General features: G+C 44.3%; 1 pseudogene; it reads right to left on the minus strand.

The window, feature by feature from the left end:
- Positions 1-48,107: 48,107 nt before the first annotated feature.
- Positions 48,108-48,776, minus strand: LOC117522994 (annotated as a pseudogene).
- Positions 48,777-72,089: the final 23,313 nt, after the last annotated feature.

The raw sequence follows: 72,089 nt of genomic DNA on the forward strand, positions 1-72,089 counted from the left end.
TCACAAGAGCTGGACATCAACCATTTTCCGGCAGATTTCACTTTTAACAAGAGATTTTGTCATGGAAAGCCCAGTAACAGTCCTTATTCACAGCCCCACAGCATGATGGAACCACCTCCAAATTTTACTGTAGGTAGCAAGCGTTTTTCTTGGAATGCTGTGTTCTTTTTCAGCCATGCATACTGCCCCTTGTTATGTCCAAATAACTCAATTTTAGTTTCATCAGTCACCAGCACCTTATTCTAAACTGAAGCTCGCTTGTCCAAATGTGCTTTAGTATACCTCAAGTGACTTTGTGGCGTGTATGCAGAAAAGGCTTCCTCTGCATTACAGCATCATACAGCATCTCTTTGTGCAAAGTGCGCTGTATAGTTGAATGATGCACAGAGACACTATCTGCAGCAAGATCAGGTTGTAGGTCTTTGGAGCAGGTCTGTGGGTTGACTATGACTGTTCTCACCATCCTTTGTGTCAGCTTATCTGAGATTTTTCTTGCCCTGCCACTTCTGGCCTTAACTAGTACTGTGCCTGTGGTCTTCCATTTCCTCACTATGTTTCTCACAGTGGAAACCGACAGCTGAAATCTCTGAGATAGCTTTTTGTATCCTTCCCCTAAACCATGATGTTGAACAATCTTTGTTTTCAGGTCATTTGAAAGTTGTTTAGAGGCTCCCATGTTGCCACTCATTAGAAGAGATGCAAAGAGGAGAAACACTTGCAAATGGCCACCTTAAATACCCTTTCTCATGATTGAATTCACCTGTGTAAGAAGGTCAAGGGTCAATGAGCTTACCAAACCAATTTTGTGTTCCAATAATTAGTGCTAAATGTATTCAACTCAATAAAATGACAAGCGTGCCCAAATTTATGCACCAGCCTAATTTTGTTTAAATAATTATTGCACACTTTCTGTAAATACTAGAAACTTTGTTTCACTTCTCAAATATCAGTGTGTTTGTCTGCTATATGATATATTTAACTGAAATTTGTCATTCAGACAACCAACAATTTATAATGGAAAATCATGAAAATTATCAGGGGTGCCCAAACTTTTGCATACAGCTGTATTTTATATTGTTCATTTGTTTTGCCATATCTGAATTACTGCGTGGAAGTTTTGGGCAACACTTACAAATACTAACTTCGACCGTTATGCATGCTCCAGAAAAGAGCCATCAGAATGGTTCATAAGGCAGATTTCCATGATCATACTAATGCTTTATTAATAAAATCCTGCCTCCTAAAGCTCCCAGATCTAGTAGAATTGCAGACAGCTCTGTCAATGTAAAAAGCCAGACACAAACAAGATAATTTACAGAAAACTTTTCACTGATAAAGAGGGGGGTTATACGAGGTCTGTTAGAAAAGTATCAAACCTTTTTATTTTTTGAAAAAACCTGATGGATTTGAATCACGTGTGCTTGCATGAGCCAACCTTGAACGTTCGTGCGCATGCGTGAATTTTTTCACGCCTGTGGATTGCATCATTTGCTGGTAAGCAGCCTTTGTGTGAGGATGGGTGTCGTCTCTCGTCGGATTTTCTTTGCAAGGAAAATGGCAGAACGACTGGAGCTGCGCGACTGCATCAAATTTTGCCAGAAACTCGGCAACAGCCAGGTGGAAACCATTCAGATTATTCAGACGGCTTTCGGTGACGATCCTATGAACATCACACAGATTAAGGAGCGGTACAACCGGTTTAAAGACGGCCGCACAATGGTGGAGAGCGAGCCACGCTCCGGTCGGCCATCAACATGCTGAAACGACCAGATCATTTTCAAAGTGAATGCTGTGGTGATGCAGGACCGTCATGTGATTATCCGAGAAATTGCGGAAGAGGTGGACATCAGCACTTTTTCGGCACATTCCACTGTGACAGAAGATTTGGTCATGAAAAGAGTTGCAGCGAAATTCATGCCGATGGCTTCGGCACGAAGCTGATGGCGGAACAAAAGCGCCTTCGTGTTGAAGTCTCACAGGAAATGTTGTGACATGCCCACCTCTTCCACAATTTTTCGGATAGTCACACAACTGAAAAGCCACCGAAAGCCGTCTGAATCTCCCGAATGGTGGAAGATATTCAATTGAATACACCACAAAGACAAGATATTTAATGTTCAAACTGATAAACTTTATTGTTTTTGTGCAAATATTTGCTCATTTTGAAATGGATGCCTGCAACACGTTTCATAAAAGCTGGGACAGTGGCATGTTTACCACTGTGTTACTTCACCTTTCCTTCTAACAACACTCAATAAGTGTTTGGGAACTAAGGACACTAATTGTTGAAGCTTTGTTGGTGGAATTCTTTCCCATTCTTGCTTGATGTCTGACTTCACTTGTTCAACAGTCCGGGGTCTCCGTTGTCGTATTTTGCGCTTCATAATATGCCACACATTTTCAATGGGTGACAGGTCTGGACTGCAGGCAGGCCAGTCTAGTACCTGCACTCTTTTACTACAAAGCCACACTGTTGTAACACGTGCAGAATGTGGCTTGGCATTGTCTTGCTGAAATAAGCAGGGACGACCCTGAAAAAGACGTTGCTTGGATGGCAGCATGTGTTGCTCCAAAATCTGGATGTACCTTTCAGCATTGATGGTGCCATCACAGATGTGGAAGTTGCCCATGTCATGAGCACTAACACACCCCCATACCATCACAGATGCTGGCATTTGAAATTTGTGCTGGTAATAATCTGGATGGTCTTTTACCTCTTTTGTCCAGAGGACAAGGCATCCATGATTTCCAAAAACAATTTGAAATGTGGACTTATCAGACCACAGCACACTTTTCCTCTTGGCGTCTGTCCATTTCAAATGAACTCAGGCCCAGAGAAGGCGGTGGCATTTCTGGATGTTGTTGATGTACGGCTTTCATTTTGCATGGTAGAGTTTTAACTTGCACTTGTACATGTAGCGACAAACTGTTAACTGACAATGGTTTTCTGAAGTGTTCCTGAGCCCACACGGCAAGCTCCTTTACAAAATGATGTTGTTTTTTAATGCAGTGCCGCCTGAGGGATCGAAGGTCACGGGCATTCAGTGTTGGTTTTCAACCTTGCCGCTTACATGTAGAAAGTTCTCCAGATTCTCTGAATGTTCTGATTATATTATGGACTGTAGATGATGGAATCCCTAAATTCCTTGCAACTGAACCTTGAGAAACATTGTTCATAAACTGTTGGACTATTTTTCATGCAGCTGTTCACAAAGTGGTGATCCTTGCCCCATCTTTGCTTGTGAATGGCTGAGACTTTTGGAGATGCTCCTTTTATTCCTAATCATGAGTGTCCTCAGTTCCCAGACGCTTATTGAGTGTTGTTAGAAGGAAAGGTGATGTAACACAGTGGCAAACATACAACTGTCCCAGCTTTTTTGAAACATGTTGCAGGCATCAATTTCAAAATGAGCAAATATTTGCACAAAATCAATAAAGTTTATCAGTTTGAACATTAAATATCTTGTCTTTGTGGTGTATTCAATTGAATATAGGTTGAAGAGGATTTGCAAGTCACTGTATTCTCTTTTTATTTACATTTTACACAACATCCCAACTTCATTGGAATTGGGGTTGTATAGATAGGGTATAAACATTGGGGAAAAATATATTTCATTTAGTATTGATTATCTTTATTTTATTTAATTTGTAATCTCTATACACAAAAAGAAAAACAGGAAAAGAAAAGGAAAAAAATCACTTTGAATGGGTTATATAGGCTTAAACATATGTTATTCCATCTCAAGTCACCCAGAGGCTCCCAGGTCACCCCTCAGTTCTGTTCTTTCAATTTGATATGTTATTCCTATTATAGTGAAATGCCAAATATTAGGTCTGTATCTTGCAAACATTTGAAGTTACAGCCTTTGGAAATTTTCTTTCATAAAAGTAAAAAAATTTCTTCCAATAAAAACTGGACATTTTGAGGAAGGATCGGCTCACCCCACAGCCTGCTGCCTGGGTCAAGCAAGGCACCCAATCTTCTCACCAGCTCCGCAGGGAAAAAAATAAATAAATAAAGAGGGAGTGAGGTGGTGGCGTAACAGCTTGTGCGTTGGACTGAGAGTCCAGCAATCTGGGTTCTCTTCTCAATTGCAGCCACATTTGATAATAATATTCATTCATTCATTCATTCATCTTCTACCGCTTAGTCCAATTAAGGGTCGCGGGGGCTGGAGCCTATCCCAGCAGTCATAGAGCGCGAGGCGGGGTACACCCAGGACAGGACGCCAGTCTATCGCAGGGCCACAAATAGACAAACAAACACAGACACACCCACACACACACCCACGGACGACTTTAAAGATTCCAATCCATCTAACCCGCATGTCTTTGGATGTGGGAGGAAACCGGAGCACCCGGAGAAAACCCACGCAAACACGGGGAGAACATGCAAACTCCACACAGAAAGGCCACGGGAATTGAACACACTACCTTCTCGCTGTGAGGCAACAGTGCTAACCACTAAGCCACCGTGCTGCCCCACTTAATTAGGAAGGTGTTATTCACTTAATTTCTTATTATTATATACACTGTATGTATATATATATATATATATATATATATATATATATATATATATATATATATATATATATATATATATATATATATATATATATATATATTGTTTTGGCATGTGCCAAATGACCAGAAAGGGTCTGACCTCAAATAAATTTTAATGAACATACTCTAGGGATTTGCGCTAACACTTGTCTGATGGCCTAAGGTCACTGGAAAATTCATTCAGGCAAGTGTTAGCGCAAATCCCTAGAGTATGTTCATTAAAGTTCAAAATATGACAAATAATAATAACAAAAAAATAACAATAATAAATAACAAAATAACAATAATAAATATGACAAATAATCATTGTTAATAATGGTGATCTAACCGTCATCATGAGAAATATCGCATTAAACACACAGAATGAGATAAGCAGAAAAACACACCTTACTTACAACTGTCAGCAGCAGTAATGAACAAAGTAGTACATTTTACATGTATGCATAAGTGTTACCTATTTACAAAATTGGAAAACTGTCAGCAACAATAGTGAAAAAATATAGTACATATACAGCGAAGCATCTCATAAAATGTCAAGGTACACTACAAGGTCATTCCACTCTGCAAACATTGTCTTGACCTGCAATGGACCATATACTGGCTGCAGCAGTCTCTGTCAACGTACAGTATCCGTGGTGCTGGTTCTTCAGCGTCCCGGTACCAACGCACCAGCCCGGCTGCCACGGGGAAGAGGCCGTGTCCCTCAGCGGCCGTCAGCACTGATGCAAGAACCTGCCCATGCTTGTTGCCCACATTGGTACACCATGCAGCCATTCCTGCAGCAGCCCCAGCAAGTTTCTTTGTGACATAAATAAAAATAAAATGTCATAATTGTTTCCATTGTTTTATTACACTTATGGATAAGACTATTTTTCTTTGCGATACCTTTTTCGTGGAATCAATCTTAAGGACAGTGCAAGAAGTGTTGGTGGCTCATCATATGTTGGAATCTGGATGACTGTGGACCTAGCAAATGGTTTACATGCAGTAAAGTACTACAGGACACGATGAGCAGGTGGTTGAACACAGACAGAGGGACTCTCAGTTGGTGGCAGCAACATGACAAGGAGCGGGAAATAAAAAAAGATTTAAAAAAATGAATGACCTGACTTTTTAGAGTGAATATGGAAAATATCTGTGGTGTTAGTAAATTACCAGAACTATTGGTGTGAAAAAAAAACAATGTTTAGAAGATAAAGAGCAAAATAATGCTTTTCTTTATCTATGGGAGTGTGAAAAAGCAATCATTTATATAAGAAGTATAAAAAAAAGTCATCAATTAGATTTGATATTTAATGGAAAACGTAGAGAAAGAGAACATGAGGGTAATGAAATATTGGTATACATAGAAAAAGTCAGAAACTGCACATTAACGCACACACCGACCTCACAAAATATGTCATATACAAGCAAACACCGGGCAACACCAAAATACTTATGGCTTATTCACTCAGAGAAGCTCATGAAATGTGACATATTTCAGGATTGACAAAAAAATTACTCTTTTCTGAATGACCTTGAAGTAATGTTATTTCACAAATCATAATTACAAATGAAATTTGCAATATATATATGTATATATACGAGGTCTATCAGACAAGTATCCGACCTTATTATTTTTTTCAAAAACCATATGGATTTGATTCACGTGTGATTGCATCAGACAAGCTTGAACCCTCGTGCGCATGCGTGAGTTTTTCAACGCCTGTCGGTTGCGTCATTCGCCTGTGAGCAGGCTTTGAGTGAGGAGTGGTCCAGCCCCCTCGGCGGATTTTCATTGTCAGGAAATGGTGGAATGATTTGGGCTTTTTTTCCATCAGAATTTTTTCAGAAACTGTTAGAGACTGGCAGCTGGAAACCATTAGAAAAATTTATCTGGCTTTCAGTGAAAATTTTACGGGCTTCACAGAGAATAAGGAGTGTTACTACAGCTTTAAGGACGCTCGGCGCGCCACGCTCCGTGCCGCCATCGAGAGGCACAAACCACTGCATCATTTCTAAACGGATGGCTCTGTGAAGCTGGACCGTCGTGTACACTTTCTCTGGTTATCACAAGAGCTGGACATCAACCATTTTCCAGCAGATTTCACTTTTAACAAGAGATTTTGTCATGGATAGCCGAGGGGAGGCTTCGCGCGTCACGACCGATTTGCTGATGGAGCGAGACAAAGGAACACCTCCGTTTTGGTCTCACAGGACGGCTTTGAGATGGCGTTCAGACAGCTGTCGGTGGTTTTTCCATCGAGTGATTATCCGAGAAATTGTGGATGTGCCTGGGCATGCCAGAACATGTCCTGTGAGGCTTCATCACGGCATTGCTTTGCGCCATGCGGCACCGCCGCGACGCGCGGAATTCCTCCGCACGTCTGTCTCAATGTGCCGAAAAGGTGCTGATGTCCACATCTTTTCACAATTCCTGTGCTAGTCAGACGACGTCCTGGATAAAACACAGCGTCCAGTTTGGAAATGAACGGCACATTCCACTGTTACAGGAGTTTTTGTCATGGAAAGAGGAGCGGAGGCTTCGCGCGTCGCGGCAGTGCTGCATGGCACACAGCATGGCAATAGACCTCGTGTGTATATATATATATATATATATATATATATATATATATGAGGTCTGTCCAAAAAGTAACAGACCTTTTTATTTTTTCAAAAACTATATGGATTTGAATCACGTTTGATTGAATCAGCCAAGCTTGAACCTTCGTGCGCATGCGTGAGTTTTTTCACGCCTGTCGGTTGCGTCATTCGCCTGTGGGCAGGCTTTGAGTGAGCACTGGTCCACCCCCCTCGTCGGATTTTTATTGTCAGGGAAATGGCTGAGCGACTGCCGCTTTGCTCCATGAAATTTTTTTCAGAAACTGTTAGAGACAGCCAGTTGGAAACCATTCGAAAGATTCAGATGGATTTCGGTGAAGATTCTGTCGGCGTCACACGGATTAAGGAGTGTTAAAACCTTTTTAAAGACGGCCCACAGCAGCGGAGGGCGCGCGGCGCACTGAGCGGCCATCGACAGGCTGGATCGACCAGATCATTTCTAAACTGAACGCTGTGTTGATCCGGGACATCGTGTGACTACCACAGAAATGGCAAGAGAGCTGGACATAGCACTTTTGCAGCACATTCCACTGTTACTGGAGATTTTGTAATGAAAGACGTGTGGACCAATAGAGCGCTTCGCTCTCAGACTGCAGGCTTACTTGTAGTTCCTAGGGTTTGTAAGAGTAGAATGGGAGGCAGAGCCTTCAGCTTTCAGGCTCCTCTCCTGTGGAACCAGCTCCCAATTCAGATCAGGGAGACAGACACCCTCTCTACTTTTAAGATTAGGCTTAAAACTTTCCTTTTTGCTAAAGCTTATAGTTAGGGCTGGATCAGGTGACCCTGAACCATCCCTTAGTTATGCTGCTATAGACGTAGACTGCTGGGGGGTTCCCATGATGCACTGTTTCTTTTTCTTTTTGCTCTGTATGCACCACTCTGCATTTAATCATTAGTGATCGATCTCTGCTCCCCTCCACAGCATGTCTTTTTCCTGGTTCTCTCCCTCAGCCCCAACCAGTCCCAGCAGAAGACTGCCCCTCCCTGAGCCTGGTTCTGCTGGAGGTTTCTTCCTGTTAAAAGGGAGTTTTTCCTTCCCACTGTAGCCAAGTGCTTGCTCACAGGGGGTCGTTTTGACCGTTGGGGTTTTACATAATTATTGTATGGCCTTGCCTTGCAGTGTGGGGCGCCTTGGGGCAACTGTTTGTTGTGATTTGGCGCTATATAAAAAAAATTGATTGATTGATTGATTGGAGGATTTCGCGCGTCGGCACGGAGCTGCTCATTGCGCGCAACAAAAAAAACACCTCCATGTTGATAACCATTTGTAAAATCCAGGTGGCTTTTGATGGCTTTCAGTGGAGTGAGTATCTGAGAAATTGTTTAACAGCTGGGCATATTCCAACTTGTCCTTAAGGCTTCCAACAGAGGTGTTTTTCCAGTGGCGGCGCCACAATCCGTTCGCACGTCTTTCATTAAAAAAATCTCCTTTAACAGTGGAATATCCAGATAAAATGCTGAAACTGACTTCTTCTGAAACTTCTCTGTTCTCTCATGACGTCCTGGATCAATAGAGCCTGAAATGTGGAGGTTTTCAGGTGAAACAGGCTGACAACGGCGCCTGGGAGCACTGCGCGACGTCCCGCTCCGTGGGAAGTCCTTAAAGCGACAGTATCACCTCAAAATCTCTCATCAGCTGTTAAAATTTTCACCGAAAACCAGCTGAATTTTTCGTGTCCACTTCGATGTGCCTCACAGGTTTTGAAAAAACTTTGATCAAACAAAGCGCCAGTCTCTCAGCAACTTCTCAGACAAAGGAATTCCGACGAGGGGCTGGACGACTCCTCCCACAAGGAGTGCTCACAGGCGAATGACGTCACCGACAGGCGTGGAAAAACTCACGCATGCGCACGAGGGTTCAAGCATGTCTGACGTAAAAACATATGAATGAAATCCATATAGTTTTTGAAAAAATAAAAAGGACCTATACTTTATTGACAGACCTCGTATATATACGCGTATATGTATAGATAGATATAATTCAAACAGATTAAAATGAAATACGGATTTTCTACAGGTTAAAATTAAATAAGATTTACCTTAACTGACAGTGTAGGATTAAAAACAGCAGATAAAAAAGTAAACACTTGACTCTTCTTGTTATTTGGATGTTGTTGACTTTTGTTGTTTACTCTCCTCTGTTCACGCATGTTTTAGTGTACCAATGTGAGCCACAAGGGAGCTGCCTTGTGATTGGTTCGTCTTTCGGAGGAGCATTGCGTGTTTGGCTTACTTTGACTCACACAGCGAGCTGCAGTTAGGGTCAGTTATGGAAAGGATTTGTGTGAACTTCCAGTCCAGCAGTTACGAGCGGTAATCCTGGTTTACAGCATCTCCAGACATTGTATTGTTGAGAATGTCTGTCCATAGCAAACGAGCAATATAACGTTTGGAGCCACACTGGATTTTCACACCTGATCTGTAGCCTGCATGATAGCAGGTATAACTCTCACAGACTCATATACTAAATAATTTTATTCCACTCAATAAAAATGGCTGTCATAAATAAATAGTTTTAATATATCGAGTCGTGATCACCAAACAAGCAAACATTTTGTTGCAAATACTCAACAGGGTCACAAAAATGTTTGGAGAAAAAAGAAAACACAAGAAGAATTAAACATGATCCCATTATCTTTCAGAACTACACTGTACTGTCCAGAAGTACAAGATGTTCAGTGTTCAGATCAGGCCCAGTGCAACAAGGCAAACAAACCAATTAATTGCCTCAGGCCCCAAGCTAGCCTGGGGCCCCCAGACAACAACTGGTTATTAATTTTATGCAATGACAAACTGTGTGAGCGCCCCTTTAAATTCTGTAACAGTCAATGTAGGAAAGTGCAGCAACACTGTTATCAGAACCCCCCTCAAGGGGACCTCTCCCAGTCGTTGCTGACAGTAGCCAGGCAGCCAGGTTCGTTATTCCTGCAGCTGGCAAAATATAAAACTTCAACAATCAAATGGAGTTATTTGTCAGGAAGCCAGAAAAGCAAGAAGAGAAAGGAAGAAACAAAAAACAAGCAGTAAGTGATAATTTACATTGGATGAAATAGGCCTATGTGTCTTTCACAAATGCAGGTAGACTAGCAACAAAATATAGGTTTTATGTTCGCTACCTGCCTGACTGTCAAAGCTAGTAACAAATTAGAAGAGTTAGTGCAACTTTTTTGAGCAGCTTGATATGGCTACACACTGTAATATGTGATATTAACAGGATAAGGAAAATGCAGATCTATTCCACATTCACTGTTTATCGTATTTAATGACATCACGTCATTATCATGACACAATGTTGCAATCATATATATCTAGACTGGGCCCCTTCAAACATAGTACGAATAAGTACAAATCAGGGCGAATCATGGTGTAACAGCTTGTATAAGCGACCCACGAAAACATCGAGCCGACGGACAGGCGTGAACGATCCCACTGCAGTGGTTGCGTGCACGTGACGGTGTCGTGCACGAGCAGTGGGAACACAGTGCGAGCAGTTGGAGTATGTGTAACCACATTGCGCAGCTGCTGTGAAAAAATAAATAAAAAATATATATGGCACCCACGGGATTCGAACCTGCAACTTACAAAAGCTCTGATTGCCAGCCAGAAACTTTACCACAGCACTACCATCGCTGGCCTGTAAATGGTGCAGAAAAATGCCTGAAATCAATAAGGACATAGACGTACTTCAAAAAATAAAATAAACCTCTCACCATATAAAAACACAGCATTTTATTGAATCCCTCTTATCAAGTGGACAATACAAGTATGATCCATCTGTTCCTCTGTAGGTGACCCATGGTCACAGACATACAGTCATGAAATGACATGCATGATGCAGCACACTCTTATCATCTATTGGTCCGGTGTGTCCAGCGGGCCCCAGCGTGTCCAGCCTGACGTGTGTCTTGTGGACAGCGTGCCCCAGGACAGACACTGCGTCATGTGGAACAGAGCTCACATGGCTGACATGATATTCAGATCGCCCGATGTGTGTTATGAGCTGACCGTCCGTGTCACCTGATGCAGCCTGTCAATGTGCGCACTGTGCTCTCACTCGCTGCAGCCCAACACAACAGCAATTTATGTTTACATGTATGTCCACATGAGGATAGCAAGCAGACACACACGCGTCACAGTGGACATGTCTGTGCAAACACCCTACGTGTTCCCCAGCTGGGACGTCCAGAACCAGAGATCTTAACAGCAGCTGCTGTCAGCGGCCATGCCCCCAGTCAGTTCAGCGCACACACCAATGTGTTACTCTCAGCTGTCAATGAGTCTCTGGTCAGCAGCTGACAGGCACCTCACTGTGCTGTGTGCACTCTGACCTGCCTGTCCGGCCCCCATGTGATCATGTCTGGGCAGCATACATATCAGCATATTATGCAAGTGTGCCACATGAATCAAATGTATGCCATGTGTTTCAGGGTGGGGGGCGCGACACACGAAGGCACGATACACATGAAGGCCACATGTGTGCTGCTTTTTGCAAAGCCACACTCGTGGGGGCACTCAGACAAATTTCACATCCAGCTTGAAAGTGATCGTCTGCTGACTGTTTTCATGCAAACAGCGTGAATGGCCACACATTTTCTAAGTGCCATGCGAGCGGTGTTATATGTTCATGTGTGTCACCTGGAATTTGGCCGACACCTGCCGCAAGAGGGTATTGATGGGCTCTCACAGTGCACACTCTGTCTTTCAGCCACCAGTCTGTGCAAATAGTTGTAGGAATAGGTGTACGAGGCATTTGGAGGCAGCTCCAATTTTTTACAATTGGCATGCAATTTCTCCTTTGTGTGCTAGTCGACTTAAAGAACAGACTGACCACAAGGACTGACGATGGACAACCTGTCAGGGGGAACCACACAGGTGTCCAACAGGGGAGAACACACACACACACTGAAAGCCACAAACTATGAACAGAGGGCACAAAACAGGTGGTCAGAAGCAGACCCAACACTGGAACATATTTATGTCTAGTATCTGTGCACGCCAGCTGTTCACTGTCTTTAAAGCATCAGGTGCGTCTGTCTCATTTTCAAACAGCAGAATGGTTAAATCTGCTGTGTTAAGCTGCAAGTAGTAAGTCTGTGTACTAAACATAAACATTAGTTTGGGGTGTTTTTAAGTATTGGTAGATGTGAAAGCAACTGATTCTTTCTAAAGAGCAAAATCAGAAAAAAAAACATGGTATTGTTAACTCTCACCATCTTTTCTTTCTCGCTCAACACTCTAAAACATGCTGCTGCATTTAGTTATGTCCACTTGCTATCTCTCTTTAACATAAAGAGCTCTTACAAGTTTGGATGTTGAACTCAACTTTACAACTCAACTAAATTTGTAAAGCTGAAAAATGGTGAGAAAATTCATCGATCATGGCTAGTATACGAGGTCTATTAGAAAAGTATCCGACCTTATTTTTTTCAAAAACCATATGGATTTGAATCACGTGTGATTACATCAGACATGCTTGAACCCTCGTGGGCATGCAAGAGTTTTTTCACGCCTGTCGGTTACGTCATTCGCCTGTGGGCAGTCTTTGAGTGAGGAGTGGCCCACCCTCTCGTCGATTTTTTTCATTGTTTAGGAATGGCTCAGAGACTGCTGCTTTGTTTGATCAAAATTTTTTCAAAACTGTAAGGCACAACTGAGTGGACACCATTCGATAAATTCAGCTGGTTTTCGGTAAAAATTTTAATGGCTGATGAGAGATTTTGGTCTGGTAGTGTCGCCGTAAGGACGGTCCACGGTGCCTGACGGCGATCGGCGCTTCGAGGCGGCAGCGTCTCGCCGTTTCAAGTTGAAAACTTCCACATTTCAGGCTCTGTTGACCCAGGAAGTCGTCAGAGAACAGAGAACTTTCAGAAGAAGTCGGCATGAGGAGTTTATTCGGACATTCCATTGTTAACTGACATTTTGTAATGAAAGAACGTGCGGGCAGAGTCGCATGTCGGGCCGGACCCCACCGCGGGGGGTCGCGACAGGAAAAACACCTCCGTTGGAAACCTTAACGGACAAGTTGGAACATGCCCAAGCTGTTAAACAATTTCTCAGTTACTCACTTGTTGAAAGCCATCAAAAGCCGCCTGAATTTTACAAATGGTTTTCAACACGGAGGTGTTTTTCCTGTCGCGGCGCACACAGATTCACCGAGTCGTCACGGAAACGACTCGGCGAATTTGCGCGCACGTCTTTCATTACAAAATGTCCTTAAACAGTGGAATGTCCCCATAAACTCCTCATGCCGGCCTCTTCTGAATCTTCTCTGTTCTCTCACGACGTCCTGGGTCAACAGAGCCTTAAATTAGGATGATTTCAGCTTGAAACAGGCCGACGACGGCACCTGGAAGCGCTGCAGGACGTCCCGCTCCGTGGGAAGTCCTTACAGTGACAGAAACACCCCATAATCTCTCATCAGCTGTTAAACGTTTCACTGAAAACCAGCTGAATTTCTCGAATAGTGTCCACTCGGATATTCCTCACAGGTCCAGAAAAAAGTTTGATAAAGCAACGTGCGCCGTCTCGAGCAGCGTGTGAAACAAAGGAATTCAGCCGAGAGGGCGGGACCACATCTCACTCAAGGCCTGCCCACAGGGAAATGACGTCACCGACACGCGTGAAAAAACTCACGCATGCGCACGAGGGTTCAAGCATGATTGGTGTAATCGCATGTCAATCAAATCCATATAGTTTTTTTTTTTTTTTTATAAAACTGCCGGTTAGTTTTATAAGATACCTCGTATTCCATGAGCACAGACTCAGTGTTCTGTTTCCCTTGCACTGTTTTCGGGAAGTGTGAAATATTTTGGATTTTGCAGTTACTACACAATTTGCACTTTCTTTATATGTTGGTTATGGTGGTGGGGGTTTTGCAAATGTTCAAATGCACTGACAAAGAAATATTTTATTGATATACAGTGGTATGTAAAAGTTTGGGCACCCCTGATAATTTTCATGATTTTCCTTTATAAATCGTTGGTTGTCTGGGTCAGAAATTTCAGTTAAATATATCATATAGCTGACAAACACAGTGATATTTGAGAAGTGAAATGAAGTTTCTCGTATTTACAGAAAGTGTGCAATAATTATTTTAAACAAAATTAGGCAGATGCATACATTTGGGCACCCTTGTCATTTTATTGATATGAATACATTTAGCAATTATTGGAACACAAAATTGGTTTGGTAAGCTCATTGACCCTTGACCTCCTTACACAGGTGAATCCAATCATGAGAAAGGGTATTTAAGGTGGCTATTTGCAAATGTTTCTCCTCTTTGCATCTCTTCCAATGAGTGGCAACATGGGAGCCTCTAAACAACTCTCAAATGACCTGAAAACAAAGATTGTTCAACATCATGGTTTAGGGGAAGGATACAAAAAGCTATCTCAGAGATTTCAGCTGTCAGTTTCCACTGTGAGGAACATAGTGAGGAAAGAGAAGACCGCAGGCACAGTACTAGTTAAGGTCCGAAGTGCAGGCCAAGAAAAATCTCAGATAAGCTGAAGCGAAGGATTTTGAGAACAGTCATAGTCAACCCACAGACCTACTCCAAAGACCTACAACATGATCTTGCTGCAGATAGTGTCTTTGTGCATCGTTCAACTATACAGCACACTTTACACAAAGAGATGCTGGATGAGAGAGTAATGCAGAGGAAGCCTTTTCTGCGTACATGCCACAAACAGAGTCGTTTGAGGTATGCTAAAGCACATTTGGACAAGCCAGCTTCATTTTGGAATAAGGTGCTGTGGACTGATGAAACTAAAATTGAGTTATTTGGACATAACAAGGGGCGGTATGCATGGCTGAAAAAGAACACAGCATTCCAAGAAATACACTTGCTACCTATAGTTAAATTTGGAGATGGTTCTATCATGCTGTGGGGCTGTGTGGCTACTGCAGGTACTGGATTCTTGTTAAAAGTAGAGGGTCACATGGAATCCGGTCAATATCAGCAGATTCTTGAGAACAATGTTCATGAATCAGTGACAAAGTTGAAGTTGCTCTGGGGCTGGATCTTTCAACAAGACAATGACCCTAAACACTGCTCAAAATCTACTAAGGCATTCATGGCAGAGGCTGCGTTCTGGAATGGCCATCTCAGTCCCCAGACCTGAATATTATTGAAAATCTGTGGTGTGATTTTAAGAGGGCTGTCCATGCTCAGAAACCAACAAATCTGAGATGTTTTTGTTTTGTAAAGAAGAATGGTCCAAAATACCTTCAACCAGAATCCAGACTCTCATTTGGAAGCTACAGGAAGCGTTTAGAGGCCATTATTTCTGCAAAAGGAGGATTTACTAAATATTGACATATTTTTTCTGTTGGGGTGCCCAAATTTATGCACCTGCCTAATTTTGTTTTAAAGAACTATTGCCCACTTTCTGTAAATCCTATAAACTTCATTTCACTTCTCAAATATCACTGTGTTTGTCTGCTATATGATATATTTAACTGAAATTTCTGATCCACCACCTCCCTATCAGGGAGGCCTAACAGCTTGCATGTTGGACTGGGATGCCAGTGACTTGGGTTCGCTTCCCGATCGCAGCCATGCTCCCGACTTACACTCTTAACATTAGTGCTGGGGAGGAGTGAGAGATACGTGCCATGGGCCCTTCTGGAAATAAGTCCTTCATTTAGACTTTCGTTGGTTACCCACGTTAAATAAGACAACCTCAAGATCAACCTCATCCAAACAACCAATGATTTATAAAGGAAAATCATGGAAATCATCAGGGGTGCCCAAACTTTTATATACCACTGTAAAGCATGTGTTGGGGTTTGGTCCATGGTCAGGGTTTTTGGAATTGATGCCATGTTTTATTTATATAATTTTAGACTCCCTCAGGTATGTCCCTGTCTTTGTTTGGGTGTGTGTGGAGATGTCCTGTGTGGGTATAGGGAAGATCATGTGTGAGAATTCATGAGTGTCTGACTCCCTACAGACCTGTCTTCTCACCCCCTGGGTGTATCCTGGTGTGTGAGTGCATTTGTCTGAGGGTGTTTATATGGTTTGGCTCCCTGCTGTGTATCCCAGCTCCTGTGTGTGTGTGTGTGTGTGTGTGTGTCTCCTGTCTCCTCATTGTGGGTCTCATTTCCTCTCGTGCCTCTTGTCTCTCGTTGCGTATGGTTGCCTGGACCCCCCCCCGCTTCACTTTTAATTTCGTGCAGCCATCACGGAATGAATTTGAATGAATTTGTGCCGCCGTGATGAAAATAAGGCACTTTTTGTCACAATATCACAAACCAATAGATTAATGTATATTTCGTGCTGCTGAATCATGACTTGCCCGTGAGACTGGATTGCCCCACACTTCTTTGTGTCCCAGTTGTCCTCACCCTGAGTTGGGTTGAGTGTAATTCTTTAACTCCGTCGCTCCTGATCTGGCCAAGGTTGCGGCGGTGAGAGACTGGCCCCAACCCACAAGCCGTAGGAAGTTGCAACAGTTCCTAGGCTTTACTAATTTCTACAGGAGGTTCATTAAGGGCTACAGTCAGGTAGCTAGCCCCCTGACAGCCCTGACCTCACCAAAAGTCCCCTTCACCTGGTCGGATCGGTGCGATGCCGCATTCAAGGAGTTGAAACGGCGCTTCTCGTCTGCACCTGTTCTGGTGCAGCCCGATCCTAGTCGCCAGTTAGTGGTTGAAGTGGACGCCTCGGACTCAGGGATAGGAGCCGTGCTGTCCCAAAGCGGGAAGACCGATAAGGTCCTTCACCCGTGTGCCTATTTTTCCCGCAGGTTGACCCCAGCCGAACGGAACTATGACGTCGGCAATCGAGAGCTCCTTGCAGTGAAAGAGGCTCTTGAGGAGTGGAGACATCTGTTGGAGGGAACGTCCGTGCCATTCACGGTTTTCACTGACCACCGGAACCTGGAGTATGTCAGGACCGCCAAGCGGCTGAATCCCAGGCAAGCCCGCTGGTCACTGTTCTTCGGCCGTTTTGACTTCCGGATCACCTACCGTCCCGGGACCAAAGATCAAAGATCGGATGCTTTGTCCCGGGTACATGAAGAAGAGGTCAAAACGGAGCCGTCGGATCCCCCGGATCCCATCATCCCGGAGTCCGCTATCATGGCCGCCCTCACCTGGGACGTGGAGAAGACCGTCCGGGAGGCCCTGACACGAGACCCGGACCCCGGAACCGGACCGAAGAACAAACTTTACGTCCCACCAGAAGCCAGGGCTGCAGTTTTGGACTTCTGTCACGGTTCTAAGCTCTCCTGTCATCCTGGGGTGCGAAGAACCGTGGCAGTCGTCCGGCAGCGCTTCTGGTGGGCGTCCCTGGAGGCCGACGTCCGGGGTTACATCCAGGCCTGTACCACCTGCGCCAGGGGCAAGGCCGACCACCGCAAGACATCGGGGTTGCTGCAGCCGATGCCCGTGCCTCATCGCCCCTGGTCTCACATCAGCCTGGATTTTGTCACGGGTCTTCCGCCGTCCCAGGGAAACACTGTCATCCTCACGATAGTGGACCGATTCTCCAAGGCGGCCCACTTCGTGGCCCTCCCGAAGCTACCAACGGCCCAGGAGACAGCGGACCTCCTAGTCCACCACGTCGTCCGTCTTCATGGGATACCATCAGACATCGTCTCTGATCGCAGTCCATAGTTCTCCTCGCATGTTTGGAGGAGCTTTTGCCGGGAACTGGGGGCCACGGTCAGTCTCTCGTCCGGGTATCACCCCCAGACCAACGGACAAGCAGAACGGGCCAACCAGGAGATGGAGCAGACCCTACGCTGTGTGACAGCCGCGCACCCGACGGCCTGGAGTACCCACCTGGCCTGGATCGAGTACGCCCACAACAGCCAAGTGTCATCAGCCACCGGCCTCTCCCCTTTCGAGGTGTGCTTGGGGTATCAACCCCCGTTGTTTCCGGTGGTTGAGGGGGAGGTCGATGTGCCCTCGGTCCAGGCCCACCTACGGAAGTGCCGTCGGGTGTGGCGTGCCGCTCGTTCTGCTTTGTTGAGGGCCCGGACGAGGGCGAAGAACCATGCAGACCGGCGGCGGGCCCCGGCTCCCACGTATCGTCCTGGGCAGGAAGTGTGGTTGTCCACCAAGGACATTCCCCTTCAAGTGGACTCCCCAAAACTGCAAGAACGATACATCGGCCCGTACAAAATACTCAAGGTCATCAATCCCGCACTCCTCTGCACTCCGGGTCCGGCGCCACCTCCTGCCCGGATCATCGACGGAGGGCCGGCTTGGACCGTACTCCGGCTCCTCGATGTCCGACGGATGGGCCGGGGTTTTCAGTATCTGGTGGACTGGGAAGGGTACGGCCCCGAAGAACGCTCCTGGGTGAAGAAGGGCTTCATCCTGGACCCGGCCCTCCTGGCCGACTTCTACCGTCGCCACCCTGACAAACCCGGTCGTGCGCCAGGAGGCGCCCGTTGAGGGGGGGGTCCTGTTGTGTGGGCCGCTGAAGAGGAGGTACTGCTGGCCCACCACCACTAGAGGGCGCCCTGCCTGGAGTGCGGGCTCCAGGCACTGGAGGGCGCTGCCGCCTTACGGGAGCAGCCAGGATGACAGCTGTCATCTATCACTGGAGACAGCTGATCCCAATCACTGAGGAGGTATATCAGCAGGACGGCATCTCCACCTCATTTGCCGAGATATCGCTCTACCAAGGAGGTAACGAACTCAGCCAGCCCTTCATCATTTGTGAAAGGAACGTATTTGATAAGTATCCTAGTTACTAGACAGTGTTGTTTTCTGATTAGAGGTGGAGGTGGTGTTTTCCACCCCACGTGTTGTTGGGTGCAGCCGCACCCACGTCTGACTGTGTCTGTTCCTCGCCAGCAGTACCGGATCCGATGAGCGGAGGCAGAGACCACCTGGGAGTTCGGGACTTGGCGGTTCCAGTATTCCCGGGGTTCGGTGGCAGAGGAAATCGGGTGGTTCCGGTTCATCTTGGACAGACGTCTCCTATCGTCGAGCCTGCCCACACGACACCGTTGGAATTTAACTTGAGACCGAAATTGTGATTTGTTGTATTTGTTGTGCGTGTTCACAACAGTAAAGCCTTGTTATTTGACTTTCTTCATTGTCCGTTCATTTGCGCCCCCTGTTGTGGGTCCGTGTACTGACACTTTCCCAACAATTATTACATTACAAAATAGAGGGGCTTGATTGTACGTACAAATTCTAAGACAGTAGGATCTTAATATATATATATATATAAATATATATATATATATATATATATATATATATATATATATATATATATATATATATATATATATATATATATATATATATATATATATATATATAAAACAATGGGATACCAAAATTAAACTGAAAATGATAAAGAAGACAATGCTTATACAGGCAAGGGTATTTTAGCATTGTGTTGTATTTGGTTTTGTTGGCATAATACTGCTGCGCTGGAGGTATGGTGGATTAGTGGTTAGCACTGTTGGCTCACAGCAACCTACCTGGGCCTTTCTGTGTGGAGTTTCCATGTTATGCCCATGTCTGCATGGGTTCCCTCTGGCTTCCTCCCACATCCAAAGAAATGCACGTTTAGTGAACTGGAAGTCTTAATTGGCTGTGTGAGGATGGGTGTGAGTGTGTTTTTGTGTCTATATGTGGCCCTGTGATAGACTGGTATCCTGTCCAGGGTGTATCCCACCTCACACCCAATAACTGCTGAGATAGGCTCCAGCACCCCCCCCCCCCCCCCCCCCCCACACACACACACACTGAGCCTTAATTGGAGTAATCAGCTATAGAAAATTAATAAATGAATTAATAGTTATTAGCCCTAATTATCATTATTGTTATTACAACCCCAATTCCAATGAAGTTGGGACGTTGTGTAAAATGTAAATAAAAACAGAATACAATAATTTGAAAATCCTCATCAACCTATATTCAATTGAATACACCACAAAGACAAGATATTTAATATTCAAACTGAAAAACTATTGTTTTTGTGCAAATATTTGCTAATTTTGAAATGGATGCCTGCAACACGTTTCAAAAAAGCTGGGACAGTTGTATGTTTACCACTGTGTTACATCACCTTTCCTTCTAACAACACTCAATAAGCATTTGGGAACTGTGGACACTAATTGTTGAAGCTTTGTAGGTGGAATTCTTTCCAATTCTTGCTTGATGTATGACTTCAGTTGTTCAATAGTCTTGGGTCTCCGTTGTCATATTTTGCGCTTCTGTAACAATCTGGATGGTCTCTTTTGTTCAGAGGACACGATGTCCATGATTTCCAAAAACAATTTGAAATGTGGACTCATCAGACCACAGCACACTTCTCCACTTTGCGTCTGTCCATTTCAAATGAGCTCGGGCCCAGAGAAGGCGGCGGCGTTTCTGGATGTTGTTCATGTATGGCTTTCGCTTTGCATGGTAGAGTTTTAACTTGCACTTGTAGATGTAGTAATTAACTATGTTATCTGACAGTGGTTTTCTGAAGTGTTCCTGAGCCCACACGGTAAGATCCTTTAAACAATGATGTCGGTTCTCCAGATTCTCTGAATCTTCTGATTATATTATGGACTGTAGATGATGGAATCCCTAAATTCCTTGCAACTGAACCTTGAGAAATGTTCATAAACTGTTGGACTATTTTTTCATGCAGCTGTTCACAAAGTGGTGATCCTCACCCCATCTTTGCTTGTGAATGGGTGAGACTTTTGGAGATGCTCCTTTTATACCCAGTCATGAGTGTTCTCAGTTCCCAAACACTTATTGAGTGTTGTGCAAAGGAAAGGTGATGTAACACAGTGGTAAACATATCGCTATCCCAGCTTTTTTGAAATGTTGCAGGCATCCATTTCTCAAAATGAGCAAATATTTGCACAAAAACAATAAAGTTTATCAGTTTGAACATTAAATATCTTGTCTTTGTGGTGTATTCAGTTGAATATAGGTTGATGAGGATTTTCAAATTATTGTATTCTGTTTTTATTTACATTTTACACAACGTCCCAACTTCATTGGAATTGGGGTTGTAATAATATTATCAATGGCACTCGACACAAGCATGGTGGTCCATGATTTCTGCACAAACATCTTCCCAGGAGGCTGTTCCACTTTTAGTGCCTCATCAGCCTTTGCCCTGGCATGTTTAGCTTCCTCAGCCAGTCACTTCTTTCTTCCAAAGGTCTTCACACTATTTCAGACTACTCTCCTCTACACAGTCTATGTGATGGGGCTGTGAAGGTGCTTTGTAGGACATCCTTAAATCTCTTCTTCAGAGCACAGACACTTCTGGTTCCTGGAGATCAGTGGTGTCCAAACTATTCCACAAAGGGCTGACAGGGTGCAGGTTTTCTTTGCAGCCACTGACTCCAGCAGGTGTATTCACTGATTAGCATCACTTTGAGCAGGTGAGATGAGTTCATCAGTGAAATCACCTGTTGGACACCACTGTAGATAGTTGACAGAAGAGAAGCTGTTTAGATAGATGATGTGCATCCATTCTAGCCATATGTCCTTATGTTCTATTGAGGTTTTAAATCTTGCAAAATCTCAGAGAGGTTACAGCACAACGAGAAGTCAACAACATGGTGAACTGCTACAAGACGCTCAGAGAACACTGCAATTTAACCGCTGCACATGGCCAATGGCATCAACATCGCAAAGTAAAACTTTTTTCTGTTGTGCCTAAAACCCTTGTGAATATATTATCTAGGTTTTTAGATGTTATTGTATTTGTATTACATAATCGCAAGTGATTTCACTGTTATTTACAATGGGAATTGCTTTGAGCCGCAATTACATCCTGTTGTCATTGTCGGGGAAAATGAAGTATGCTCTCGTACTCTTCCAGAGTAATATATATAAGATGTTTGAAATTCAGTTTGCTTTTGTGAAGTTCCACACAGGTTGAAGGTAGGACACACAGAATATTTGCAATATTTGTTTTAGCAAGTGTCTCATTCATGCAGTCTCTTATAAATGCTATGCAATGCATAAAAATTTACAATTTTGTCATATAATGTTCATTTGCAATTGTTATGCTGTGGTTTCCCCATGTTGTTCAGACTGCAGCACCTCTCTGCAAGGGGTTATGGAATATCTCAGTGGGGTGAATGAAATTGGAATCTATTCTGTTACACCCTAATAGCTGCCTAATAATTGTGCGCACGTATATGGTCCCCTGAGAAAACCAAAACTCACTTTTCTTTTGTTAAACAATGAGGGTTATTAACATTCTGGAGTGACTGACAGCACTGTATTTGTTCAACAATCAAGTGAATCATCATGCAATATTGGTGACTTAAAGCATTTATTGATCATAAAAATATCTGTGACTGATTGGTATGAATGACTTCATAATGAAGTCACTCAGAAGTCTGATGATGCTTGTCACACATACTCAAAAATTCCATTACAGACATCTGTATATTTACTTGTACATATATAATGTGGCCCGTAGAGCGGGCAGGGTTGGCATTAGTCCTCTGATGCCTTTCATTTCATTGAGACTGCATCTGAGAGATTTGGTTTCACTTGTGTTTTAAAACATTTTGGTGTAAAGAAACCTGCTAATTTTAATTTAATTTGCTGATAAAAAGTCATAAAAAAAAAAATTAATTGTGTAATTTTTGCAGCCAAGTCCAAATGTGTGTAAAAAGTGTTTTGCAAATAAATGATATTCTTTGGTGTTTATGAGAGCCGGCCTGAAACACGGCTCTCATGGTAAATGTTAACTACTTGAACACAAATCTGCTGTGGAGTGTCAAAGTGATACTGGTGCTCAGGAAATGGACAGGTTGCAGCAGCTCCGGTTACTCTGAGGCATGTAACTTATGCATTATGGACCAAGAGTTGAAATTACTGTGTTGTCATCGAGTTATAAACTGAGTTAATGACCTTTAAAGTCAATATATGGCGATAAACGTGTCATTTTATACAAATGGCACATCTGCTGCTTCAGGAACGTGGAAAAGGGGTTCAGGAAAATAAGAGGAAGAAGACATCCAAAATATTCCAGTAGTTCAGACGGCTGCAACAGTTTTCAATCTGACCTGGGAGATTTTGTTCTCATTATACACCCCTGACATCCTTTTCTTCACTATTTACACCACAAATAGTTTACAAAGACAGAATACACAACAGTAAACTAATTCAGAAACACTGGGTGGTCTTCTGCTCTGCACACAAATCCTTTTTTGGAATTTTGGCGGAATAGGGATGCCGGAAAAATCCCTCAAAAAGCTCAACAGTGGAAAAGAAGATGTGGGAGTAACTGTGTGCTGCTGCTGTCCATTCAAAGATGAAGCAAGTTCAGAATAAGAATATCTTTAACTGTCATTGCAGAAAAGCACAATGAAACAAAAGTTTCTCATTTCAGTGCTGTTTAAAAGAGACACAAGAGATAAAAAACAAATAGACACAATATAAGTTAAAAATAAAAAGTTTAAAAACTATTAACACTAAAGAGTGTTGCACATCAGAATATTAACACATCTGCCTTGAGTGTTCAAGTTCAAATCCTATCAGGTTTGTTCTGCATTCAGTGCAATGACAGCTGGGGGGTAAAACGTGTTCTTCAGTCTGTTTTGGACATGACACTTCTGAAGCTCCTCCCTGAGGGTAACAATTCAAGCATGTGATGACCACAGTGGGATGAGTTGTGAAAGGTAGGGCAGAAATAGTAATGATAAGAAGAAGAATTTTAGTAGTGGGGTTAGCCTACAGAAAGTGTTATTAAATGTCATTTTCAGGCCTCGGCTGATGGCCTGAGGGAAGGAGATGACTAGAAGCAGCAACTCAAGATGGAGTTAATTGTTCACATCTTGAAAACAATGTCATTTTTGTAACTTCATTGTCTGCTATTTATTGTTTACACCCCAGCCGGCGTTGCTAAGCACGTTGCTAAGACCTCACAGCAGACTGTGAAAAGACGTGGACATCAGCACTTTTTCAGCACATTAAGACAGATGTGCGGAGGAGCCACATGGCGCAAAGCAACACCGTGATGAAGCCTTCCAGGACATGTTGGGGCATGTCCAGCTCATGCACAATCACAATCGGATAATCACACGACTGAAAAGCCACCGACAGCCATCTGAAATCCACCTGAAAGCCGTCCTGTGAGACCAACACGGAGGTGGTTTTGTGCCGCGTAATGAACGGCTCCGTGGCGCGTCCCTCCGCTTTTCTTTCCATGCCTTTTTTCCTGATGGAGTCTATGTGGGGGTCCTCTTCAGATCTTGGGAGATGGTGGATCCCAGGAACCGGAAAGTGTCTACAGTAGGCACAGTGTGTGTGCGTGTGTGTGTGTGTGTGTGGGGGGGGGGGGGGGGTGATGGTGGCTTCCTCCTGAAGTCTACTATCGTCTGTACAGTCTTGAGTGGGTTCAGCTCTACGTTGTTCTGACCACACCAGAGGACCAACTGTTCCACTTCCTGTCTGTATGCAGCCTCATCACCATCCTGGATGAGTCCAATGATGGTGGTGTCGTCCACAAACATCAGGAGTTTAACAGAGGGGTTCCCTGAGGTGTAGTCATTTGTCTAGAGGGAGAAGAGCAGTGGGGAAAGCACACACCCCTGAGGGGCACCAGTGCTGATTGTGCATGTGCTGGATGTGAGACTTCCCAGCCTCACCTGCTGTGTCCTGTCCATCAGGGCGTTGGAGATCTACTGACAGGTGGGAGCTGGCACAGAGAGGTTGAAGAGTTTTTTGTGGTGGATGACGGGGATGATGGTGTTGAACGCTGAGCTGAAGTCCACGAACAGGATCCTCACTTACGTCTCTGCCGAGTCCAGGATGTAATGCAGACCCATGTTGACTGCATCCTCAACTGACCTGTTTTCCCGCTAGGCACACTGCAGAGGGGTCCAGCAGGGGTCCTGTGATGTCTTTCAGGTGGCTCAACCCCAGTCGTTCAAAAGACTTCATGACTACAGATGTCAGTACAACGGGCCTGTAGTCATTTAGTCCTGTTATAGAAGGTTTCTTTTTGACTGGGATAATAATGGAGTGCTTGAAGCAGGAAGGAACCTCGCACAGCTCCAGAGATCTGTTGAAGACCCAGGTGAAGATCGGAGCCAACTGATCAGCACAGGCTCTGACATGAGGGTGAGACACCATCAGGTCCTGGAGCCTTTTTGATCTTTTGTTTGAGAATGTGCTATCACACATCCTCCTTTCAGATAGTTAGTGTGGGGGTGTTGCAGATGGGACAGGGACAGAGGTGACAAGGGGAGGAGGAAGTCTATTGTTGTTGGGGTGGGTGAGGAGTGTGATAGAGTCCCTTTCAAACCTGGCATAAAACTGGTTCAACTCCTCAGCCAGTCAGAGGTTCTCCGCAGGGTGGGGGGTTGGTCTAATGCAGGGGTGCCCAAGTTCGGTCCTCGAGATCTATCTTCCTGAAACTCTTAGTTGTCTCCCTGCTCTAACACACCTGAATCATTAAAAACCTGCTAACAAGTCTTTCATTGGATTCAGGTGGTAGAGACAAAAAAGTGAGTAAAAACACCCTAATAATATTTAGAACTACAAATAACCTTGATTCTTGGGTTGTTTATTTTTTACCATTAAAATTGGCCATCACTTCTCAAAATAAAATAATACCTTCTCAAGGCCAGGCTGCACAGCAAACAAGGTAAGTAGGCTGATCGAGTCCGAGTGAGATTTGCGACAGCAGCAGTGATTTAGGTGAAAAATTTATTTTTTTATTTAGATCCTGCGTTAAAACAGGGCTGCATCAGTTGCGGGATCAGCTGTGGGATCAGCTGCGGGATCAGCTGCATCAGCATCGTGCGTGCATGATTCATTTGCACTTTGAACGTGGAGGAGAGTAGATCTCCGTTCGCTGTGCTCCCAGTACTTTGCAGCTGTACAGTGTACTCCACACACTGTGTACTGTCCTCTTGTGACTGCTTTGGGGCAGTGGGGAAATCATGGCAGCGGCTACAGAGGCTGTAGACTTTTATTGAGCCTTTCATTGGATTCAGGTGTGTTGGAGCAGGGAGACAACTAAGAGTGTCAGGAATGTGGCTCTCGAGTACCGAACTTGGCCACCCCTGCTGTAGATCAATACGTGCTTTCACTTTTGAGTCACCAACCACCAGAAAAGTCTGCAATGACGCTAGGAAAAGTAGCTAGCGTTCTCGCTAGTCACTATTGAGAAAATAAGTCACCAAGAGGGTTTGGAGAGTCACCAGATTTAGAGAGAAAGTCGCCAAGGTTCTTAATTTTGCTGTTTTATTTCACTTCATTAAAAGTGGCACCAGCCATATTTAATGAATTGAGATCTTCCCCAAGTTTAAATAATTTCTGAATTTCTTATGTGCAAATTTGTAAACTTTAGCAATATAATCACAAATGTATCTTTTGTAAATGATACATTTTTGGTATATGTCATATCTGTGTTTTTATTCTCCAAGCAGGCCATCACAATAACATACTGAAAAAAGTCAAATGACCGCCAGCAAAAGCCACTAAACATTTTATTCAAGTATTCATATCTGAATACAAATTAAGTGAAAATAATGATTTTAATGCGTTTGCAGAGAAGCAGATCAGCATTCTTAAAATTACAATAAAAATGTTAAAAAGTTGTTAATATGGAGGTTAATAACCTTTATGAAAAATTTTATTCAATTTCTATGTCCACTTATTCCAATTAAAGCTCGCAGGTGTGTGTGTGTGTGTGTGTGTGTGTGTGTGTGTGTGTGTGTGTGTGTGTGTGTGTGTGTGTGTGTGTGTGTGTGTGTGTGTGTGTGTGTGTGTGTGTGTGTGTGTGTGTGTGTGTGTAAGGGAGGGCATGGAGGAGAGGTGGTATACATGCCAGGCAGGTTGCCAGTCTATCGCAGGGCCACATATGCACAGACACACACACACACACACCTGTGGTCAATTTAGAGTTGCCAGTTCACCTACCCTGCATGTGTTTGTAGCCAGGAACATCTGGAGGGAGTCCATGTGAACACGAGGAGAGCAGGTAAATTCCACACAGGAAGGACAAATTCGGAAGTGACCCCAGAACCTTGCTGTGAGGCAGCAGTGCTAATGTAGTATAATTTTTCGATATAAGGCAATTTGTACAATTTCTTACTAATATGTTCATATTAGTAAGAAACATAAATGCCAATGGTGAGATGATGATGTTGTGGAAAGTAACGTTGGTAATTTGTCACTGCATAAAAATGATCAAAAAGCATCTAAGTGCACTTAATGTGCTGTAAACCATATGTGTGTGTGAAGAAATATATTATACAAATAATGAATGTTTATGAGTTCAGTGGTACGACTATTTCATGAAGTGAAGCTGGAACATGCCGTTCAACGAGGCGAAGCTATTTCTTCCCCCAGCTCTTTCTATAATACTGTCCCTTACAAAGTACAAACTCGAACAAAGTCACAGCCAAAAAAATCAGGCCTGGGCCCTGCAAGAACTTCTCTTACAGACAAGATCCACTCTTACAGAACCAAGAACAATGGATACAAGCAGTTTTCATACAGGATTACATGCGTAACAGAGGCGGACCTTATTTCATAAAATCCTTCTCTTATTGGCCCCCCGTGGGCATTCAAGGGAGGTCCATCCCCCTGCCCAAGGCCCGTGCAATAACGGGACACATATGATTTATGATTGCAACCGAACTCTCTTTATCCTAAGTGGTACACACTGGTTAAATCCGGTTCCACGTGCGCATACCAAGAGAGGAAAGGAAAGTGAGAATAAGAATGAAACAAAGTATAATCCTAAATAAAACAACTACGCTCCCAGCCCCCATCGACAGGCTGACACCCCGCTGAAACAACCAGATCATTTCCAACATGAAGGTGTTGTTGATCCGGGACCTCGTCTGACTTTCACAAAAAGGCAGGAGACGTGGACATCAGCACTTTTTCGGCACATTCCACTGACAGGACTTTTTTTCATGGAAAGAAAAGCGGAGGGACGCGCCACGGAGCCGTTCATTACGCGGCACAAAACCACCTCCATGTTGGTCTCACAGGACGGCTTTCAGGTTGATTTCAGACGGCTGTCGGTGGCTTTTCAGTCGTGTGATTATCCGATTGTGATTGTGCATGAGCTGGACATGCCCCAACATGTCCTGGAAGGCTTCATCACGGTGTTGCTTTGCACCATGCGGCTGCATCGCAACGCGCGGTGAAGCCACTCCTCTTTCCATGAAAAAAACTCCTGTAACAGTGGAATGTGCCGTTCATTTCTAAACTGGACACTGTCTTGATCCAGTATGTCGTCTGACTAGCACAGGAATTGTGAAAAGACGTGGACATCAGCACTTTTTCAGCACATTAAGACAGACGTGCGGAGGAGTTCCGCGTGTCGCGGCAGAGCCGCATGGCACAAAGCAATGCCGTGATGAAGCCTCACAGGACATGTTGGGGCATGTCCAGCTCATGCACAATTTCTCGGATACTCACACGACTGAAAAGCAACCGGAAGCCGTCTGAGCCATCTGAAAGCCGTCTTGTGAGACCAACATGGAGGTGGTTTTGTCCCACGCCATGAGCGGCATGGTGGCGCAATCCTCCGCTTCTCTTTCCATGAAAAAACTCCTGTAACAGTAGAATGTGCTGAAAAAGTGCTGATGTCCACGCCTTCTGCCTTTTTTGTGAAAGTTGGATGACGTCCCGGATCAACAAAGCCTTCACGTTGGAAATGATCTGGTTGTTTGAGTGGGGTTTGAGCCTGTCGATCGGCGCTCGGAGCGCGGCGCGCTCTCAGACGCTGTGGGCGGTCTTTAAACCGGCTGGAGCACTCCTTAATCTGTGTAATCCCCATAAAATCGTCGCTGAAAGCCATCTAAATTTTCCAAATGGTGTCCACCTGGAGGTCTCTCACAGTTTCTGGAAAAATTTGATGCAGCAAAGCTCCAAATCGTTCAGACATTTATTCGCAATAAAAATCCGACGAGAGGGGTGGACCACTGCTCACTCAAAGCCTGCTCACAAGCGAATGACGCAACCGACAGGCGTGAAAAAACACACGCATGCGCACGAAGGTTCAAGCTTGGCTGATGCAATCACACGTGATTCAAATCCATATGGTTTTTGCAAAAAATAAAAAGGTACCATACTTTTTGGACAGACCTCGTAAAACATAAAAGGAAGAACAGTAATCCACGTCATTTCATTATTTCCTGGTGTATGTCTGGGTGGAGGCTAACTCTGTTCTTTATAACAGGAATTAAGTAAATAAACTGTGGTGTTTAGTTTTTTTTACTCCACTACTGTGTGCGCAACTTCCCATGTGCGCACGAACACAAGCATGCACGACACCGTCTCCGTGGTATCGTGCACGCCTGTCCCACCGTGTGCCCCTCCTAACAGCAGGTGAATGTTTTGCGGTTCCCCATTTAATTTTTTTGTTCAGGGATTTTCAGCCGGTTTCTGCTTCTTTTGCACAATTTCGTGTTATGTGTGAAGGGGCCCTTACGTGTGGTCCTTCCACAAGCTGTCTTGCCTGCCTGCAGACACTCAAGCACTGCCATCGTTTGTGGTGCTGATTTCTGTTCAGGTCTGGAGGGCGGTCTTCTGCACAGCAGTTGATAACCCTACAACAGGCACTGGACCCACAAATTTAGTTGAGCACCCCAACTTTGTGAGCCCGTCCGCTCTCTCTCATTACCTGAAATACCTGTATGACCAGGTATCCACACTACATCATTCGTGTCTCCCAGTGTGTTAAGTGCATGGGCACACTCCCACACCAAAGCTGCTGAGTAGAGTGGCCCTTTATTGGCTCTTGTACATGCCTGACTATCTGAGTAATTAAAAACTATTTGATCCTTAAAACTGAGGTTCATCAGAAGCTCCACACACTGAATAACAGCAAACACCTCAGCCTGAAAGACGGTGGTGTATGTGTCCAGAGCAAAGCTCTTTTCCTGTGTTAGGCCGTGGTGTTGTATTAACACTCCAGCTCTGGCTTTAACCCTGGTCAATGATCCGTCTGTAAAACAAGTGATTACAGGTGAGGTTGTGTTCAGAGCCGGGTCTGACCATGACTCTCTCCCTGTTATCACTGTACTGTAATTTATTCACAAAAGAATATATTTTTCCTACCCTGTCACATGAGAAAGCAATAAGTGGAAGATCTGCTGATATTCTTTCCATGATTAAAGTATGACTGGCATCCTCTAGTCTTTGTCACTTGCCCAACTGGTGCAGCCTGACTGACATAGAGACTGCCTCTCCAACAATGTAGAGGTCTGGAGGGGTTAAGTTCAGAAGTTCTTCTAAAGCTGCTGTTGGTGTTTTCGTCAAGGCACCTGTGATGCAAAGGTGTGCTACTTTGAACATGAGTCTGCATAACCTTCGCAGCCCCGTGCTCCACTCTGGTGCACCAAACTATTGCAGCATAACTTAGCATCGGTCTTACCTCTGAAGTGTAGATCCATCTCATCATACGAGTATTGGGACCAACTCATCATCTTCGTCTGACAATACGACGCCACTGTTGTAAACTGAGAACTGCCTTATTACATTTCTTAGTTATAGACACCAACTTAGTCCCTTTGGCTGCTGCCTTCGGCGCATTAACCACTTTGCCATCACCCCTGTGGTTAATGCGCTTGGTTTCAGTGCAGAAGGCTCCGGGTTCAAATCCCACCCCTGCCACATTTCTCCATGTAATGTGGAGTTGCCTCAGGAAGGGCATCCGGCGTAAAACCTGTGCCAATTCAACATGCAGATCCACCTTGGATTTTGCTGTGGCAACCTCGAGTGCAAACAAGGGAACAGCCGAAGGGACTTACTTCTACTAGACACCAACGTAACTGACTCAGATAGTCATAGCTTGATACTGCCCAATTTTGGTAGAACTAGACTGAATCTGGTTCTCTTATTTGTGAAGAGGACCTCGGATGTAAGAACACAAACCTGACAGTATTGTATTTTTTCTGTATTCTTCTCATTTTCAGCATTATCCCTGCATTCACTGATTAATGCTGTGATCAAATTATGGAATGATGATTAAAATGGTCTAAGTCAGGGGTGGCCAAGTTTGATCCTCAAGAGCCACATTCCTGACACTCTTAGTTGTCTCCCTGCTCCAACACACCTGAATCCAATGAAAGACTCGTTAGCAGACTTTTAATGAGCCTTTCGTTGGATTCAGGTGTGTTGCAGCAGGGAGACAACTAAGAGTGTCAGGAATGTGGCTCTTGAAGGCCGAACTTGGCCAGTGGCCACCCCTGGTCTAAGTAATTAACTTTGATCAGAAGATCAGCTGAAGTTCAAACCAAGCTTTAAAATGAGGAAGAAAGGTGACTTAGCTCCTTAAAACTGGGTTCAGCATGGGCACAACAGCCTGGAAGTACCATTTTTGATGTTTTATACCAAACATCGAGTGAGGCCAAAGGGTTTTAGCCACGTCAATGCTCCCCAGAGCCATTTTACTGAAAAAAGAAGGACCTAAATAACATGGTGAGATGGTGAGGAACTTCACTCATTAATGTCAGCAACATAAACATATTACTTGCTGTTGTTGTAAATTACATTCAATAAATCTATCGATCTCAAGAATACAGAAGTTTCTGCCCTTGATATTGTACTTAGCAATGACATTTTCATGAATACCTTGAAGAAACCCATATGTATGTACCATTAAAGCCTACAGTATTTCATCATTAACAAATCGTGCCACTCTGTTTAAAATACCTTCATCTCAAGACCTTCATACACCCAAACAATTTTGAACTATGGTGTATCACATACAATCGACACAATATATTTCCATCAACCTATGTCGATGTTCGGCCCAAAGCTTTGCCTTAGTTATATTAATATCCGTTTCTCTGTTAAATGCAATATATAAATATGTGTTACAGCATTTCTTCTAAAGAACAAAATTAAAACAATACCAAAATTTTATTATCAAGCAATCCCAAAATAAATCAAATAACAGCACAAGTTAAAAGCACCTTTTTGCTTGTTAATGACATTGTTTGCTGGATGACTTTATATTTTAAAGTCCACTGTTATTCCTCTGTCACAGTTAGAGGATGTGGTGGCTCATTTGAAACCATTGGGTTCCCCTCGTGATGTGGTTTCCCCCCCCCACTTTTTTAAAGAACTTTTTCCTACCTTAGGGCAGTCTGTTCTGACCATTATAAACAGCAGCCTATCCTCCGGTGTTGTCCCTGTTAGTTTTAAACACACAGTCTTTCAGCCTTCAGCCTTTGTTGAAGAAGCCTGGCCTCGACAACACTGAACTATCAAACTTTAGGCCTATCTCCAAGTTGTCATTTGTCTCCAAGATCCTGGAGAGAATTGTCTATGCACAACTTTTAACTTACCTTGATGAACATAACATTTCAGAGGTTTTTCAGTCTGGTTTTAAAATGTTGCATAGCACAGAAACTGCCCTTTTAAAGGTTTTTAATGACATTTTAATGGCAAATGATAGTGGTAACCATGTCATTCTTGTCCTGCTTGACCTGACTGCTGCTTTTGATACAATTGACCACAACATACTGATAAATCGTTTGCAGCAGCTTGTGGGCATTGGTGGTAGTGCCCTGGACTGGTTCAGGTCCTACTTAACTGGTAGGACTATGTGCATTGGCTTCGGGGTTTGTGAGTCCTCCTCCGCTCCACTTTTATATGGGGTCCCACAGGGTTCAATTCTTGGACCCCTACTCTTCTCCCTGTATTTGCTTCCCCTGGGGTCCATTCTCAGAAAGCATGGCATCAGCTTCCTCTGCTATGCTGATGACAGCCAGCTATATGTCCCCCTAAAGAAAAATGATGCCTCTTCTCTTCAGCCCCTTTTGTCCTGTCTTGAGGATGTTAAAGCCTGGATGGCATTGAATTTTCTTAATTTTAATGAAAAGAAAACGGAGGTGATTGTTTTTGGCCCTAGCAGCTCCTGTTCTTCCTCACCTGTCGATCTGTGGCCTTTGTCAGCCTTTTCGAAATCTACTGTCACAAACTTGGGTTTTAAGATGGACAACGATTTTAAACTGGACCACCAAATCAGTGCAGTAGTCAGATCAAGTTTCTTTCACTTAAGGCAGCTTGCTAAGGTTAAGCCTTTTCTTGCACATCAGCACTTTGAAACAGCAATCCATGCTTTTATTACCTCCCGGCTGGATTACTGTAATGCACTTTATTATGGAATTAGCCAGTCCTCCCTTACACGTCTCCAGCTAGTTCAGAATGCTGCTGCCCGTCTGCTAACTGGTGCACGTAAGAGGGAGCACATTACACCTATCCTGGCCTCCCTCCACTGGCTGCCTGTGCATTTTAGAATTCATTTTAAGATTTTTATTTGTTTTTAAATCTTTAAATGGCCTTGCCCCGCCCTACCTCTCTGAGCTGCTTCATTGTTACGCCCCTGCTCGCCACCTCCGGTCAGCTGATCAGCTCCTCCTGGAGGTGCCGAGGTGCAAGCGTATGCTCAGAGGGGACTGAGCTTTTTCTGTTGTGGCTCCAAAGATGTGAAACGAGTTACCGCTCCACATCAGGCAGGCCTCTTCACTTTTTGTTTTTAAAAGTAATCTTAAAACCCACTTTTATGCACTGGCTTTTAACCCGGAATGAGATCTTGATCTGTTTTGGTTGTTTTAAACTGATTTTACTTGTTTTAGTTAATTTTTTCTTTGGGGGGGGGGGGGGGGGGGGCTTGTTTTTTTTTATTTGTACTTTGTGGTTTGTTACCTTTTATATGTCCCCTTGTGTACAGCACTTTGTTTCAGCTGCAGCTGTTTTTTTTTTTTTTTTTAGTGCTTTATAAATAAAGTTGATTTGATTTGATTTGATTCAGTCATGTTACATTGGGACCCTTGGTTTAGCTTTGGTGCAAAATGGAACAAAAATATAAATGCAACACCTTTGTTTTTGCTTCTATTTTTTTATGAGCTGAACTCAAAGTTCTAAAACATTTTCTATATAAGACCTATTTCTCCCAAATATTGTTCACAAATCTGTCTAAATCTGTCAGTGATCACTTCTCCTTTGCCGAGATAATCCATCCCACCTCACAGGTGTGGCATATTAAGATGCTGATTAGACAGCATGATTATTGCACAGGTGTGCCTTAGGCTGGCCACAATAAAAGGCCACTCCAAAATGTGCAGTTTTTCTTTATTGGGGGGTCTGAGGGGGTCAAACATACAGTGAGTATCTGGTGTGACCACCATTTGCTTCATGCAGTGCAACACATCTCCTTTGCATAGAGTTGATCAGCAGCCAGACCCCATTGAATGTGCTCATTTGCTCACTCAAGTTGGTTATCAATCAATCAATCAATTTTTTTTTTATATAGCGCCAAATCACAACAAACAGTTGCCCCAAGGCGCTTTATATTGTAAGGCAAGGCCATACAATAATGATGTAAAACCCCAACGGTCAAAACGACCCCCTGTGAGCAAGCACTTGGCTACAGTGGGAAGGAAAAACTCCCTTTTAACAGGAAGAAACCTCCAGCAGAACCAGGCTCAGGGAGGGGCAGTCTTCTGCTGGGACTGGTTGGGGCTGAGGGAGAGAACCAGGAAAAAGACATGCTGTGGAGGGGAGCAGAGATCGATCACTAATGATTAAATGCAGAGTGGTGCATACAGAGCAAAAAGAGAAAGAAACAGTGCATCATGGGAACCCCCCAGCAGTCTACGTCTATAGCAGCATAACTAAGGGATGGTTCAGGGTCACCTGATCCAGCCCTAACTATAAGCTTTAGCAAAAAGGAAAGTTTTAAGCCTAATCTTAAAAGTAGAGAGGGTGTCTGTCTCCCTGATCTGAATTGGGAGCTGGTTCCACAGGAGAGGAGCCTGAAAGCTGAAGGCTCTGCCTCCCATTCTACTCTTACAAACCCTAGGAACTACAAGTAAGCCTGCAGTCTGAGAGCGAAGCGCTCTATTGGGGTGATATGGTACTACGAGGTCCCTAAGATAAGATGGGACCTGATTATTCAAAACCTTATAAGTAAGAAGAAGAATTTTAAATTCTATTCTAGAATTAACAGGAAGCCAATGAAGAGAGGCCAATATGGGTGAGATATGCTCTCTCCTTCTAGTCCCCGTCAGCACTCTAGCTGCAGCATTTTGAATTAACTGAAGGCTTTTTAGGGAACTTTTAGGACAACCTGATAATAATGAATTACAATAGTCCAGCCTAGAGGAAATAAATGCATGAATTAGTTTTTCAGCATCACTCTGAGACAAGACCTTTCTGATTTTAGAGATATTGCGTAAATGCAAAAAGCAGTCCTACATATTTGTTTAATATGCGCTTTGAATGACATATCCTGATCAAAAATGACTCCAAGATTTCTCACAGTATTACTAGAGGTCAGGGTAATGCCATCCAGAGTAAGGATCTGGTTAGACACCATGTTTCTAAGATTTGTGGGGCCAAGAACAATAACTTCAGTTTTATCTGAGTTTAAAAGCAGGAAATTAGAGGTCATCCATGTCTTTATGTCTGTAAGACAATCCTGCAGTTTAGCTAATTGGTGTGTGTCCTCTGGCTTCATGGATAGATAAAGCTGGGTATCATCTGCGTAACAATGAAAATTTAAGCAAATTTAAACATTTTCTATATAAGACCTATTTCTCCCAAATATTGTTCACAAATCTGTCTAAATCTGTCAGTGATCACTTCTCCTTTGCTGAGATAATCCATCCCACCTCACAGGTGGGATGGATTATGATGGAAATGAATTCTGTTATGACGGCAAACTGCAGTCAGGTCGAGACCCAGATGAGGATGATGAGCAGATGAGCTTCCCTAAAATGGTTTCTGATAGTTTGTGCAGAAATCTTTGGGTCTGCAAACCAATTGTTGCAGCAGCTGTCTGGGTGGCTGGTCTCAGACAATCTTGGAGGTGAACATGCTGGATGTGGAGGTCCTGGGCTGCTGTGGTTACACGTGGTCAGTCATTGTGAGGCCACTTGGATGTACTGCCAAATTCTCTGAAACGCCTTTGGAGACGGCTTATGGTAGAGAAATGAACATTCAATTCACGGGCAACAGCTCTGGTGGATACTCTTGCATGTCTGTTCATGCTCCCTCAAAACTTGTGACATCTGTGGCATTGTGCTGTGTGATAAAACTGAACATTTCAGAGTGACCTTTTATTGTGGCCAGCCTAAGGCACACGTGCGCAATAATCATGCTGTCTGATCAGCATCATGTGAGGTGGGATGGATTATGTTGGCAAAGGAGAAGTTCTCACTAACAGATTTTGACAGATTTGTGAATAATATTTGAGAGAAATAGGCCTTTTGTGTATATAGAAAATGTTTTAGATCAGTGGTGTCCAAAGTGTTCAAGAAAGGGCTGAGAGGGTGCAGGTTTTCTTTGCAGCCACTGACTCCATCAGGTGATTTCACTGATGAACTCATCCCACCTGCTCAAAGTGATGTTAATCAGTGAAATCAAGTTCACCTCATAAAAAATGGGAGCAAAAACAAAGGTGTTGTATTTATATTTTTGTTCAGTGTATGTCTCCATTTGTAACCCCTCCAACCAAAAAAAAAAAAAAAAAAAACTGCTTTTGCCCAGAATCAATAGTACCTCCAGTTTGTGTCAAAACAGTAACAATAATGGTGCCACATTCCATCTTTTTTTTTTTTTTTTTTTTTGTCAATTTGCTCAATATTTAAAATGTTTCTGCTAAATTATCAAAATCCCAAAACTTAAGTCAAATCCTGTGTTTTCCTCAATATTTTGTTTGTTTTTTTTAATCATCGTTGTTGGACTTGAGAATATCTAAAATCAAAGCCAATTAATTCTCCTGCAATATTAAAGGTTTTTGCCAGCTATTGCAAAGTAATTGGGCCCTTTATCATACACTGATGTGTAATAAGCTGTCAATTCTGCATAGGTCAGTGAGGTGGAAAGTGCTGAAAAGCACCTGAAGGTCATAAAGGGTTAAATGACTTTGAACCTGCTTGTTGTTGCCAGACTTGCTATCTGAATATTTCCAAAACTGATCTTTTTATATATTTTTTTTAATCTCATACTGTATATTTTACTTATATGTATAAAGAGTGTCAAATTCACATCAACAGATTTTAATGAAAAGAGCAGAAAATACATCAAATCATTTCATAAATTGTCTGACCAGTCAGAGGATTTGTCTTCATTAATATGTGGCCAGATTCGTGTATTTTCTGTAGATCTGCCACATAGTGAGCGTCCTTTCCATTAATTCCACTCTGTGTTATCTTGAGTGTTTTTTGTGTGAATTCTCTGAGGTAATCGTTAGTTCTTCCTGTGGCTCTGTATATTTTTCCACGGTTTGCGGTTTGCCCTCAGCTGCTGTGTTTTACAGTGTGAGTAAACATCAGGGACCAGCACACGTCTCCCCTCCGCTGGATTATTGATTCTTTGTGGCTGTGAAGAGCAGACACTAGGGCCGCTTCACCTCACTCCTCAAAACGGGTTTGTTTGGGCGCCACCAGGAGAATAGACATTGTCAGATAACAAAGTGTGAGGGGAATGCTGCCTCATTTTAAAACCTCTTTGTCTCACACAGGGTCTGCATCTGTGATACACTTCAGTTTGAAGCAGTTTCATTGTCCAGTTCACAAATGTCTGGAAGTGATGACGTGATGATCTGATTTAATGTATTACCAAAAAATAATGCATCTTCAGCATGTACTTCTTCTTGACAAATAAACAGCTTTGACTTAATACATAAAATTCACAACTGAAACTGTGCACACACAGACATGCACAGATGCATTTTTATAGGGAACCATAGTGTTGTTTGACGCCCTGCATGATATTGCAGGATTTGACCACTTCCGGGGACAGCCTGCACAAACACAGCATCACTTCTAACAGAAAATGGTGTACTGTTTTGTTTTCGGATGCAGTCACCAAAGCAGTCAGGAAAAGTGCAGTTTTTTAGTTCCCAGTGGACAAGGGAAGATGAGGCAAATGGGAGAGGTTGTGTCGGTACATTTTAGCCGACACAGCTAGCCAGAGTAGCTGCGGTCTCTCATCTGAACAACCACCTTGACACGTTTGAGCTCCGAGTCATAAACAAACCACTTTCCACCGCATCACTTTTTCTTTGCCCAAAAACTCAGAGAAAGTGCTGTGTTTCTGCTGTTTCATTTTGCCCCTTTTAGCGCCCATCCTCAAACGAGGCTATAGTTCCCTATAGACACTGTGTAGGCAAAATTCTCCTTCATAAAGCTCTGTCACTGTGGAAGTGTATGTACATGCAGACCGATGCCTGCTGTCCACTCATCTTTTACCATAAATGGATGAAGAGATGTGGACACCACATGCATAGAAAACCTGTCTGTGTCTGTCTCTCTAAAGACAGACCATTCTGTGACAGTGTGGAGAACAGCCATGCAAAGAGAATAAAGCCCCAAAGACATGAAGAAAAGGAAATAAGTTTAATTTGGTGGTTTTGGTTCCAGAATACCAAACAAAAGAAATGTAGACAGATGCAATCAGCTCACAGTGCATGACTGCACTAATGGAAGGCAGCACGGTGTCTTTGTGGTTATTACTGTTTTATCACAGTGAGAAAACGATGGGTTATCTCCTCTCACTTAGTCCCGTCTGTGTGGAGTTTGCATGGGTTTCCTCCAGGTATGCTGGGTTTCTCCCACTTCCAAAGACATGCAGATTAGGTGAATTGGAAGCTTAACATTGACAGTAGGTGTGAATCTGTTTGTGTCTTGGCCCTGTGACAAAATAGCAGCCTGTCCAGGATGTACGCCACCTCTCATCCAGTGACTGCTGGGACAGGCGTTCACCTTAAAACCTTGGTCAAGTCATCAGCCACAGTTTGAAAATAAATTTAAAACTTATAAATAAATAAAAATAAAACATTTTCTTTGTATTTATTGGCGAATAGCAAACCAGCTTTAGAGATATTGGAGGTCGATGATCGACTTTGTAGTCATATTATCTGACCTTCGGCCACGTGTCTCAGACACTCGGGTGAAGAGAGGGACTGAGCTGTCGACCAATCACCACCTGGTGGTGAGTTGGATCCGCTGGGAGGGGAGGAAGCCGGTCAGACCTGGCAGGCCCAAACGTATTGTGAGGGTCTGCTGGGAATGACTGGCGGAACCCTCTGTCAGCAAGGTCTTCAACTCCCACCTCCGGGAGAGCTTCTCCCAGATCCCGGGGGAGGTTGGAGACATGGAGTACGAGTGGACCATGTTCTCCACCTCTATTGTCGATGCTGCCACTCGTAGCTGTGGTCGCAGGGTCTCTGGTGCCTGTTGCGGTGGCAATCCCCGAACCCGGTGGTGAACGCTGGAAGTAAGGGATGCCGTCAAGCTGAAGAAGGAGTCCTACTTGTCTTTGTTGGCAGGTGGGACTCCAGAGGCAGCTGACAGGTACTGGCAGGCCAAGCATGCTGCAGCCTGTGCGGTTGCAGAGACAAAATCTCGGGTCTGGGAGGAGTTTGGGGAGGCCATGGAGGAGGACTATCGGTCGGCCTCGAAGAAATTCTGGCAAACCATCCGACGCCTCCGGAGGCGGAAGCAGCTCTCCACCAACACTGTCTACGGTGCAGGTGGGGAGCTGTTGACCCTGGGGATGTTGTCGGGTGGTGGAAGGAGTACTTCAAGGATCTCCTCAATCCCATCGTCACATCTTTTGAAGAGGAAGCAGAGTCGGGGGACTCAGAGGCGGACGTATCCATGACCCAGGCCGAAGTCACCGAGGTGGTCAGAAAGCTCCTCGGTGGCAAGTCTCCTGGGGTGGATGAAATCCATCCACAGTACCTTAAGTCTCTGGATGTTGTGGAACTGTCTTGGTTGACACATCTCTGCAACACTGCGTGGCGGTCGAGGACAGTGCCTCTGGATTGGCAAACCGGGGTGGTGGTCCCTCTGTTTAAGAAGGGGACCAGAGGGTGTGTTCCAACTACAGGGGGATCACACTCCTCAGCCTCCCCGTTAAGGTCTATTCCAGAGTATTCGAGAGGAGAATTCGACCGATAGTCAAACCTCGGATTCAGGAGAAGTAGTGTAATTTTTGTCCTGGTCGCGGCACACTGGACCAGTCACACCCTCCATTGGGTGCTCGAGGGTTCATGGGAGTTCGCCCAACCAGTCCTGTGTTTTGTGGATCTGGAGAAGGCGTTCGACCGTGTCCCTTGAGGCGCCCTGTTGGGGGTGCTCCGGGAGTACGGGGTCCGGAGTCCTTTGCTAAGGGCTATCCAGTCCCTGTACGACCACAGCAGGAGCTTGGTTGCCAGTAGTAAGTCGAGCCTGTTTTCAGTGCACGTCGGCCTCCACCGGGGCTGCCCTTTGTCACAGGTTCTGTTCATTAACTTTATGGACAGAATTTGTAGGCTCAGTCAGGGTGTAGAGGTGGTCCGGTTTGGGAACCACAGAATCTCTTCTTTGCTGTTTGCGGGATGATGTGGTTCTGTTGGTTTCGTCAAATCAGGAACTTCAGCGTGCACTGGAGCGATTTGCAGCTGAGTGTGATGCGTCGGGGAAGAAAATCAGCACCTCCAAATCTGAGGCCATGGTTCTCGACTGAAAAAAGGTGCTTTGCCCTCTTCAGGTCGGTGGAGTGTCCTTGCCTCAAGTGGAGGAGTTTAAGTATCTTGTTCTGTCTTCTGTCTTGTTCACGAGACTGGGACGGATAGAGCGTGAGATCGACAGATGGATCGGTGCAGCATCTGCAGTGATGCGGTCACTGTATCGCAACGTTGTGGTGAAGAGAGAACTGAGCAGGGGGGCAAAGCTCTCGATTTACCGATCAGTCTACGACCCTCAACTATGGTCATGAGATTTGGCTCATGACCGAAAGAACAAGATCGTGAGTACAAGTGGCCGAGATGAGTTTCCTCCGCAGAGTGGCTGGGCGCTCCCTTAGAGATAGGGTGAGGAGCTCGGTCACTTGGGAGGAGCTCAGAGTTGAGCTGCTGCTCCTCCACGTCAAAAGGAGCCAGCTGAGGTGGCTTGGGCATCTTTTTTGGATGCCCCTGGACGCCTCACTGGAGAGGTGCTCCGGGCACGTCCCATCGGGAGGAGGCCCCGGGGAAGACCCAGGACATGCTGGAGGGACTACGTCTCGCAGCTGGCTTGGGAATGCCTCGGGGTTCCCCGGAGGAGCTGGGGGAGGTGTGTGTGGATTGGGAGGTCTGGGCGGCTTTGCTTGAGCTGCTGCCCCCGCGACCCGACCTCGGATGAAGCAAGGGCAGCAGATGGATGGATGAATATAGGATTGGTGAGAATGCACAAACCTGGTGGAGGCCAACGCCCTGTGGAAATGGGTCTGACTTACTGCCGAGTGCCCGAACACAGCTCTCGCTTTGTGAGTGCAGAGATTGGATGGCCCTGAGAAGGGATCCCCTCACTCCATACTACCGCAACACCTCCCACAGTATCTCCTGGGGCACCCTGTTGTTATTCCTGTTCAATCAGAGGTTCGACTATTGGCCGAACCCTCCTTTCCAGTACCTTGGAGTAGGCTTTACCAGGGAGGCTCAGTAGTGTGATGCCGCTGTAATTGATGGTCCCCCTTTTTTAAATATGGGGACCACCACCCCAGTTTCCCACTCCTTTGGCACTTCCCAGACCTCAACGCAATGTTGAAGAGATGTCTCATCCAAGACAGTCCCTCCACACTGAGCGCTTTCAGCATTTCTGAACAGATCTCATAAATCCTCGGGGCCTTACCACTGCAGAGTTGTTTGACTACCTCAGTGACTTCCACCAGGGAAATTGATGACATCCCTCCATCAACTTCCAGCTTTGCCCCTAATATAGAGGGCGCTCCAGTTTAATGTAGGAGTTCCTCAAAGTGTTCCTTCCAGTGGTGAATTACATCCCCAGTTGAGGTCAACAGAGTCCCATCCTTACTGTGGACAGCTTGGATGGTTCCCCATTTTCCCCTCCTGAGGTGCGTCACGGTCCACCAGAAGCACCTTGGTGCTGACCGAGAGTCCTTCTCCTTGGTTGCTCTGAACTCCTCCCACCCCCACTGCTTTGCCTCCCCCACAGCAGAGGCTGCTGCCCTTCAGGCCTTGCAACTGCCTCTGGAGTTTCAGAGATAACATATCCTGGAATCAAATCAAATCAAATCAGTTTTATTTATATAGCGCCAAATCACAACAAACAGTTGCCCCAAGGCGCTGGAAGGACTCCTTCTTCAGTCGGACAGCTTCCCTTACCACCGGTGTCCACCACAGTGTTCGAGGGTTGCTTCCCCTTGAGGCATCTAAGCCCTTGAGGCCACAGCGCCCCGCTGCAACTTCAGCAATGGAAGCTTTGAACATTGCCCATTCTGGTTTAATGCCCCAAACCGCCAAAGGGATGCTAGAACAGCTCTGCCGGAGGTGTGAGTTGAAGATCTGTCAAACAGATTCAGACAACTTTATTAATCCCTAAAAGTGCAATTCATTTCACACCCAATTACCTCAGACAAGTATACAGCAATTAATCCACAATTATTACTTGTTGAACGTAATAATGGCACACATCAGAATTAAACAACCGCACATATACATTTCATTGATTATGTACGCTAAACTTTGAAATGGTCCATCATCCAAATTGAGGAAATGTGAGTGTGGGGGGGCCGCAGCAACACGTGGTCACGCAGCCAACTTGGGGGGGGGGGACGAGAGCTGCCGCAGCTAAAGCCATGCTGTGCCCCAGAGGGGGAAGGGAGTGGCATGAGCAGGGGCCGGGATAGGGTGGAGGATGGGGACAAGAACACAAAGGAGGGGTAGGGGGTGGGAGCATGCGTATCAGTCACTGTCCATGCGTGAGTGGCAGATGAGTTAAGTTTACATCAGTTTCTGTCTGTGTGTGCTGGAGTTGCAAAAGATAAGAAGGCAGCCAAATGTTTCACCAAAGACGTAGAAATTCTTCTGGTGGAAAACAGTGGGGCGTTTTGGACTTCAGAGGCTGATAAGCCTGCCATGTTTAGGGATGAGCAGAGAAAACATATTTGCAGCTCTCATGAGCAACCAAATCCAATTTATGAGTATCCCTGGTCTCCGACATCTTCCTTTGCAAGGCATACATTTGCTCTGAGATGTTATCCAACTTATGTCTAAGTTCAAGGGTTAATGCAGTCTGAGAATGTATCGCCTTGCTCAACGCATTAATCATCACCTGTCCGTTATTGATTAACGGACAGGTGAGGGGTCGTGGCTCTAGTGGCAGCCGTTTTGCCAATTCTCCAGTAGGGTTAGGGCAGCACATAAACCAACAAGTACCAGTCCTCCTATGAGAACAACCAAATATAAAGAAATCTTCAAAGTCTTCCACAGAGAGTGGCACCAGCATGCATAGCCCGCAGGGTAGGTTCCATCTGGGCATGCAGGGTCCCCAGCCCTGATTTCCTTGTTAAAAAAAATGGTGTCAATAGCGTTCAGAGACCAGCTGATCAATTCCATGGTTAATCAATATAGTAAGAAGAATTCACAGTCCGGTGAAGTAGGGACTTTGAAGTTTGGAACAGAGATAGAGGAGAGAGGAGGAGATGCAACCACCCTTGCTGGAATCCCAAGCACACAGTGGGCTCCTCCAGATGTTCCCAGTTCACACCACACTAACCGTTTGGGCTTACCAGGTCTGTCCAAAGTCCTTCCCCACCCTCTGATCCAACTCACCACCAGATGGTGATCAGTTGACACCTCTGCCCTCTCTTCACCCAAGTGTCCAGAACATGCGGCCTCAGATCAGATGATACGATCACAAAATCGATCATTGATCTTCGGGCTAGGGTGCTGTGGTGCCATGAAAATTCAGTAAGGTATGTCTTCTATAATACATTCCAATTCTAAGGTAGAACTCTACTAGTGTATAATAAGGTACATCTAAATATCAAAAAAAAAAAAAAAAAAAAGAAGAATAGAGTAGAGTAGAGCCGCTTAGGTACCTGGTCTTGAGAACCAGGGATGGTAGGTTGAAAAGCTTTTTATCCCATGGGAACTCTCCCTACCCACCCAAGTGGGGTCAAGAAAATGGACATATCATAATCATATGTCATAAGACATATCATAAGAAAATGGACATCATGTATGTAAGTGATTATTTACATAATAAGGGTAATAAACAACATATACAAGAAATATAGTTACTACATAATATTATAGAAGTTAGCTTCTGAAACCTAAATATTAATACAGGAGAACATTTTAGTATATGTATACCTAGTCTGTAACTAGTAGTAAAATTAATTATAGCTAATAGGCTAAGCTATAAATATGGTTATTTATTATAGAAATAGAAGCTATGATGTCATATGTTTTAGGTATCTATCTAAAGTTCACCCTGCTAGCTTACTATAGGAATACAAAATACATATTCTATATGCTATCTAATGGAAACCCCAAACTTAGATACTATCTGTTGATATCTATTAAAGAACCCAGAACTGAAGAATCATAAAAAATTTACACCATGAAAAAATAAAATGTAAATCACGAAATAAGCTAACTATAGCTCGATGAGCTATCATTAAATTAGCCGTTAATAAGCCAAACGTACCTTGCTACCATGTACACTTATGAGCATCCTTATGTTCGAACATGGTGTTCGTTGTGGACAGACCATGACTAGCACAGAAGTCCAATGACAAACGACCATTTGGATTTAGATTGGATTGACCGTTCCTCCCAATCATGCCTCTCCAGGTGTCTCTGTCATTGCGTTGAAGTCCCCCAGCAGAACAATGGAGTCCCACACTGGAGCTCCATACAGGACTCCATTTGGGGACTCCAGAAGGCATTTCAGTGCATACTCACAAACAACAGTCAGAGTTTTACCCCCAGCCACCCGAAGGCGCAGAGAGGCGACCCTCTGATCTATCGGTTAAACTCCAACGTAGCGGTGATCAGCTGGAGACTCGTGAGTATCGCCACAACCACCCAGCACCTCAAATCCTGGGCAACTCCAGAGAAGAATAAGGTCCAGCCCCTATCAAGGAGAGTGGTTCTGAGCCGAGGCTGTGCATGGAGCTGAGACCCACCAGCTCTAACTGGTATCACTCCACCTCCTGCACAAGCTCCGGCTCCTTCCCCTGCAGCTAGTTAACGTTCCACAACCCCAGAGCTAGGCCCTGCCACCTGGGTCTGGTCCGCCGAGGCTCTGGACATTCACTGCCACCCATAGGTCTGCGCACACAACATCAGCAGTTCCCCCTGCAGGTGGTGAGCCCACAGGGTAGAGATGGAGGGTCCACGTTTCTTTTTCAGGCTGTGCCCGACTGGTCTCCGCAGCAAGCCCAGTAATCATCAAACTTTCTTTATGATGTCACAAAGAAGTAATAAGAGACGAAAGCCCTTTTTTAGATGTGGTGTTGGTTGAACATTATTACACTGGTGGACTACATGCTTGCTTGCTTTCTTAGTGGCCTGTTTTTTAGAAGAATAACAGCTAGAGGTGGGTGGATCGATCCTAATATCGATAATATCGATACCAACGCTGGTATTGATATTGAACGATCCTCATGTAAAAGATCGATACTCAAGCTTTTTGTTTCTCCCGCACGCACTGACTGCTGTGCACGCAGATTCATCAAAGTCTACTCTCTGTAAGAGCAGCGCTGCGCTGTGTCACACAACACGGAGCAGCGCACCCTTGTATTGTGGTTTGTCAGACCTCTACTTCAGATTTTGTTTGAAGTTGTGTTGAGTGATATTTTTTAAACAAAAAAGTTGATTGTGATAATAAGTAGTTTGTTGTCACGTACAATGATTGGCAAACTTTTATCCTAGGTCTTTTGGATCCTTTGGATCTATGAAGCTTAAATATCAAAAGTATCAGTATCTGTATCGATATTGCCGATACTGGGCCTGTATTTACTTGGTATCGGATCAATACCAAAATTCCCGGTATCGTCCACCTCTAATAACAGCCCTTATCACCATTGTACATACATACAATGAAATTTAGCCTCTGCATATAACTCGTGCTAATTTTCCAACAACAGTCTGCTTCCTGGGGACCAAATCCACATCTAGAAACAATACACTCCCAGAGTGTGACCCTGATGTGCATGTTTTAGATATTTCATCAAGTGACAGAGGCAGAGTCATGTTATCTCCTGTCTGTCTGTCCATTACACACACACACAGACACACACACATGCACACACACATGGACACACACACATCTTCAACCGCTTATCCAGGACGCAGGGGCCTGGAGCCTATCCCAGCAGCCATAGGGCGCGAGGCAGGATGCCAGTCTGTCACAGGGCCCTGCCCATTACATAGTTAGACCAAAAAGTGTCCAGTTTCAAACAGATATTGTGTGATAAGGGAGGTGATGGTCTAGTGGTTAAAGCGTTGAGCTTGAGACCAGAGGATCCTCAGTTCGACTCCCAGCCTGACCAGAAAATCACTAAGGGCCCTTGGCAAGGTCCTTAATCCCTAGTTGCTCCCGGTGGTAGTGAGCGCCTTGTATGGCAGCAGCCTGACATCGGGGTGAATGTGAAGCATTAGGGTGTAAAGCGCTTTGAGCATTTGATGCAGATGGAAAGGCGCTACATAAATTTACTATCATCCTTCGATTCAGGAAGATGATTAAAGTTTGATTTAAATTTTTGTATTTGGGTTTTTTGTTTTTGTTTCATTTTCTGTTATCTTTTTCATCTGTATTTATGGCATCACAAAGATTTATACACATTGTCACATCCATAACTAGTTGGATAATGATGCAACTTTTGTAATTTCCTAATTACTTACAGCCTCTAAATCTAAATTTGCCTCAGCCTCAAATCTAAATTTGATTGTTTTTAATGTTGAGAGTGGTCAAACGTATTGCACACACCTTGAGGAAGCTACTGTATGTGGGTTAGAAGGTTTATTGAAAAATGCTGTGAGTTTCAATGTCCCAGCAGTAAACAGGCGTGTGAGGGTGCCTTTAGGCTGCAGGGACTGATGAGCTGCTAACCTCTCATTTGTGCCTCCACTGACACATCTCGCTCCTTTGGGTCTTACGTAACGTTGGCAGCAGTGGCTTCTCTGAATTCCTGCTGTGTTACAGGATCACCTATGGCTCCAGCTCCAAGTGTAGGTCAAACGTATCAGTGACCGCTGCTCTCCTGCACAGCAACCACTCACTTTCACCATTATGTAACAGTTACCATGGAGATGAGATGGGGTTTCCATGGTGTTATGCTCATTGTTGTGAGAAACATCATGTCGCACAAAGTAAGGGCGCAGAGTGCAGATTACAGACATGGACGCAGTGTTCCTGTTTAAGGTCAAAGTCCATTTCATGTTCATAAAAACGGATCCTTTAATTGGTTCTTTAATGAGACAAAGCAGACTACACCAGGAAAACAGCTGGGGTTTTTTTCTTATAACAACTGCACTCTTACATACATTTGTTACAGTCATGGATTCCCTTTGTAACACCACACAAATCTAAAAAGTCAATGGCTTTCATTGGTTCAAAAGGTTGCTGATATTTTGCTGTAAGTGTCAGTTGTGTCTCACTGCTCGAGGTTCCTTTAGCGTTCAGGACTGCTGTCTGTGACCTCTGCTTTCAAATCCAACTTAGCCTTTGACCTTCCAAGGCCAGAGAACTTCACAACAAAGATCCTAAAGTTCCTAAGATGTGCTCATTGTACATAAACCCAGGTCCTTCGCTTTTGAAGAACATGCTTTTCTCATCTTTTAAGTCCAGTACTACCTTTTGATATCTTTGTCACATACAAAAAAGAAAAAAAAAACTCCATTATATACATCCTCCATTTCCTCCGTTCTGTAACCAAAGGTACGTTCTCCTGAAACAGGCTGACGCTGATTTTTGATTGATCGACCCTATCTGTGTGGGATTTTTTCTTTTTTTATTGTTGTCTACATTTACACTAATCATGCAGTTGAAAAGAAGGAAAAATGTGAATTGACAATAATCTTTAGAAATCTCTTGAAGCAGTTTGTCATTCCATCAACAAAGTCTCACATAGCAGAGAGTTCCTTTGAAGCATGGTGGTCCGTCCTTTCATGTGCATTTGTTTTGTCAATTTTGAAGATTACACTCATCGTGTTTCGCCAAAACAAGCTGAATTCACCACTCTACAGTGTACAGATGGAATATGGCTGAGGACATGTCACACAGAGAAGGAGTGACTCTACATCTGGTCCGGTGACTCGTCGTTGGAGTTCTTTCTTCATACCGCCGGTCCACAGCGTATTGGCAGGGGCTCAGGTTGGACACAGGGCTCTGCACTGCCGGATAAGCAAAGTTGGTGTGCTGCTTGGCCTTGAGCCGCAGACTGGCCAGGCTGGAGTTGCAGGTGTCTCTGTACATGTAGGGGCTGGCTGTGGTGGCGTAGGGGCAAGTGGCTGCAGTCACAGCGACTGAGTTAAGTGCTGTTGGACTGTTTAGGTTGTTTAGGTTGCTAAGGTTGTTGAGCCCCGTTGCAGGAACCCCGGCCACTGCCGAGGGCACCATGCTAGATGCCATGTTCATGGAGGAGATGGAACTTGGTGGGAGAACATGGGCTGGGAGGACAGGGGGCTTACATTCATGGAGTTAAAGAAGGGGAAGCTCTTGGCAGAGAGCGGGCTGCTTGCTAGGCTCTTTGTGGCCCAGTTGTTGTAGGAGTAACCAGTGTACATGTCATCATAGGGCTGCATGAGTCCATTGAACTGAGCACCAAAGCCATTTTGCATAACTCTGCCTGCTGGTTCCTCTCCCGCTTTCTCCACTTGGCACGACGGTTCTTGAACCATACCTAGAGAAAACAGCAGAAAAATAATTTCGAGAGGACTCTGTTTTTTGACATTTTAAAACCCTTCTTCTGTGTTTGAATAAATTATATTCAGCTGACAGGAAATGTTGACTAAACATAGGCCAAGCAAAATAGTCAAAGACTGACCTGGATTAATAAGAACAAGAAGAAGGGTCTTTATTGTCATTGTACATCGATACATACAACAGCATTTGTCCTCTGCACCATAGGAATAGGGATTGGCCAATACTACACTCAGTAACATCTATTTTCTATGATCAGTCTGTCAGCTAACACATTAAAGTCAATAATGTCACATCGGGAAACACTCAGTATCAAAAGCTGATCCATGAATTGCAACATGAAGAACACGTAGTTTTTAAAAAGTTACACTCAGCAATTGACTCATCATTGGCCCATTTGTGATCAACGGGGGGCATTGACCACAAACAGGTCCAAACTGGTTGCCAAAGTGTCTCCACTGTTAACGGCAAAAGCCAATGAAATACATAAATAAAAGTCACAGAAACAAACAGTACAGTAATATTTTGAATATACAAATTGAAATCAGTAATATGGTGCTTTGTCATTGGCTGGTTGTCCCTTAGAAACCATGAGATGTTCCACAGCTCCAGGTTATAAATCAGCGATCTTTGTAAACACAAAAAGACTAACAGTCACATTATTTTCATATTATCTCTCTCATTAAACAATCAAAAAGTGTCACACAAGTCAGTAAAGTCTAATTTTAAAACACATCCAGTGAGAGTACTCTAACCCCTTCCAAATAGTTTCAGTAATATTGTGTGCATATGCATCCAGAGTTTTTGAAAGACACAATGATCCCAGAAAGTAAGTTGAAGTGTATCATCAAACAGTCATATTAGGAAAGCTTTATTAAAACTAATCATTGACTTATTTGAATAGCGAAATCCCAGTGAAAGAAACGGCAGGGAAGGGCAATCTTCATATTTGTCATTGAGGGTCCTATATTTGGAGGATATGAATTGGATTAAAATTTAAAATGAGACTTTAAAGTGCTAAGTTCCCTTTCATGTTAAGTTCTGGACAACTTTATTTCTGATTTAGACAAAAACCTTCCATTTGAATGTGCATGTAGATGAGATGATGATAAGATCCACAGGGTCAGCCTGTGTCTATCTCCATGTTCCTGCAGGTCCTTCTGGTCCCTCTGCTTGTTTAAGCAGAGGGACCAAAAGGACTTTTTCATCTCTCTCATCTCTTTGCATCTTGACTTCACATCATCTACATATTTACATAATTGTGTTTACATTTCCATTCAAAGGACAGCAGTGTTTTACAGGACAGACAAGCACAGGATCAAAGTGTGCTGCTTATCTTACTTGAAACTTATGGCTGGTCAGTAATGATCACGATCGTAGAGCTCATCGGGAAAACACAGGAACAGCCACTGGCTGGTCAGATGTTTATGTATACAAGAGATAAGTCCTATAAGCTAACAGATCATCTGCAGAGGAATGGTCTATTTGAAGAGTTTTCAGTCAGGTTTTAGAATTCATCATAGTACAGAAACAGCATTAGTGAAGGTTACAAATGATCTTCTTATGGCCTCGGACAGTGGACTCATCTCTGTGCTTGTTCTGTTAGACCTCAGTGCTGCTTTTGATACTGTTGACCATAACATTTTATTACAGAGATTAGAGCATGCCATAGGTATTAAAGGCACTGCGCTGCGGTGGTTTGAATCATATTTGTCTATAGATTACAATTGTTCATGTAATGGGGAATCTTCTTCACAACTAAAGTTAATTATGGAGTTCCACAAGGTTCTGTGCTAGGACCAATTTTATTCACTTTATACATGCTTCCCTTAGGCAGTATTATTAGACGGTATTGCTTAAATTTTCATTGTTACGCAGATGATACCCAGCTTTATCTATCCATGAAGCCAGAGGACACACACCAATTAGCTAAACTGCAGGATTGTCTTACAGACATAAAGACATGGATGACCTCTAATTTCCTGCTTTTAAACTCAGATAAAACTGAAGTTATTGTACTTGGCCCCACAAATCTTAGAAACATGGTGTCTAACCAGATCCTTACTCTGGATGGCATTACCCTGAGCTCTAGTAATACTGTGAGAAATCTTGGAGTCATTTTGATCAGGATATGTCATTCAAAGCGCATATTAAACAAATATGTAGGACTGCTTTTTGCATTTACGCAATATCTCTAAAATCAGAAAGGTCTTGTCTCAGAGTGATGCTGAAAAACTAATTCATGCATTATTTCCTCTAGGCTGGATTGTAATTCATTATATCAGGTTGTCCTAAAAGTTCCCTAAAAAGCCTTCAGTTAATTCAAAATGCTGCAGCTAGAGTACTGACGGGGACTAGAAGGAGAGAGCATATCTCACCCATATTGGCCTCTCTTCATTGGCTTCCTGTTAATTCTAGAATAGAATTTAAAATTCTTCTTCTTACTTATAAGGTTTTGAATAATCAGGTCCCATCTTATCTTAGGGACCTCGTAGTACCATATCACCCCAATAGAGCGCTTCGCTCTCAGACTGCAGGCTTACTTGTAGTTCCTAGGGTTTGTAAGAGTAGAATGGGAGGCAGAGCCTTCAGCTTTCAGGCTCCTCTCCTGTGGAACCAGCTCCCAATTCAGATCAGGGAGACAGACCCTCTCTACTTTTAAGATTAGGCTTAAAACTTTCCTTTTTGCTAAAGCTTATAGTTATGCTGCTATAGACGTAGACTGCTGGGGGGTTCCCATGATGCATTGTTTCTTTCTCTTTTTGCTCTGTATGCACCACTCTGCATTTAATCATTAGTGATCGATCTCTGCTCCCCTCCACAGCATGTCTTTTCCTGGTTCTCTCCCTCAGCCCCAACCAGTCCCAGCAGAAGACTGCCCCTCCCTGAGCCTGGTTCTGCTGGAGGTTTCTTCCTGTTAAAAGGGAGTTTTCTCCTTCCCACTGTAGCCAAGTGCTTGCTCACAGGTGGTCGTTTTGACCGTTGGGGTTTTACATAATTATTGTATGGCCTTGCCTTACAATATAAAGCGCCTTGGGGCAACTGTTTGTTGTGATTTGGCACTATATAAAAAAAATTGATTGATTGATTGATATAAGAGCCCTGATGCCCACCTGGAGCACCGGGTATATGGCACATCGCCTGATACCCTATCGTGGATCTGTTGAGAGTTTACAAGTAAATTCTATGTACATAGCACCTTTCACAGATATGACATCACAAAGTGCTGCACAAAGCAAACAAGTAAATTACATAAAATATTGGCAAGATACATTTAAAATATACTGTAGATTTTAAAAACAGAAAAACCACAATAAAATCAATAAAACAATAGAAAAAAACCCTTGTCTAACTAAACACCTGTTTAAAAAGAAAAGTGCTTTTTAAATACATCAACAGCGTCTAGACAGCAAAGGGAAAGCAGTAGAGTGCTCCACAACCAAGGTGTTACTGCTTCAAAGGAGCAGTCACCTTAAAATTAGTTTTTGGGATCACAAATCCCGTCTGCCCTGCTGATCTCAGACTGTGGCTCGGCGTGTGTAGCTGTAGCAAGTGAGAGATGTAAGGAAGAGCTTGGCCATACAAGGCTCTAAAAGTTAGGGTCATGATTTTAAAATGTATTCGAAACTTCACAGCTAACCAGTGAAGGGGGGCTAAAACAGGCATGATATGGGCATATTTGTGTGTCCCAGTTAAAAGCCTTGCAGCAGAGTTCTGGATGATCTGAATGCGGTCAAGTTTAATTTAGACAGATTAATTTGACTATTGCCATATTCCAGATGTGAGGACATAAAAGTGGAATAATCATCTCCAATTCAACCTTGGTCATAAGGGGTTTCAGTTTAGAAATATTGCAAAGATGGAAGAAACTGTTTTTACTAACTGTTTAGAGTGACACTTAAGACCCTGAGACAACAATAACACCTACATTCTGCATATAGGGCTGGACAGAAGAAGCTAATGGACCTATGTGCTGTTTTATTTTAGGAATGACACTGTCAGGGGCAACAATTAGGGTTTCTGTTTTCTCAGAGTTCAGTTGTAAGTAATTATCACTTAACCACTGGTTGATCTTAGACAAGCACTTAGTTGAGGAAGGTAATTTGCACAATTCAATGCGCTTAAAAGAACAGTACAGCTGGATATCATCAGCATCAAGGTGGTAAGACACATCACTGGACTTGCTAATTATCTGTCTTAAAGGAAAAAAATATCACAGAAAGCATGCTGGGCCCAAGACAGCCCTGAGGTACTCCACAGGAGAGGTAGAAAGAGAATCATTCTAAAACCACTCCTGAAAGCCCAACCACATCTCGATTTCTATTAATCAGAATGTTATGATCAACAGTTACAAAAGCTGCAGAGAGTTACAATAAAAGGATAAATGCGTATTGTCCATAGTCGGCTGTCTTCATAATGTTACTTGAAAGGCCATGCATAGCACAAATGAGGCACAATGGTGCACAAAGGAGGATGACAAAGAAACTTCATTTCTTCTCTACAAGAGTCAAGACAGAAGTCAGACTACCAGAGCAAGAATTTTAGCTGAGGAAGCTTCTGCGATTTGAAGCGAAACGTCCTCGCATCAAGCAACCAGTCCACTTTTGTTTGAGAATGTGCTATCACACATCCTCCTTTCAGATAGTTAGTGTGGGGGTGTTGCAGATGGGACAGGGACAGAGGTGACAAGGGGAGGAGGAAGTCTATTGTTGTTGGGGTGGGTGAGGAGTGTGATAGAGTCCCTTTCAAACCTGGCATAAAACTGGTTCAACTCCTCAGCCAGTCAGAGGTTCTCCGCAGGGTGGGGGGTTGGTCTAATGCAGGGGTGCCCAAGTTCGGTCCTCGAGATCTATCTTCCTGAAACTCTTAGTTGTCTCCCTGCTCTAACACACCTGAATCATTAAAAACCTGCTAACAAGTCTTTCATTGGATTCAGGTGGTAGAGACAAAAAAGTGAGTAAAAACACCCTAATAATTTAGAACTACAAATAACCTTGATTCTTGGGTTGTTTATTTTTACCATTAAAATTGGCCATCACTTCTCAAAATAAAATAATACCTTCTCAAGGCCAGGCTGCACAGCAAACAAGGTAAGTAGGCTGATCGAGTCCGAGTGAGATTTGCGACAGCAGCAGTGATTTAGGTGAAAAATTTATTTTTTTTTTAGATCCTGCGTTAAAACAGGGCTGCATCAGTTGCGGGATCAGCTGTGGGATCAGCTGCGGGATCAGCTGCATCAGCATCGTGCGTGCATGATTCATTTGCACTTTGAACGTGGAGGAGAGTAGATCTCCGTTCGCTGTGCTCCCAGTACTTTGCAGCTGTACAGTGTACTCCACACACTGTGTACTGTCCTCTTGTGACTGCTTTGGGGCAGTGGGGAAATCATGGCAGCGGCTACAGAGGCTGTAGACTTTATTGAGCCTTTCATTGGATTCAGGTGTGTTGGAGCAGGGAGACAACTAAGAGTGTCAGGAATGTGGCTCTCGAGTACCGAACTTGGCCACCCCTGCTGTAGATCAATACGTGCTTTCACTTTTGAGTCACCAACCACCAGAAAAGTCTGCAATGACGCTAGGAAAAGTAGCTAGCGTTCTCGCTAGTCACTATTGAGAAAATAAGTCACCAAGAGGGTTTGGAGAGTCACCAGATTTAGAGAGAAAGTCGCCAAGGTTCTTAATTTTGCTGTTTTATTTCACTTCATTAAAAGTGGCACCAGCCATATTTAATGAATTGAGATCTTCCCCAAGTTTAAATAATTTCTGAATTTCTTATGTGCAAATTTGTAAACTTTAGCAATATAATCACAAATGTATCTTTTGTAAATGATACATTTTTGGTATATGTCATATCTGTGTTTTTATTCTCCAAGCAGGCCATCACAATAACATACTGAAAAAAGTCAAATGACCGCCAGCAAAAGCCACTAAACATTTTATTCAAGTATTCATATCTGAATACAAATTAAGTGAAAATAATGATTTAATGCGTTTGCAGAGAAGCAGATCAGCATTCTTAAAATTACAATAAAAATGTTAAAAAGTTGTTAATATGGAGGTTAATAACCTTTATGAAAAATTTTATTCAATTTCTATGTCCACTTATTCCAATTAAAGCTCGCAGGTGTGTGTGTGTGTGTGTGTGTGTGTGGTGTGTGTGTGTGTGTGTGGTGGTGTGTGTGTGTGGTGTGTGTGTGTGTGTGTGGTGTGTGTGTGTGTTGTGTGTGGTGTGTAAGGGAGGGCATGGAGGAGAGGTGGTATACATGCCAGGCAGGTTGCCAGTCTATCGCAGGGCCACATATGCACAGACACACACACACACACCTGTGGTCAATTTAGAGTTGCCAGTTCACCTACCCTGCATGTGTTTGTAGCCAGGAACATCTGGAGGGAGTCCATGTGAACACGAGGAGAGCAGGTAAATTCCACACAGGAAGGACAAATTCGGAAGTGACCCCAGAACCTTGCTGTGAGGCAGCAGTGCTAATGTAGTATAATTTTTCGATATAAGGCAATTTGTACAATTTCTTACTAATATGTTCATATTAGTAAGAAACATAAATGCCAATGGTGAGATGATGATGTTGTGGAAAGTAACGTTGGTAATTTGTCACTGCATAAAAATGATCAAAAAGCATCTAAGTGCACTTAATGTGCTGTAAACCATATGTGTGTGTGAAGAAATATATTATACAAATAATGAATGTTTATGAGTTCAGTGGTACGACTATTTCATGAAGTGAAGCTGGAACATGCCGTTCAACGAGGCGAAGCTATTTCTTCCCCCAGCTCTTTCTATAATACTGTCCCTTACAAAGTACAAACTCGAACAAAGTCACAGCCAAAAAAATCAGGCCTGGGCCCTGCAAGAACTTCTCTTACAGACAAGATCCACTCTTACAGAACCAAGAACAATGGATACAAGCAGTTTTCATACAGGATTACATGCGTAACAGAGGCGGACCTTATTTCATAAAATCCTTCTCTTATTGGCCCCCCGTGGGCATTCAAGGGAGGTCCATCCCCCTGCCCAAGGCCCGTGCAATAACGGGACACATATGATTTATGATTGCAACCGAACTCTCTTTATCCTAAGTGGTACACACTGGTTAAATCCGGTTCCACGTGCGCATACCAAGAGAGGAAAGGAAAGTGAGAATAAGAATGAAACAAAGTATAATCCTAAATAAAAAACTACGCTCCCCAGCCCCCATCGACAGGCTGACACCCCGCTGAAACAACCAGATCATTTCCAACATGAAGGTGTTGTTGATCCGGGACCGTCTGACTTTCACAAAAAGGCAGGAGACGTGGACATCAGCACTTTTTCGGCACATTCCACTGACAGGACTTTTTTTCATGGAAAGAAAAGCGGAGGGACGCGCCACGGAGCCGTTCATTACGCGGCACAAAACCACCTCCATGTTGGTCTCACAGGACGGCTTTCAGGTTGATTTCAGACGGCTGTCGGTGGCTTTTCAGTCGTGTGATTATCCGATTGTGATTGTGCATGAGCTGGACATGCCCCAACATGTCCTGGAAGGCTTCATCACGGTGTTGCTTTGCACCATGCGGCTGCATCGCAACGCGCGGTGAAGCCACTCCTCTTTCCATGAAAAAAACTCCTGTAACAGTGGAATGTGCCGTTCATTTCTAAACTGGACACTGTCTTGATCCAGTATGTCGTCTGACTAGCACAGGAATTGTGAAAAGACGTGGACATCAGCACTTTTTCAGCACATTAAGACAGACGTGCGGAGGAGTTCCGCGTGTCGCGGCAGAGCCGCATGGCACAAAGCAATGCCGTGATGAAGCCTCACAGGACATGTTGGGGCATGTCCAGCTCATGCACAATTTCTCGGATACTCACACGACTGAAAAGCAACCGGAAGCCGTCTGAGCCATCTGAAAGCCGTCTTGTGAGACCAACATGGAGGTGGTTTTGTCCCACGCCATGAGCGGCATGGTGGCGCAATCCTCCGCTTCTCTTTCCATGAAAAACTCCTGTAACAGTAGAATGTGCTGAAAAAGTGCTGATGTCCACGCCTTCTGCCTTTTTTGTGAAAGTTGGATGACGTCCCGGATCAACAAAGCCTTCACGTTGGAAATGATCTGGTTGTTTGAGTGGGGTTTGAGCCTGTCGATCGGCGCTCGGAGCGCGGCGCGCTCTCAGACGCTGTGGGCGGTCTTTAAACCGGCTGGAGCACTCCTTAATCTGTGTAATCCCCATAAAATCGTCGCTGAAAGCCATCTAAATTTTCCAAATGGTGTCCACCTGGAGGTCTCTCACAGTTTCTGGAAAAATTTGATGCAGCAAAGCTCCAAATCGTTCAGACATTTATTCGCAATAAAAATCCGACGAGAGGGGTGGACCACTGCTCACTCAAAGCCTGCTCACAAGCGAATGACGCAACCGACAGGCGTGAAAAAACACACGCATGCGCACGAAGGTTCAAGCTTGGCTGATGCAATCACACGTGATTCAAATCCATATGGTTTTTGCAAAAAATAAAAAGGTACCATACTTTTTGGACAGACCTCGTAAAACATAAAAGGAAGAACAGTAATCCACGTCATTTCATTATTTCCTGGTGTATGTCTGGGTGGAGGCTAACTCTGTTCTTTATAACAGGAATTAAGTAAATAAACTGTGGTGTTTAGTTTTTTTTACTCCACTACTGTGTGCGCAACTTCCCATGTGCGCACGAACACAAGCATGCACGACACCGTCTCCGTGGTATCGTGCACGCCTGTCCCACCGTGTGCCCCTCCTAACAGCAGGTGAATGTTTTGCGGTTCCCCATTTAATTTTTTTGTTCAGGGATTTTCAGCCGGTTTCTGCTTCTTTTGCACAATTTCGTGTTATGTGTGAAGGGGCCCTTACGTGTGGTCCTTCCACAAGCTGTCTTGCCTGCCTGCAGACACTCAAGCACTGCCATCGTTTGTGGTGCTGATTTCTGTTCAGGTCTGGAGGGCGGTCTTCTGCACAGCAGTTGATAACCCTACAACAGGCACTGGACCCACAAATTTAGTTGAGCACCCCAACTTTGTGAGCCCGTCCGCTCTCTCTCATTACCTGAAATACCTGTATGACCAGGTATCCACACTACATCATTCGTGTCCCAGTGTGTTAAGTGCATGGGCACACTCCCACACCAAAGCTGCTGAGTAGAGTGGCCCTTTATTGGCTCTTGTACATGCCTGACTATCTGAGTAATTAAAAACTATTTGATCCTTAAAACTGAGGTTCATCAGAAGCTCCACACACTGAATAACAGCAAACACCTCAGCCTGAAAGACGGTGGTGTATGTGTCCAGAGCAAAGCTCTTTTCCTGTGTTAGGCCGTGGTGTTGTATTAACACTCCAGCTCTGGCTTTAACCCTGGTCAATGATCCGTCTGTAAAACAAGTGATTACAGGTGAGGTTGTGTTCAGAGCCGGGTCTGACCATGACTCTCTCCCTGTTATCACTGTACTGTAATTTATTCACAAAAGAATATATTTTTCCTACCCTGTCACATGAGAAAGCAATAAGTGGAAGATCTGCTGATATTCTTTCCATGATTAAAGTATGACTGGCATCCTCTAGTCTTTGTCACTTGCCCAACTGGTGCAGCCTGACTGACATAGAGACTGCCTCTCCAACAATGTAGAGGTCTGGAGGGGTTAAGTTCAGAAGTTCTTCTAAAGCTGCTGTTGGTGTTTTCGTCAAGGCACCTGTGATGCAAAGGTGTGCTACTTTGAACATGAGTCTGCATAACCTTCGCAGCCCCGTGCTCCACTCTGGTGCACCAAACTATTGCAGCATAACTTAGCATCGGTCTTACCTCTGAAGTGTAGATCCATCTCATCATACGAGTATTGGGACCAACTCATCATCTTCGTCTGACAATACGACGCCACTGTTGTAAACTGAGAACTGCCTTATTACATTTCTTAGTTATAGACACCAACTTAGTCCCTTTGGCTGCTGCCTTCGGCGCATTAACCACTTTGCCATCACCCCTGTGGTTAATGCGCTTGGTTTCAGTGCAGAAGGCTCCGGGTTCAAATCCCACCCCTGCCACATTTCTCCATGTAATGTGGAGTTGCCTCAGGAAGGGCATCCGGCGTAAAACCTGTGCCAATTCAACATGCAGATCCACCTTGGATTTTGCTGTGGCAACCTCGAGTGCAAACAAGGGAACAGCCGAAGGGACTTACTTCTACTAGACACCAACGTAACTGACTCAGATAGTCATAGCTTGATACTGCCCAATTTTGGTAGAACTAGACTGAATCTGGTTCTCTTATTTGTGAAGAGGACCTCGGATGTAAGACACAAACCTGACAGTATTGTATTTTTTCTGTATTCTTCTCATTTTCAGCATTATCCCTGCATTCACTGATTAATGCTGTGATCAAATTATGGAATGATGATTAAAATGGTCTAAGTCAGGGGTGGCCAAGTTTGATCCTCAAGAGCCACATTCCTGACACTCTTAGTTGTCCCTGCTCCAACACACCTGAATCCAATGAAAGACTCGTTAGCAGACTTTTAATGAGCCTTTCGTTGGATTCAGGTGTGTTGCAGCAGGGAGACAACTAAGAGTGTCAGGAATGTGGCTCTTGAAGGCCGAACTTGGCCAGTGGCCACCCCTGGTCTAAGTAATTAACTTTGATCAGAAGATCAGCTGAAGTTCAAACCAAGCTTTAAAATGAGGAAGAAAGAAAGGTGACTTAGCTCCTTAAAACTGGGTTCAGCATGGGCACAACAGCCTGGAAGTACCATTTTTGATGTTTTATACCAAACATCGAGTGAGGCCAAAGGGTTTTAGCCACGTCAATGCTCCCCAGAGCCATTTTACTGAAAAAAGAAGGACCTAAATAACATGGTGAGATGGTGAGGAACTTCACTCATTAATGTCAGCAACATAAACATATTACTTGCTGTTGTTGTAAATTACATTCAATAAATCTATCGATCTCAAGAATACAGAAGTTTCTGCCCTTGATATTGTACTTAGCAATGACATTTTCATGAATATCCTTGAAGCAAACCCATATGTATGTACCATAAAGCCTACAGATTTCATCATTAACAATCGTGCCACTCTGTTTAAAATACCTCATCTCAAGACCTTCATCAACCCAAACAATTTTGAACTATGGGTATCACATACAATCGACACAATATATTTCCATCAACCTATGTCGATGTTCGGCCCAAAGCTTTGCCTTAGTTATATTAATATCCGTTTCTCTGTTAAATGCAATATATAAATATGTGTTACAGCATTTCTTCTAAAGAACAAAATTAAAACAATACCAAAATTTTATTATCAAGCAATCCCAAAATAAATCAAATAACAGCACAAGTTAAAAGCACCTTTTTGCTTGTTAATGACATTGTTTGCTGGATGACTTTATATTTTAAAGTCCACTGTTATTCCTCTGTCACAGTTAGAGGATGTGGTGGCTCATTTGAAACCATTGGGTTCCCCTCGTGATGTGGTTTCCCCCCCACTTTTTTAAAGAACTTTTTCCTACCTTAGGGCAGTCTGTTCTGACCATTATAAACAGCAGCCTATCCTCCGGTGTGTCCCTGTTAGTTTTAAACACACAGTCTTTCAGCCTTCAGCCTTTGTTGAAGAAGCCTGGCCTCGACAACACTGAACTATCAAACTTTAGGCCTATCTCCAAGTTGCCATTTGTCTCCAAGATCCTGGAGAAATTGTCTATGCACAACTTTTAACTACCTTGATGAACATAAACATTTCAGAGGTTTTTCAGTCTGGTTTTAAATGTTGCCATAGCACAGAAACTGCCCTTTTAAAGGTTTTTAATGACATTTTAATGGCAAATGATAGTGGTAACCATGTCATTCTTGTCCTGCTTGACCTGACTGCTGCTTTGATACAATTGACCACAACATACTGATAAAATGTTTTGCAGCAGCTTGTGGGCATTGGTGGTAGTGCCCTGGACTGGTTCAGGTCCTACTTAACTGGTAGGATATGTGCATTGGCTTCGGGGTTGTGAGTCCTCCTCCGCTCCACTTTTATATGGGGGTCCCACAGGGGTTCAATTCTTGGACCCCTACTCTTCTCCCTGTATTTGCTTCCCCTGGGGTCCATTCTCAGAAAGCATGGCATCAGCTTCCTCTGCTATGCTGATGACAGCCAGTCATATGTCCCCCTAAAGAAAAATGATTATGCCTCTTTCTCTTCACAGCCCCCTTTTTGTCCTGTCTTGAGGATGTTAACAGCCTGGATGGCAATTTGAATTTCTTAATTTTAATAAAAGAAAACGGAGGGTGATTGTTTTTGGCCCTAGCAGCTCCTGTTCTTCCTCACCTGTCGATCTGTGGCCTTTGTCAGCCTTTTCGAAATCTACTGGTCACAAACTTGGGTTTTAAGATGACAACGATTTTTAACTGGACCACCAAATCAGTGCAGTAGTCAGATCAAGTTTCTTTCACTTAAGGCAGCTTGCTAAGGTTAAGCCTTTTCTTGCACTCATCAGCACTTTGAAACAGCAATCCATGCTTTTATTACCTCCCGGCTGGATTACTGTAATGCACTTTATATGGAATTAGCCAGTCCTCCCTTACACGTCTCAGCTACTTCAGAATGCTGCTGCCGGTCTGCTAACTGGTGCACGTAAGAGGGAGCACATACACCTATCCTGGCCTCCCTCCACTGGCTGCCTGTGCATTTTAGAATTCATTTTAAGATTTTTATTTGTGTTAAATCTTTAATGGCCTTGCCCCGCCCTACCTCTCTGAGCTGCTTCATTGTACGCCCTGCTCGCCACCTCCGGTCAGCTGATCAGCTCCTTGGAGGTGCCGAGGTGCAAGCGTATGCTCAGAGGGGACTGAGCTTTTTCTGTTTGTGCTCCAAAGATGTGAAACGAGGTTACACGCTCCACATCAGGCAGGCCCTCTTCACTTTTTGTTTTTAAAAGTATCTTAAAACCCACTTTTATGCACTGGCTTTTAACCCGGAATGAGATCTTGATCTGTTTTGGTTGTTTTTTTAAACTGATTTTACTTGTTTTAGTTAATTTTTTTCTTTGGGGGGGGGGGGGGGGGGGCTTGTTTTTTTGTATTTGTACTTTGTGGTTTGTTACCTTTTATATGTCCCCTTGTGTACAGCACTTTGTTCAGCTGCATGCTGTTTTTTTTTTTTTTTTTTAGTGCTTTATAAATAAAGTTGATTTGATTTGATTTGATTCAGTCATGTTACATTGGGACCCTTGGTTTAGCTTTGGTGCAAAATGGAACAAAAATATAAATGCAACACCTTTGTTTTTGCTTCTATTTTTTATGAGCTGAACTCAAAGTTCTAAAACATTTTCTATATAAGACCTATTCTCCCAAATATTGTTCACAAATCTGTCTAAATCTGTCAGTGATCACTTCTCCTTTGCCGAGATAATCCATCCCACCTCACAGGTGTGGCATATTAAGATGCTGATTAGACAGCATGATTATTGCACAGGTGTGCCTTAGGCTGGCCACAATAAAAGGCCACTCCAAAATGTGCAGTTTTTCTTTATTGGGGGTCTGAGGGGTCAAACATACAGTGAGTATCTGGTGTGACCACCATTTGCTTCATGCAGTGCAACACATCTCCTTTGCATAGAGTTGATCAGCAGCCAGACCCCATTGAATGTGCTCATTTGCTCACTCAAGTTGGTTATCAATCAATCAATCAATTTTTTTTTTTTTATATAGCGCCAAATCACAACAAACAGTTGCCCCAAGGCGCTTTATATTGTAAGGCAAGGCCATACAATAATATGTAAAACCCCAACGGTCAAAACGACCCCCTGTGAGCAAGCACTTGGCTACAGTGGGAAGGAAAAACTCCCTTTTAACAGGAAGAAACCTCCAGCAGAACCAGGCTCAGGGAGGGGCAGTCTTCTGCTGGGACTGGTTGGGGCTGAGGGAGAGAACCAGGAAAAAGACATGCTGTGGAGGGGAGCAGAGATCGATCACTAATGATTAAATGCAGAGTGGTGCATACAGAGCAAAAAGAGAAAGAAACAGTGCATCATGGGAACCCCCCAGCAGTCTACGTCTATAGCAGCATAACTAAGGGATGGTTCAGGGTCACCTGATCCAGCCCTAACTATAAGCTTTAGCAAAAGGAAAGTTTTAAGCCTAATCTTAAAAGTAGAGAGGGTGTCTGTCTCCCTGATCTGAATTGGGAGCTGGTTCCACAGGAGAGGAGCCTGAAAGCTGAAGGCTCTGCCTCCCATTCTACTCTTACAAACCCTAGGAACTACAAGTAAGCCTGCAGTCTGAGAGCGAAGCGCTCTATTGGGGTGATATGGTACTACGAGGTCCCTAAGATAAGATGGGACCTGATTATTCAAAACCTTATAAGTAAGAAGAAGAATTTTAAATTCTATTCTAGAATTAACAGGAAGCCAATGAAGAGAGGCCAATATGGGTGAGATATGCTCTCTCCTTCTAGTCCCCGTCAGCACTCTAGCTGCAGCATTTTGAATTAACTGAAGGCTTTTTAGGGAACTTTTAGGACAACCTGATAATAATGAATTACAATAGTCCAGCCTAGAGGAAATAAATGCATGAATTAGTTTTTCAGCATCACTCTGAGACAAGACCTTTCTGATTTTAGAGATATTGCGTAAATGCAAAAAAGCAGTCCTACATATTTGTTTAATATGCGCTTTGAATGACATATCCTGATCAAAAATGACTCCAAGATTTCTCACAGTATTACTAGAGGTCAGGGTAATGCCATCCAGAGTAAGGATCTGGTTAGACACCATGTTTCTAAGATTTGTGGGGCCAAGAACAATAACTTCAGTTTTATCTGAGTTTAAAAGCAGGAAATTAGAGGTCATCCATGTCTTTATGTCTGTAAGACAATCCTGCAGTTTAGCTAATTGGTGTGTGTCCTCTGGCTTCATGGATAGATAAAGCTGGGTATCATCTGCGTAACAATGAAAATTTAAGCAAATTTAAACATTTTCTATATAAGACCTATTTCTCCCAAATATTGTTCACAAATCTGTCTAAATCTGTCAGTGATCACTTCTCCTTTGCTGAGATAATCCATCCCACCTCACAGGTGGGATGGATTATGATGGAAATGAATTCTGTTATGACGGCAAACTGCAGTCAGGTCGAGACCCAGATGAGGATGATGAGCAGATGAGCTTCCCTAAAATGGTTTCTGATAGTTTGTGCAGAAATCTTTGGGTCTGCAAACCAATTGTTGCAGCAGCTGTCTGGGTGGCTGGTCTCAGACAATCTTGGAGGTGAACATGCTGGATGTGGAGGTCCTGGGCTGCTGTGGTTACACCGTGGTCAGTCATTGTGAGGCCACTTGGATGTACTGCCAAATTCTCTGAAACGCCTTTGGAGGACGGCTTATGGTTAGAGAATATGAACATTCAATTCACGGGCAACAGCTCTGGTGGATACTCTTGCATGTCTGTTCATGCTCCCTCAAAACTTGTGACATCTGTGGCATTGTGCTGTGTGATAAAACTGAACATTTCAGAGTGACCGTTTATTGTGGCCAAGCCTAAGGCACACGTGCGCATAATCATGCTGTCTGATCAGCATCATGTGAGGTGGGATGGATTATGTTGGCAAAGGAGAAGTTCTCACTAACAGATTTTGACAGATTTGTGAATAATATTTGAGAGAAATAGGCCTTTTGTGTATATAGAAAATGTTTTAGATCAGTGGTGTCCAAGTGTTCAAGAAAGGGCTGAGAGGGTGCAGGTTTTCTTTGCAGCCACTGACTCCATCAGGTGATTTCACTGATGAACTCATCCCACCTGCTCAAGTGATGTTAATCAGTGAAATCAAGTTCACCTCATAAAAAATGGGAGCAAAAACAAAGGTGTTGTATTATATTTTTGTTCAGTGTATGTCTCCATTTGTAACCCTCAACAAAAAAAAAAAAAAAACTGCTTTTGCCCAGAATCAATAGTACCTCCAGTTTGTGTCAAAACAGTAACCAATAATGGTGCCACATTCCATCTTTTTTTTTTTTTTTTTTTTTTTTGTCAATTTGCTCAATATTTAAAATGTTTCTGCTAAATTATCAAAATCCCAAAACTTAAGTCAAATCCTGTGTTTTCCTCAATATTTTGTTTGTTTTTTTTAATCATCGTTGTTGGACTTGAGAATATCTAAAAGCAAAGCCAATTAATTCTCCTGCAATATTAAAGGTTTTTGCCAGCTCTGCAAAGTAATTGGGCCCTTTATCATACACTGATGTGTAATAAGCTGTCAATTCTGCATAGGTCAGTTGAGGTGGAAAGTGCTGAAAAGCACCTGAAGGTCATAAAGGGTAAATGACTTTGAACCTGCTTGTTGTTGCCAGACTTGCTATCTGAATATTTCCAAAACTGATTCTTTTTATATATTTTTTTTAATCTCATACTGTATATTTTACTATATGTATAAAGAGTGTCAAATTCACATTCAACAGATTTTAATGAAAAGAGCAGAAAATACATCAAATCATTTCATAAATTGTCTGACCAGTCAGAGGATTTGTCTTCATAATATGTGGCCAGATTCGTGTATTTTCTGTAGATCTGCCACATAGTGAGCGTCCTTTCCATTTAATTCCACTCTGTGTTATCTTGAGTGTTTTTTGTGTGAATTCTCTGAGGTAATCGTTAGTTCTTCCTGTGGCTCTGTATATTTTCCACGGTTTGCGGTTTGCCCTCAGCTGCTGTGTTTTACAGTGTGAGTAAACATCAGGGACCAGCCCACGTCTCCCCTCCGCTGGATTATTGATTCTTGTGGCTGTGAAGAGCAGACACTAGGGCCGCTTCACCTCACTCCTCAAAAACGGGTTGTTTGGGCGCCACCAGGAGAATAGACATTGTCAGATAACAAAGTGTGAGGGGAATGCTGCCTCATTTTAAAACCTCTTTGTCTCACACAGGGTCTGCATCTGTGATACACTCAGTTTGAAGCAGTTTCATTGTCCAGTTCACAAATGTCTGGAAGTGAGACGTGATGATCTGATTTAATGTATTACCAAAAAATAATGCATCTTCAGCATGTACTTCTTCTTGACAAAATAAACCGCTTTGACTTAATACATAAATTCACAACTGAAACTGTGCACACACAGCATGCACAGATGCATTTTTATAGGGAACCATAGTGTTGTTTGACGCCCTGCATGATATTGCAGGATTTGACCACTTCCGGGGACAGCCTGCACAAACACAGCATCACTTCTAACAGAAATGGTGTACGTTTTGCTTTTCGGATGCAAGTCACCAAAGCAGTCAGGAAAAGTGCAGTTTTTTAGTTCCCAGTGGACAAGGGAAGATGAGGCAAATGGGAGAGGTTGTGTCGGTACATTTAGCCGACACAGCTAGCAGAAGTAGCTGCGGTCTCTCATCTGAACAACCACCTTGACACGTTTGAGCTCCGAGTCATAAACAAACCACTTTCCACCGCATCACTTTTTCTTTGCCAAAAACTCAGAGAAAGTGCTGTGTTTCTGCTGTTTCATTTTGCCCCTTTTAGCGCCCATCCTCAAACGAGGGCTATAGTTCCCTATAGACACTGTGTAGGCAAAATTCTCCTTCATAAAGCTCTGTCACTGTGGAAGTGTATGTACATGCAGACCGATGCCTGCTGTCCACTCATCTTTTACCATAAATGGATGAAGAGATGTGGACACCACATGCATAGAAAACCTGTCTGTGTCTGTCTCTCTAAAGACAGACCATTCTGTGACAGTGTGGAGAACAGCCATGCAAAGAGAATAAAGCCCCAAAGACATGAAGAAAGGAAATAAGTTTAATTTGGTGGTTTTGGTTCCAGAATACCAAACAAAAGAAATGTAGACAGATGCAATCAGCTCACAGTGCATGACTGCACTAATGGAAGGCAGCACGGTGTCTTTGTGGTTATTACTGTTTTATCACAGTGAGAAAACGATGGGTTATCTCCTCTCACTTAGTCCCGTCTGTGTGGAGTTTGCATGGGTTTCCTCCAGGTATGCTGGGTTTCTCCCACTTCCAAAGACATGCAGATTAGGTGAATTGGAAGCTTAACATTGACAGTAGGTGTGAATCTGTTTGTGTCTTGGCCCTGTGACAAAATAGCAGCCTGTCCAGGATGTACGCCACCTCTCATCCAGTGACTGCTGGGACAGGCGTTCACCTTAAAACCTTGGTCAAGTCATCAGCCACAGTTTGAAAATAAATTTAAAACTTATAAATAAATAAAAATAAAACATTTTCTTTGTATTTATTGGCGAATAGCAAACCAGCTTTAGAGATATTGGAGGTCGATGATCGACTTTGTAGTCATATTATCTGACCTTCGGCCACGTGTCTCAGACACTCGGGTGAAGAGAGGGACTGAGCTGTCGACCAATCACCACCTGGTGGTGAGTTGGATCCGCTGGGAGGGGAGGAAGCCGGTCAGACCTGGCAGGCCCAAACGTATTGTGAGGGTCTGCTGGGAATGACTGGCGGAACCCTCTGTCAGCAAGGTCTTCAACTCCCACCTCCGGGAGAGCTTCTCCCAGATCCCGGGGGAGGTTGGAGACATGGAGTACGAGTGGACCATGTTCTCCACCTCTATTGTCGATGCTGCCACTCGTAGCTGTGGTCGCAGGGTCTCTGGTGCCTGTAGCGGCGGCAATCCCCGAACCCGGTGTGTGAACGCTGGAAGTAAGGGATGCCGTCCAGCTGAAGAAGGAGTCCTACTTGTCTTTGTTGGCAGGTGGGACTCCAGAGGCAGCTGACAGGTACCGGCAGGCCAAACATGCTGCAGCCTGTGCGGTTGCAGAGACAAAATCTCGGGTCTGGGAGGAGTTTGGGGAGGCCATGGAGGAGGACTATCGGTCGGCCTCGAAGAAATTCTGGCAAACCATCCGACGCCTCGGAGGCGGAAGCAGCTCTCCACCAACACTGTCTACGGTGCAGGTGGGGAGCTGTTGACCCTGGGGATGTTGTCGGGTGGTGGAAGGAGTACTTCAAGGATCTCCTCAATCCCATCGTCACATCTTTTGAAGAGGAAGCAGAGTCGGGGGACTCAGAGGCGGACGTATCCATGACCCAGGCCGAAGTCACCGAGGTGGTCAGAAAGCTCCTCGGTGGCAAGTCTCCTGGGGTGGATGAAATCCATCCACAGTACCTTAAGTCTCTGGATGTTGTGGAACTGTCTTGGTTGACACATCTCTGCAACACTGCGTGGCGGTCGAGGACAGTGCCTCTGGATTGGCAAACCGGGGTGGTGGTCCCTCTGTTTAAGAAGGGGACCAGAGGGTGTGTTCCAACTACAGGGGGATCACACTCCTCAGCCTCCCCGTTAAGGTCTATTCCAGAGTATTCGAGAGGAGAATTCGACCGATAGTCAAACCTCGGATTCAGGAGAAGTAGTGTAATTTTTGTCCTGGTCGCGGCACACTGGACCAGTCACACCCTCCATTGGGTGCTCGAGGGTTCATGGGAGTTCGCCCAACCAGTCCTGTGTTTTGTGGATCTGGAGAAGGCGTTCGACCGTGTCCCTTGAGGCGCCCTGTTGGGGGTGCTCCGGGAGTACGGGGTCCGGAGTCCTTTGCTAAGGGCTATCCAGTCCCTGTACGACCACAGCAGGAGCTTGGTTGCCAGTAGTAAGTCGAGCCTGTTTTCAGTGCACGTCGGCCTCCACCGGGGCTGCCCTTTGTCACAGGTTCTGTCATTAACTTTATGGACAGAATTGTAGGCTCAGTCAGGGTGTAGAGGTGGTCCGGTTTGGGAACCACAGAATCTCTTCTTTGCTGTTTGCGGGATGATGTGGTTCTGTTGGTTTCGTCAAATCAGGAACTTCAGCGTGCACTGGAGCGATTTGCAGCTGAGTGTGATGCGTCGGGGAAGAAAATCAGCACCTCCAAATCTGAGGCCATGGTTCTCGACTGAAAAAAGGTGCTTTGCCCTCTTCAGGTCGGTGGAGTGTCCTTGCCTCAAGTGGAGGAGTTTAAGTATCTTGTTCTGTCTTCTGTCTTGTTCACGAGACTGGGACGGATAGAGCGTGAGATCGACAGATGGATCGGTGCAGCATCTGCAGTGATGCGGTCACTGTATCGCAACGTTGTGGTGAAGAGAGAACTGAGCAGGGGGGCAAAGCTCTCGATTTACCGATCAGTCTACGACCCTCAACTATGGTCATGAGATTTGGCTCATGACCGAAAGAACAAGATCGTGAGTACAAGTGGCCGAGATGAGTTTCCTCCGCAGAGTGGCTGGGCGCTCCCCTTAGAGATAGGGTGAGGAGCTCGGTCACTTGGGAGGAGCTCAGAGTTGAGCTGCTGCTCCTCCACGTCAAAGGAGCCAGCTGAGGTGGCTTGGGCATCTTTTTTGGATGCCCCTGGACGCCTCACTGGAGAGGTGCTCCGGGCACGTCCCATCGGGAGGGAGGCCCCGGGGAAGACCCAGGACATGCTGGAGGGACTACGTCTCGCAGCTGGCTTGGAATGCCTCGGGGTTCCCCGGAGGAGCTGGGGGAGTGTGTGTGGATTGGGAGGTCTGGCGCTTTGCTTGAGCTGCTGCCCCCGCGACCCGACCTCGGATGAAGCAAGGGCAGCAGATGGATGGATGAATATAGGATTGGTGAGAATGCACAAACCTGGTGGAGGCCAACGCCCTGTGGAAATGGGTCTGACTTACTGCCGAGTGCCCGAACACAGCTCTCGCTTTGTGAGTGCAGAGATTGGATGGCCCTGAGAAGGGATCCCCTCACTCCATACTACCGCAACACCTCCCACAGTATCTCCTGGGGCACCCTGTTGTTATTCCTGTTCAATCAGAGGTTCGACTATTGGCCGAACCCTCCTTTCCAGTACCTTGGAGTAGGCTTTACCAGGGAGGCTCAGTAGTGTGATGCCGCTGTAATTGATGGTCCCCCTTTTTTAAATATGGGGACCACCACCCCAGTTTCCCACTCCTTTGGCACTTCCCAGACCTCAACGCAATGTTGAAGAGATGTCTCATCCAAGACAGTCCCTCCACACTGAGCGCTTTCAGCATTTCTGAACAGATCTCATAAATCCTCGGGGCCTTACCACTGCAGAGTTGTTTGACTACCTCAGTGACTTCCACCAGGGAAATTGATGACATCCCTCCATCAACTTCCAGCTTTGCCCCTAATATAGAGGGCGCTCCAGTTTAATGTAGGAGTTCCTCAAAGTGTTCCTTCCAGTGGTGAATTACATCCCCAGTTGAGGTCAACAGAGTCCCATCCTTACTGTGGACAGCTTGGATGGTTCCCCATTTTCCCCTCCTGAGGTGCGTCACGGTCCACCAGAAGCACCTTGGTGCTGACCGAGAGTCCTTCTCCTTGGTTGCTCTGAACTCCTCCCACCCCCACTGCTTTGCCTCCCCCACAGCAGAGGCTGCTGCCCTTCAGGCCTTGCAACTGCCTCTGGAGTTTTCAGAGATAACATATCCTGGAATCAAATCAAATCAAATCAGTTTTATTTATATAGCGCCAAATCACAACAAACAGTTGCCCCAAGGCGCTGGAAGGACTCCTTCTTCAGTCGGACAGCTTCCCTTACCACCGGTGTCCACCACAGTGTTCGAGGGTTGCTTCCCCTTGAGGCATCTAAGCCCTTGAGGCCACAGCGCCCCGCTGCAACTTCAGCAATGGAAGCTTTGAACATTGCCCATTCTGGTTTAATGCCCCAAACCGCCAAAGGGATGCTAGAACAGCTCTGCCGGAGGTGTGAGTTGAAGATCTGTCAAACAGATTCAGACAACTTTATTAATCCCTAAAAGTGCAATTCATTTCACACCCAATTACCTCAGACAAGTATACAGCAATTAATCCACAATTATTACTTGTTGAACGTAATAATGGCACACATCAGAATTAAAACAACCGCACATATACATTTCATTGATTATGTACGCTAAACTTTGAAATGGTCCATCATCCAAATTGAGGAAATGTGAGTGTGGGGGGGCCGCAGCAACACGTGGTCACGCAGCCAACTTGGGGGGGGGGACGAGAGCTGCCGCAGCTAAAGCCATGCTGTGCCCCAGAGGGGGAAGGGAGTGGCATGAGCAGGGGCCGGGATAGGGTGGAGGATGGGGACAAGAACACAAAGGAGGGGTAGGGGGTGGGAGCATGCGTATCAGTCACTGTCCATGCGTGAGTGGCAGATGAGTTAAGTTTACATCAGTTTCTGTCTGTGTGTGCTGGAGTTGCAAAAGATAAGAAGGCAGCCAAATGTTTCACCAAAGACGTAGAAATTCTTCTGGTGGAAAACAGTGGGGCGTTTTGGACTTCAGAGGCTGATAAGCCTGCCATGTTTAGGGATGAGCAGAGAAAACATATTTGCAGCTCTCATGAGCAACCAAATCCAATTTATGAGTATCCCCTGGTCTCCGACATCTTCCTTTGCAAGGCATACATTTGCTCTGAGATGTTATCCAACTTATGTCTAAGTTCAAGGGTTAATGCAGTCTGAGAATGTATCGCCTTGCTCAATGCATTAATCATCACCTGTCCGTTATTGATTAACGGACAGGTGAGGGGTCGTGGCTCTAGTGGCAGCCGTTTTGCCAATTCTTCAGTAGGTTAGGGCAGCACATAAACCAACAAGTACCAGTCCTCCTATGAGAAAACCAAATATAAAGAAATCTTCAAAGTCTTCCACAGAGAGTGGCACCAAGCATGCATAGCCCGCAGGGTAGGTTCCATCTGGGCATGCAGGGTCCCCCAGCCCTGATTTCCTTGTTAAAAAAATGGTGTCAATAGCGTTCAGAGACCAGCTGATCAATTCCATGGTTAATCAAATATAGTAAGAAGAATTCACAGTCCGGTGAAGTAGGGACTTTGAAGTTTGGAACAGAGATAGAGGAGAGAGGAGGAGATGCAACCACCCTTGCTGGAATCCCAAGCACACAGTGGGCTCCTCCAGATGTTCCCAGTTCACCCACACTAACCGTTTGGGCTTACCAGGTCTGTCCAAAGTCCTTCCCCACCCTCTGATCCAACTCACCACCAGATGGTGATCAGTTGACACCTCTGCCCTCTCTTCACCCAAGTGTCCAGAACATGCGGCCTCAGATCAGATGATACGATCACAAAATCGATCATTGATCTTCGGGCTAGGGTGCTGTGGTGCCATGAAAATTCAGTAAGGTATGTCTTCTATAATACATTCCAATTCTAAGGTAGAACTCTACTAGTGTATAATAAGGTACATCTAAATATCAAAAAAAAAAAAAAAAAAGAAGAATAGAGTAGAGTAGAGCCGCTTAGGTACCTGGTCTTGAGAACCAGGGATGGTAGGTTGAA

The sequence above is a fragment of the Thalassophryne amazonica genome, chromosome 13 (genome assembly GCF_902500255.1).
Source record: "Thalassophryne amazonica chromosome 13, fThaAma1.1, whole genome shotgun sequence".
NCBI classification, from domain to species: domain Eukaryota; kingdom Metazoa; phylum Chordata; class Actinopteri; order Batrachoidiformes; family Batrachoididae; genus Thalassophryne; species Thalassophryne amazonica.